Source organism: Semicossyphus pulcher, unplaced genomic scaffold, assembly GCF_022749685.1.
Source record: "Semicossyphus pulcher isolate SPU_LCO1_2020_fin unplaced genomic scaffold, fSemPul1.0.p SCAF_14, whole genome shotgun sequence".
Lineage (NCBI taxonomy): Eukaryota > Metazoa > Chordata > Actinopteri > Labriformes > Labridae > Semicossyphus > Semicossyphus pulcher.
In genome coordinates this window covers 28035655-28096602 of record NW_027211648.1, presented here as the reverse complement: position 1 = coordinate 28096602, position 60948 = coordinate 28035655, and the positions used below count along the sequence as shown (strand labels likewise).

At 42.5% G+C, this 60948-nt stretch overlaps 3 protein-coding genes across 5 annotated transcripts in view; 1 reads left to right on the top strand and 2 right to left on the bottom strand.

The window, feature by feature from the left end:
* The first annotated feature begins 220 nt into the window (after nt 1-220).
* On the top strand, nt 221-15910 carry iars2 (isoleucyl-tRNA synthetase 2, mitochondrial). 2 transcript variants are annotated; one of them, XM_069662429.1, is made up of 24 exons: nt 221-603; nt 758-880; nt 1058-1211; nt 1295-1443; nt 1748-1797; nt 1908-2017; nt 2133-2223; nt 3585-3700; nt 3816-3985; nt 4872-4962; nt 5075-5226; nt 5425-5585; nt 5724-5826; nt 6724-6817; nt 7418-7498; nt 8619-8727; nt 9078-9180; nt 10266-10388; nt 10477-10608; nt 10707-10813; nt 12835-12980; nt 13073-13263; nt 13386-13530; nt 15106-15910. In XM_069662429.1, exons 1-24 carry the CDS (start codon nt 337-339, stop codon nt 15249-15251), a joined length of 3114 nt encoding a protein of 1037 aa, XP_069518530.1. In that variant the 5' UTR covers nt 221-336; the 3' UTR covers nt 15252-15910. The 2 variants fall into 2 exon arrangements, with proteins under 2 accessions (XP_069518530.1, XP_069518531.1); XM_069662430.1 differs by lacking the exon at nt 7418-7498.
* Nucleotides 15911-17331: 1421 nt separating this feature from the next.
* Nucleotides 17332-41813, bottom strand: rab3gap2 (RAB3 GTPase activating protein subunit 2 (non-catalytic)). Of its 2 annotated transcripts, none has more exons than XM_069662304.1 (35): nt 41434-41813; nt 37990-38078; nt 37659-37776; nt 37491-37572; nt 36430-36477; nt 36263-36338; nt 35991-36092; nt 34600-34699; nt 34006-34104; nt 33095-33243; nt 32917-32996; nt 31062-31154; nt 30794-30933; nt 30478-30673; nt 30195-30338; nt 29976-30058; nt 29814-29878; nt 29618-29708; nt 28668-28789; nt 27232-27442; nt 26834-26931; nt 25491-25599; nt 25221-25381; nt 24952-25126; nt 24640-24816; nt 24312-24418; nt 23689-23755; nt 22456-22526; nt 22326-22361; nt 22100-22228; nt 20077-20292; nt 18892-18981; nt 18576-18800; nt 18314-18478; nt 17332-18015 (listed from the first exon to the last, which is right to left on the bottom strand). In XM_069662304.1, exons 1-35 carry the CDS (start codon nt 41540-41542, stop codon nt 17863-17865), a joined length of 4176 nt encoding a protein of 1391 aa, XP_069518405.1. In that variant the 5' UTR covers nt 41543-41813; the 3' UTR covers nt 17332-17862. The 2 variants fall into 2 exon arrangements, with proteins under 2 accessions (XP_069518405.1, XP_069518406.1); XM_069662305.1 differs by having other exon boundaries at nt 22154-22228.
* Nucleotides 41814-51813: 10000 nt separating this feature from the next.
* The window catches only part of kcnk5a (potassium channel, subfamily K, member 5a), a 14393-nt gene continuing 5258 nt past the window's right edge, over nt 51814-60948 (bottom strand). The window contains exons 2-5 of the mRNA XM_069661907.1: nt 55766-55877; nt 55315-55481; nt 55046-55214; nt 51814-54792 (exon numbers count right to left, since the gene is read on the bottom strand). Of these exons, the coding sequence (XP_069518008.1) occupies nt 53840-54792; nt 55046-55214; nt 55315-55481; nt 55766-55877 (1401 nt within the window). The 3' untranslated portion in view covers nt 51814-53839. The remainder of the gene's footprint in view (nt 54793-55045; nt 55215-55314; nt 55482-55765; nt 55878-60948) is intronic.

Below are 60948 nucleotides of genomic sequence, written 5' to 3'. Positions count from 1 at the left end.
AATTGATTTCATTAAATACATCCATGTTTATGTTACTTGGAACGTATTCATACAGTTTCTGAGTTCAAACACAATTTACTCATACATGAATAAATAGCGTCCTCCAGTGGCCATGTGTAACACATTACAATGTACTGTTATTTTGCGAATGACCGGCTTATTGTCGCATATGTGTTTCCGTAGTGGTCCTCCCAACAATTTCTTCCGGAGAAACACAACATTGCAAGGAGGGCGGGATATAACAACGCGATTACTGCATACTGTCACTTCTAAAAAAACACGAAAGGTTTTTAGTATTTGTAGTTTTGCTTGGCCACACAGTTACCTCGCCTCTCCATGCTGTTGTGCCGGGTTTCGGCAGTGAGCCAGACGCTAGCGAGATGGGGACGGAGGCCACACCGAGGAGGCGGCCTCCTCCACCGTGCACCCTACTTCAGCTCCAGCCGCTGTCATGGTGTAAATCCAGGGGAAGGTAGCGCTCAGCCCGCAGAGGCAGCCCCTGCGCAGGGACTGTACCGAGACACAGTCCTCGTTCCCCGAAGTGACTTCCCCGTGAAGTTGGCCGGACAGAAGCTGCTGGACCGAGAACTCGAGATACAGAAGGTACGAGGAAGGATAGAAGCTGACGAATGTGTCCACTCAAAAACATGCCAAGTTAACAGTAATTTGCTTGCTGACAACTTGACACATTTTGTAGCATACGACATCGATCTGTTTATCCCTATTTAGTTTAATATAAAAACCCTACTATTTACAGGAGTGTGGATTTGCAGATTTGTACACCTGGCAGAGAGAGAGGAAAGCCAAGAAGGAGTTCTGTCTTCATGACGGACCCCCATACGCCAATGGAGACCCTCATGTAGGACATGCACTCAATAAGGTAATAACTGTGCCTTAACATTACCTGCTACGGTTAGGGTGCACTTTATAAGAAATCAATGATGATTCTTTTGAATGTTGCTGCCACTTGCAGTATGATTTAATCACTGTATCTGCCAATGACAATTCAAACTCTGCCAGAATAATCATTCAACTCACTGCATCTTGTTGGATTCAGATCCTGAAAGATATCCGTAATCGTTTTGAGATCCTGAGGGGGCGGCAGGTCCACTACATCCCAGGCTGGGACTGCCATGGCCTGCCCATCGAGTTGAAGGCTCTGGGGGAGTTTGGGACTGGCAGCCTTGGTCCGCTGCAGATCAGACAGAAAGGTAAAGACTGGACAGAAAGCAGGAACAATGTGAGGCCTTTAAGATGTACAGCTGCTGTAATGTGATGTTTTCTTCTCATCCAGCACGGGCGTTTGCAGAGGGGGCCATCGCTCGTCAGAAGGCTGCTTTCCAGCGCTGGGGGGTGGTGGCTGACTGGGATCAGTGCTACTACACCTTTGATGGGGCCTATGAGGCTGCTCAGCTGAAAGTGTTCCAGGAGATGCACAGCAAGGTGAGCAATGATGTGTTTTAAATGCTCTGTCAAGACTGCAAAGATCCAACATTAGTAAAAACAGTATATAAAGTAGTTTTATGGTAAAAAAAAAATCGTGTTTTTAGCTCAGGATTCATTCAGGATGAATCGATTAAACGATTTATCGACAACCCCTAGTTTATCAATGTTGATTAGCTGAACTTTAGTAGTTTTTGTAGCAGGTGTTGGATTGAAACTGAATTTGCCCCTCAGCTGCTGCAGACATATTTAGTGTTTTTTTCTACACAGTCTGATATATTTATTCCTTTTTATTGTTCATCAGGGGTTCATCTACCAGGACTACAAGCCAGTCTTTTGGTCTCCTTCATCAAGGTACTGAGTTCTTATGCTTATTGCAGAGAAGATTGTTATCTATCTTGTTCTAATATCAATATAATAACTGTTTCTGCTGCTCTTTTATGCTTTTATCTTTGCCTTAACAGAACGGCTCTGGCGGAGGCTGAGTTGGAGTACAACCCTGAGCATGTGAGCAGAGCCATCTACGCCACATTCCCCCTGAACACACTGCCACCTAAGATTGCCTCAGAAGCAGGTAACACAAATACACACACACACACACACACGTTATACAGAGCATTTCAAAATATGAACATCCTGACCATGTGAGAGACCTCTTAACAGTGTTTATGTGCATGTGTGTGCCTCAGCTGGTCTGGAAAGTGTCTCTGTCTTGGTGTGGACCACCCAACCTTGGACCATTCCTGCAAATCAGGCCGTCTGCTACATGCCCAATGCACAGTAAGTACCTGCATCACACAGATGACAAGCAGATACTTAAATCTCTCTGGCCAAACATCGCTTATATTAGGGTGATAGATATTATAAATTTGTTAATAACATAAATAAGGGCGGCACGATAAATTGTTTTAACATCACAATTGGGACGTGTGCATGTGCAATAATCACGGCCCAGGACGTGCGATTGTGAGGCAAAGTCACTGCAACACATCAAGCTGCTGATTTATTGTTGCTTGGTGAGAAAGGAGTACTACTTGCCAGTTTCTCGTTTTCATCACTAATCCACAGGAATATCCGTCTGATATCACATTAGTGCAGCCTTTAATGAGAGCACAGAGTGAACTGATCGCTGAGCTGCAGTCTGTGTGTCACCGGCCTGTAAACTGTAAACAAGCACGCGGCGCTGCTGCTGTCACAGATCATGTCGGCGGGATGATCGAGGCAGACTTTGAGCTATGCATGGCGGATTTCAGTGTGGGTATTGTCGAAATCAGCGGCACCTTGTCCCGGTGCTCGTTGACACTTTGGCCGCATATATGGACCGTCCGCGGAGCGGACGTGCTGTGAACATTACAGCACACACACGGCGTGAGGTTGTGTATGCCGACAGGAAGTAGGAGATGTGAGCTTTTGTTTCTAAAGGTTACCATCACCAAACTGATCACGCTGATAAAACATACACTTGAATACTGTTTGAAATGGTAGATACCATACTGTATAAGTACAGCATATATAGCCCACAAGTGTATTTGTGCTTATTTTATAAAGAAACGTGTCGCTCCACCTGAACTCTCTGTACTTTTTCATGCAGAGTCTGAACCAAGAGTGATGAAAGTATGAGGGAGGTTTTGTTTTGTTAGAGGAAAATAGGCTTATAAATAATAAAAAGTGTGATTGGTAATTGTAAACATACATACACACACTGCTTTTATCTGGTATAGCTTCCTGTATTTTTTTATATCGCAATAAATATCGCAGAACAAAAAGTTATTGCAAAGTCACTATGGTGCAATATGGTGCAGCCCTAGTATCAATAAATTCTTAACTCTCCCTGTTAATTTGTAGCACAGGTTGTAAATCTTCATCATCCTCATCAGTTTGCACTTTGTTTGATTGTTAAATAAATCCTGACAGACGGAAACCACAGCTTTCTTTCCCAGAATGCTCGTGCAACCTCGCTGCTTTGTGCTAATGTTTTGGTTTGTGTCCATGGGGATGATTGCTAGCTGAGAAATGGTGCCGTGGCTACAGCAGACGGCACTTTTCTTGTTCTTCAATAGATTCTAACCAATACTGACTCTATGGCAGAGTCTGATTTTGATATTTGAGAGTTAATTCTGAGTCTTGTTTCGCGTTTGCAGGTATTCTGTGGTGAAGAGAGCTGACAACTCTGAGCTGCTCTTAATGGCCACTGAGCGCACAGCCAGCCTGGCTGCACTGCTCGGCACAGAGCTGGAGAGTGTAGGCACGTTCACAGGTAATTGTTACACACACACACACACACACACACACACACACACATACACTGCAGTCTTCAGGGTGTGTCTAGTAGTATAACATTCCCATGCTAATGTCCTGTTTCTTCCTCCAAGGCTCCCAACTTGAAGGTGGGATATGCAAACATCCCACACTTCCTGACAAAGAAGTGCCGCTGTTGCCAGCCAATCATGTGACTATGGGAAAAGGGACGGGATTGGTCCACACAGCACCGGCTCACGGCATGGACGATTACAGCGTGGCTTCACAGTTTAAACTGTCTGTGGTAGGTTCTGTAACATGACCACAACATTCAGTGTTAAAATATGTTCAGTTGATAAACAGAAAGTTAGGACCAGAACTTTTTATAATTGATAAACTGTTTCAGTCATTTATTAAGGAAAAAACTAGGGATGCACGATGTTGGATTTTTTGCCGATATTTTCCAACCCATTTTGCCGATGTTGATACCGATATATTAGGCACATTTTTTTCCGCAGAGAGCAAGTCTCCCCTGTAGTAGAATTGATATCATGCCTACTCTTATTGTAGCGGCCCACAGGCAGATGCAGAAGTAACATAACACAGTGCTTTTTAAAATGTACACACTCACTGGGCAATATAAGAAAAGTACTTAAAATTAGGTTATGTACAAAACGCCATATTTATTTGTTTGTTTCTTTTAAATAAAACTGTAATATTCATTTAACTTAGACAGGCTTGGATGATGCTCTCCCTGAGACAGTCCTGACAACAGCCACAACTAGGGCAGATTTTACCAACTGCACAGAACAAATACATCAAATGAAATCAACCTTGCTGTCTGTTTTGAAAACTTTGAAAAATTGCCATACCGCAGACATCGTGCACCCTTCTTCACGCTTGATGGAAGAGGCGTGGTGCAGGTGGTGCACGTGCACTCTCGTGCCGAGGTAATGTCGTAGCATTATGTCGAGCTTCTTTAGGGAATCATCGAACATTTAGGCAGAATTAAAGCGTTGTTTTATCGGCGGAAAATATCGGCAGAAAAATGACATATCTGCCGATGCCGATATGTCAATTTCAAACCATCATCTGCAGATACTGATAACATGCAAAAAAAAACATGATTGACATGACATGCTATAAAATGCTTTGTGTTTCTGTGTGTTTGTGTTTTTTCTCTTACCAAGGAGTGTATGGTGGACGAGGATGGCAAGTTCACTGACCTAGCCGGCCCTGAGCTGCAGAGTTTGTCTGTGATGACAGAAGGAACAGACAAAGGTACAGCAGAAAAGTAAAAGCACATTCTCTTAACTCTTGTGGGTGTGTGAGTGCACTGTAAGCAGCTGTGTTGTCCTCTTTCTTGTTTCTGTTTGTGGACTGCGTGTGTCAGTGATTTCCATGCTGAAGGATTGTGGGGCTCTGGTGAAGGAGGAGCAGTGCGTCCACAGTTACCCGTACGACTGGAGGACAAAGCAGCCTGTCGTCATCAGGCCCAGCAAACAGTGGTTCATCAACACTGCGTCGCTTAAAGACCAAGCCAAGGTAAAGCTGGAGCACATTTGTGATCAGACTAGTTTCTGCTGAACTCCTCTTCATGCTGGGAAGAACACAGTTTGTTCCTGTTGCACAGAACATGATGCCTTTTACCTTTACAGAAAGGGATGTGGTTTATCTTTCAAAGATGGAACTCACTTTACACAAACATTGATAAATGCTGCTGTTGTCTGTGTGTTTTTTTAGGAAGCTCTGCAAAAGGTGCGAGTTTTGCCCGAGTCAGCGCGGGGCAGCCTCCTGACCATGTTGGACAGACGGACCTACTGGTGCATCTCCAGACAGAGAAGCTGGGGCGTCCCGATCCCAGTCTTCTACCACAGAGAGACCGGAGAGGCTCTCATCAACAAGTAGGCTGACACACAACACACATGCCGACAAACAGGCTTGAACACATGCTTGGATACAGACAGGAACTACATGCGTAACATGTTTAGAGATACTCACACAAGTATGTGATTCACTGAGCATCCTCCATGTGTCTGCAGACACACAGTGTCCCACATTGCAGAGCTCTTCAAAGAAAAAGGAAGTGACTGTTGGTGGGAGCTTCCCATCGAGACTTTGCTGCCTGCAGAGGTGCTCAAGAAGGTGAGTATGATGTATTGTGTAGGGTTGTCAACCTTTATCGATACTCTACAGCTTTTAAAAAAAACCAACAGATCTACAGTCAGATTTTAACCCAAAGCTGCAACGAGAAAGAGAGCTAGCGCTGTTCATGAGAGTAAAGCAGTGAAACAGAGAAGATATTATTTTCTGATTGTTTCTCAGCACTCTTAACAACAAACTAACACGCCTACACCTCCGTACAACCCGCAGGAAGGTACAAGAGTTTGTTTTTACAGCCCGAAGTCGACCTGCGTGTGTCTGTCTGCTCCGCCCTCCATCACACCTGGAGCTCTGTTACAGCAACGACACAGCGGACTCTTCTCATTCAGTCTTCTCAACGGCAGATAAGACATTTTGTGAAGTCCCTTTCACGTCTCATAAAGATGCAAACGTTGCAGACAGACAGAGAGCAGAGAGACAGACAGAGAGCAGAGCAGAGCAGACAGACAGACAGACAGACAGAGAGCAGAGCAGACAGACAGAGAGACAGACAGCCATGTTTTCACTGAGTGCCGACCTGCGGACTGTCGGCTGAGCTCCAGACCTCTGCTCAGCGACGGACGTCCAGAAAATGTCCCAAACAGCAGAATAATAAGAAGAGTAGAAACACAGCTGAAGGGCAGATCCTCACCAGCTCACACTTCTCCTGGGTGATGAGTGATGATTAAGAGGGAATGTTTTAAGATGGAAAATCCTTCTGTAGCAGCCCTGTGTGAAGGGGGAGAATTGAAAACATGTTTTGTTCCTATCACTTGTATTTTTGTTGCCGTGGTATCGACACAGGTATCAAGATCGTTCCTTGTATTATTTTTTTTACCTGTACTGTATCGAAGTTCTGGTGACAACACCTGACCGTGCTGTTGTGTGTGTCTGAATCAGAGTAAAGCAGGACCAGTGACTGACTATGTTTGTGGAGAAGACGTCTTAGACATCTGGTTTGACAGCGGAGCATCGTGGGCGGCTGTGCTCGAAGGTACGTCTGAAATGTCTTCATTTGGTGGGAATCAGAATCTGTGAAAATCTGTTCAGTCAAATCAGTTTTGAGAGAAGATTGCTTTGCTGTAAGATTTAACATGGAGGTGATAATGCAGCTCCTTACACTGACACTGATCAGAGGAGCAGCAGATAATCCTGCTGCTCACTTTGGTGACAGCCGGCCTTTAATCAGGCCTCTGGTCATTAGTTTTATTGTTCAGAAAGCTTCTTACACTTGCCTGACGCAGTCCAGCCATTAAGTTCCTTTGCTAAGTATATTGTAAGCACAAGCAAACCTGGATTAGGAAGCAGTGCAGTCTCAGCACGCCGGGGTCACCGTGCTGACGGTCTGCAACTCAGCATGAGCAGCACTGCAGACAATAACATTTGTTAATCAACACCAGAGAGATCCATGAAAAGTGTTAACTTACTGTAGCTTTCAAACATTAAACCATACATACAGAAGAGAGGGGGGATTTGGACTGAAGAAAAGGAAGTTCTCTCAATTAGTTACTTAGTTACCGAAAGTCACAATGGAGCCGATAACTAAAGACGTAACATGCTTGATTCTGAAAATAAAATGTGTTGTCATTCCCAGAGGAGAAAGAGGGAGACTCTGAGGAGCCTGAGTCAAGTCTCAGCTGGCTCCCCGCTCCGCTCCGCAAACCTCTGGTCACAGGTTGTTCCATCATCCACCTGCTGCGGACACGGCAGCCTTTGTCTTCTAACACGTCTTTGGTTTTCTCTGAACTTTGTTTCTCAGGCTTTAACTCCAGTCGTCTCTCCATCTGCTCATACTTCCTCTGTTTGCCGTCAAATGCTCTTTAGCCTGTTAGAAATACTCTTGCAGGGAATATACACAGGCCACGTATTTGAAGCGTTTTTTTGACACGCGTGTGCCGGGACAGAACTGCTCTTATTTTATTCACTGGTGCAATCTCCGAGTAAGCGAGTAATTTTCTGCTGCTCCGTTTGTTTTACGCGTCATGTGTGTTTTTTTCCCGCTGCTGCGCGTCAGTGAAGCGTAGAAAGCCACTGACTGCTAAATACATGCCAACAACAGAGGAATCCATGTTAAACGACGTGAGTTTTTGGCGTCACTACCACCCCTATTTATGGACAGGATTTAAACCACCATTGGCTGACTTTGAGACTCATCTTTGCTGTAGCTGCAGCCGGAGTAGATTCAAAAATAGATGCTGCTGTGACGCATACGTGTCGCACACGTTCGTCTGACGCTACAGTGTCGGTGTAGATTCCCAGTTACACACATGAACAGGTATGTTCTGTACACTTAGGTGGCATCTAGTCAAGCTAGACGGGTATCTGTTATTTCCACTCTGCAGAGCACGGCACTAATCTGGTCGGCACTTAAAACTGACATTTTCCACCAATTCAGCAAATTATGACCAAAATTGTGCCATGAGGAGTATTAAAGCATTCATGATGTGGCAGTGGGAGATAACGCGGAACTCTTCAGAACAGCATGAATCTCCATCTCCTTCTCTCTCTCTTCTGCACGCAGGATGTACACAGAGTGATGGCTTTGGACAACACTTTGGCCGTTTGCTTCTTTTTTCCAGGAATGGACAAAACTCTCCACTTTCCTTCTCTCTGATGCGTCTGTGGGTGATCTGTTAAAAAGCTGCCATTTTACGACTAACAGTGGCTGGTCCTCTTCTCTTTTCCAGACATCCCTGTCCTCCTTTGGACGCACACTAACCTTGTATTTCACCTTTAATTTAGTGGCCTGAGTTTACGAGCATCTTTCTCACCCCTCTTTTCTCTGCTTCACCCAGAGTCAGACTCCAGAGCCGATGCATACGTAGAAGGGAAGGATCAGATCGGAGGCTGGTTTCAGTCGTCGCTGCTCACCAGTGTAGCTGTCAGGAACAAGGCGCCTTACAAGTGAGTGTCCCATCCACTCGCTGTGTTATGCAAGAGGTCTAAATGACTGGAAAAGACTCTGTGTACACGATACATAGAAAACAAGTATTGCATCATAACTATCTTTCTGGTAAAGCAGGCTTGATTGATTTTTAAAGTACACAGAACAGAATAAGATAAGAGATAACATTTCTCGCTTGATTGACGTGCCAAAATTGACACAAAGTTAAAGTTCTTCATAGTTAACCATTAAAATAGTCTTTGCTAAAACCATTCTTTTAAAAAGTACTTCTTCTGTTACACAAACCCAAATAAGTATAATATCATCATTTTCCCAGTACGAGACACGGATGTTGTGTATTTGTGTGTAGGTCTCTGGTGGTCCACGGCTTCGCTGTCAGTGAGAAAGGAGAAAAGATGTCCAAGTCTGTGGGCAACGTAGTGGATCCTGATGAAGTCATTAATGGAGGAAAGGTAACTCTCTTCCTTTCTTGGAACCCATCGGCTGTAGTCTGAAGACGATATAACCTCTTGGAGCAATGCTGAACATGTCGGGCGTGTCCGGTTTAGCCAGCGGTTAGCGATAAACGACTTCCAGCCAGGACTTCCTTCTCCGTGCGCTGCATTGTTAACAGCCAGTTAGCAGCTCGGGAAGTGACCGTGTGTTCAGATCAAAGTGAGGGGAAATCCTCCCTCCAGATATGTCTGCTAAATAAACGCTGTCATCTCTTGGTTCGTTCCATCTCCCGGAGGAGCGCCCGTTCATCTGTTTGAGTCTCAGTTTCACTGTAAACAGGAAGTTACACAGAGGCTGCACTCTGGCTTACTGCAGCGGGATGAAGCCCAAACAGAAACAGATTTTCTTGTGATCGACTTTAATTAACGGCTCTTCAGTTTGCTGAAAGAACAACATCATGATGCAGATTAGGAACAACATGAAGCTTTGTCAGGCCTGTCTTCAAGAGGAGAAGAACACTACTTTAACATGAGACGTTTGTTGAACGGAGGGCGGAGCCATCATTTGTGATGCATTCAAGGAAGTCGGGAAATCTAAACGCTGAGAGGCTTTTATGACACCATCAAGAGAATTGTCTCAAGTTGAATTTGTGATCTAGAACAGATAGTTAGCTGAACTTGCTGCAGATGTCTGTTTATAGAGATTAACACTCGGAGAACTTCTCATACTAAAATCCAGTCGCTCCCACGTTCTACATTTTCATGTAGATTCTGTAAGTAGAGATGAAGCTAACACTAGAGCAGAGATGGTGAAAAGGTTTTATTTAGAAACAAGTACAGCATATGTGGTATGTTGTTTGTTATTCAGGAGGCCTGACCCTTTCACTTTTAACATTTTTAAGGATCAAGTTTTATTTGTATTGAGGATGTATCACTACACACTGACAACCGAACATCAGTTCATACTTTTAATCATTATTTAATTTGAATAATTCATAATTATTAAATGAATTTGATAGTCTTTCATAGGGTTATATACAAAGTCTTATCATTGATGTTTTGTCTCTCTTAAACACCTTGTCTCATGTCTCTGGTGTATTCAGGACCCCAGTATGCCAGCGTACGGTGCAGACGCGCTGCGTTGGTGGGTGGCCGAGTCAAACGTCTTCTCTGAGGTTCAGATCGGACCCACTACTCTCAACTCAGCCAGAGACAGCATCAACAAGGTACCAGAGCAGTGAGGACACAGAGCAACTGACTGATTCTGTTACATGAATGAGAACTTTCACTCTGTAATCACATTTCTCTCTCTAGTTGAGGAACATGCTGAAGTTCCTGCTGGGTAACCTGCAGGGCTTCGACCCTCGCATGCAGGCTGTGGACCCCAAAGAGATGCACTACGTCGATCAGTACATATTGCACCTGCTTCGCGAGTACAGCATCAAGGTGTGTTGAGGTGTTGTCATCCCAGTCCAAACAGGACCAGCTTCTCGCATAACTGAGGATACCAAGAGCCACTAATGTGTGTGTGTGTGTTTTTGCAGGTGACAGATGCCTACAATGAGTTTGATGCCGGCAGGGTCATCCGTATCCTCCAGGCCTTCATGTCCAGAGACCTCTCCAGCTTTTACTTCAGCATCATCAAAGACAGGTAAAGACTTTTAAAAGATGAGAACCACACAGACCACACTGTGTTTGTCTGTGATGTGTCTTTACTTTCCTTTAACCCTGTATGACCTGAAAATTAGTTTCAGTAAATTCTAAGTTTTTGAAATGGAGCCTTCTGACAAAAGAAAAAGTAAATAACATGAGATTTGTTTTGTATCATATTTGATACATCAGATGTTTCTGTTTTGCAATGTACTGGTTACTGTGTGTTTTAAACAAATAAAAGCACACACAACAAATCATTTTTAACCCCTTAAACCTCCTTTTATAAAGCTGATGTAACCACCCACAAAAAAATATTTACAGACTGGGTGTCTGTGACGACTTTCGCCGAAAAAATCACAAGCGGCGCCCAGTTAGTGACGCGTTTTCCATCAGCCAGCAGTGGTTGGTCTGCCAGAGAGGGTAGGCGGAGCTAAGCGGCTGCTTTTCCGCTCTCTACAAGTGTTGCGAGTAAACAGTAATCTACTATGGCTGAACAAACAAAGAAAAGATGGATGACTACAGATACAACTTCAACAAGAAGTGAAAATCCAAAGAAGAAGAAACAAACTCGACGCTCAGATGAAGCAAACAGTCTGAAAAGGAAAGCGACCGTCAGCCAGGAAAATCAAGAATTACAATGGTGGACGTCTGGTTAATTTGGGACGTATGCACCCGCAATTCCTTTTATCGCCACTGGGTGCCGCCAAATACAACAAAACTGTGAACTTCGAGATTATGTCTTTAAATTCTCCCTTGAGCGTCTTCAAACTTAGAAAAAAACATTTGTTTTTTTATTGAACTTCAATTTTTTTTGTGAAAATCAATTTGCAAAAGAAAATTATAAGCAGGAGAGCCAATGACTCATCTTTTATTGTGATAAAGCAGGTTGTGTATGTAAAAAAACAACAGTGTACACTCTAAATATGCAAACCATGTTGTTTACACCTAGGCGTTTAATCTTTATGGAATGCATAAAGTGCTAAAAAAAAATGTATTGATAAATATACAGATACATTAACTTAATACTTGATGAATCTAATTTGATAAACACATTTTCAACACAATTTTACTGTAAAATAAGTTTCGAAATATAAGGTCTTTATTTGTTTCTTTAATTACGTACATATTCCTCTTGACGTACCAGTTAATATTTCAGTGTTTTTCCTGCCTTAACCTTTTAAAAATTGGCAAAAATATCAGTGAAAAACCCTGAGTGGGTCGCAGACTGATGACCTGCGTTTTTGAAGTCTCATCCAAAGGTCCTCTGGGTCTGATATTTTTCCCCATGGTGGATTATCTGTTCACTACATGTGTCTGGCTGTATTAAACAGGTTTTTCAGTAAAGACATTTTCACACTTACAATGTGGAGAATTAAAAAACGTGTGTATCACATATATTAACCTTGGTTATATACTTTTGAGAATTTGCCCTAGTTTTACATTTCTTGGGTGTAAATGACAAAAAGGTGCAAAGCGTCTTTGATTTGGTTTTTGCCTCAGTCAAAGCGGCAACAGGGGTTGTAATTCCTGCAACATCTGTTGGTGATCCCGCCCGGTCCGGAGAGGTCTCTGGACTATTAGTCCACAAGTACTTGTATTTGCCTCTGACAGGCTTCAAGTTCTACAGAAAGGATCCCTACAGAGATAAACGTTTCTGTGAAGTAAGATTGTCCTTTTTATATCAATGGAGTCTGGTGGTTTTGAAGAGAGCGGTGGTTGTTTCTGGTTTCTTTCCTCAACAAAATGCTCAATCTCTGTGGGGATCCTTTTTCATAATGTTCTAAGACACTTAAAATAACAATCTGAGCCCGTCAATTGGAGACATTACAGTCTTTATACAGCTGGGGGTTAGGCCATCTTTAGTTTGAACTTACTCGTAATTAACTCACCAAAATATGTCAAAGCAGGACCCAGATAAGAAACAGGGGGGGTTCACCTTTAAGAATCTTTTAAACTCACACATAAATTTGTCCTTTGTCTCTCTCCGTCTATTCCTTTATTTCTGCCTTCTTCAATCAGGCTGTACTGTGATCCCGAGGACTCGTTGGGCAGAAGATCATGTCAGACAGTCTTAGAGGAAATTCTGGATGGAGTCACCAGATCTATTGCTCCCATCCTGCCACATCTAGCTGAAGAGGTCTATCTCCACGCACCAGGACATGACGGTGTGTGTGTGTGTGTGCCTGTTGGTTTGTGTTGTCACATTACTGAAGTTACTCCTTGGAAGATTATTCATAAACTGTGATTGTTTCTGCAGAAGGGGAGACGTTATTCAAGAGCGGCTGGGTCAAAAGCAGCTCTGTGTGGCGGCGACCAGGATTGGAGGAGGCGGTGGAGGGAGCGTGTGCCATCAGGGACTCCTTCCTGTCCTCCATTCCAGGCAAAAATGCAGCTCAGTATGACCTCACTGTCGCCATTGAACCCGGACTGCTGTTTGAACTCATGGAGGTAACACACGCTTGTTAATTGAGTTAGATGTATTCAGCCAAAAGTTAGGACATCATGTTGAATTTATTGCGTCTATTCAGTGGGACAGTATAAAAGCAAACTCTCCTCGTTCTCCCTCCCAGTCTCTTCAGGAAGAGCCCTCCTCCACCTCCTCTCAGCTGGCCGAGCTGATGATGGTGGCGCGGGTCAACCTGACCAGCCAGCTGCCCCGCGACCTTCCCCACGATGCCGTGCTGAGCCACGGCAACTTCCTCATCAACCTGGAGGGTGAGGAACATTAAGCTACTGGTGTTATGCTGTAATGTTTATTAGCAAAGGTTAAAATATAAATATAAAGCAAACATTTCCACACATAACGTCAGCTCCCTGACTCTGAGCCCTCTGCTTTACTGGATATTTTTGATCCATCTAAAAAGTGTGGTGCTGTTGTTTATGCAAATACTTACATAATGCATGTATCACTAAGTGAGATTAATAAGCCAGCTATCTTGAGGCTAGCTCCTCCGTTTGGTTAGAGAAGACGCACTTTTGATACATTTTTTGGCATCTAAAAAGTGGGCTGCGTCCTAAATACCAGTGCGACCAATATACCATTATTAAACGCAGAGAGGTATTTTATTGTGTTACTCTATTTTACCCAGACGATGGCGCTATAATCTAGCAAAAACTTTGTCACGGACATGCGCCGTCATCATCGCCAGTGCAGCCGCCATCCTCACAACAATCAATGTTAGCGTAGGCTGAGCTGAACTACCGCCCCGGTAGTGAGCAGGATTACAAACTCGACATGGCGACAACAGATGGAAGGCTAATTTGTGCTTCAAATGAAAATGAACCACTTGTGAAATGTTTCAACTTTCCTTCTCTTCTTTAAAATTGTAATCTCGAAGATCTCATTTTCGTTCTCTTTGGTGACACCTGTGGTGATAAACGGTAATTGCAGGAGCACACTCCCCAGATATCCAGACAGTGCTGCATGTGTGACGTCCACGGTTGGCTCCGGTTGTAACTCTTGATTTTCCTGGCTGACGGTCGCTTTCCTTTTCAGACTGTTTGCTTCATCTGAGCGTCGAGTTTGTTTCTTTTTCTTTGGATTTTCACTTCTTGTTGAAGTTGTATCTGTAGTCATCCATCTTTTCTTTGTTTGTTCAGCCATAGTAGATTACTGTTTACTCGCAACACTTGCAGAGAGCGGAAAAGCAGCCGCTTAGCTCCGCCTACCCTCTCTGACAGACCAACCACTGCTGGCTGATGGAAAACACGTCACTAACTGGGCACAGCTTGTGATATTTCGCGATTGTCGCCACAGACACCCAGTCTGTAATACTGCAAATGAAAGACTTTCATCAGTGGGCCATAGGCTCAATCACCACTGTGTTACCTCATTCGGCGGTAGATAGTGACAGACAAATGTTTCGGAAAATCTTCCAGATTATTACTTAAACTGTTTTATTATTTCTACAGCTTCTCACTTAAACTTGTGTGGTTCTATTGTTTATTTTTCCAGCTTTTTGCAACTGCAAGAACCAAATTGCCTTTCAAATTTCACCAAAAGTCGTTTTCTCCACCAATTATGTTGTTACTTGTAATGAACAACTTTTAATTTTTCTTTTTAAATGAACATCACGACTCCAAGAGCCAGCGTTACCTGAGCCAGTTATCACTTACTAAAGGTTCTGTTCGGCCAGCTTACCAGAAGGGAGCCAGACTCATGATGCTTTCCTGAGAAATCTAAGTAACAAAATATCTGCAGTGAAAAGGTAGTATTTCCCATTGTGGAAAAACATGTTGCTCAGTGTGTGTGTGTGTGTGTGTGTGTGTGTGTGTGTGTGTGTCCGTCAGGTGGTGTTATCCGCGAGGACAGCGCCTACAGTATAGCAGTTGTTCCCACCTCTGCTGCCCGGTGCCCGCGGTGCCGACGCTACACCGCCGACTCAGCAGACTGCCTGTGCCCGCGCTGCCAGACCATCGTCTCACAGGCCCACTGACAGGTCACAGATACCCTGTCACCATGACGACCAGCAAACATCACATTGGCTGTTTTGTTTTCCTGGCCAAAGGTAAAGCTGCTCTTGAGAGGCCGGCTTTTACAATCCTCGTCTCCTGAGCTGATGGACTCCAGCTCACTTGCCTCACTTCTGTCTGCTCTCGTCTTTGCCGCTGCCCGCCAAAAACACCTGCAGCTTTATTTCACAGGGCTGCCGTTGAGAGAGAATGGCCTGATTGCATATAAGCATACTGTTCCTCACTGTTTTTATGCACTTAAGATTAACAGCAGGTGTGAACTGTAACCAAAAGTGTCCGCGACAGCCTCGGTCATGAATGTGCTGGTTGAATCTGAGGCTGAGCATGAGCAGGATTACTTACTGTATATATGCAGGTTGGAATGGAGGAAGTTGATTAGAAGAGATGCCATTCAGAGGGGTTATCGGTTATTTTTAATGTATGGATGAAAAGGAATTGACTACAATGAGTGTCACTGTGTGACAACAGTAGTGTTTATTTTGGTTGTGGGTAAGTTCTGTCTTTGTTTGATAAATCCTTGTTTACTTTCCCATAAAATCCCTGATGTATGAAAACAATGTGTCTAAATTATAAATAAAGTTTTATCTCTGAACTTGAGCGTCAGGAGAAGTAAACTGCATTATCTCAGCTTTTGGTTATTTTTCGAGATCTGGTGTGAAACAGCTGGTTTCAGCTTCTCACATGAAATGATTTCCTGCTTTTGGTCATTTTATAAATTAAGACTTTTCAATAATAATAAAAGAAATGTAATGACAATGGGCTGTGGGAAATTATGATCAGCACTTTTCAGAACGTTCTCATGTTTTATAGACTCTATGATCAATGTAATAATCCTAAAAGTAATTGATTCATCTTTAACAAAAAATTAAGTTGGTCAGGGCGTTGGGTTAGCTCAGTGGGTAGAGCAGATGCCCCTTATACTCCGATCAGCCATAACATTATGACCACTGACAGGTGAAGTGAATAACATGGATTATCTCGTTACAATGGCCCCTGTCAGTGGGTGGGATATGTCAGGCAGCAAGTGGACATTTTGTCCTCGAAGTTGACGTGTTGGACGCAGGAAAAATGGGCAAGCGTAAGGAAGTGAGTGACTTTGACAAGGGGCCACATTGTGATGGCTATACGACTGGGTCAGAGCATCCCCAAACCTGCAGCTCTCGTGGGGTGTTCCCGGTCTGCAGAGGTCAGGACCTACCAAAAGTGGTCGAAGCAAGATAAGCTGGTGAACTGGCGGCCAAGGCTCAGTCATTCACGTGGGGAGCAGCTGGCTTGTGTGGTCCGATCCAACAGAAGACCTACAGCAGCTCAAACTGCTTAAAATGTTTATGCTGGTTCTGATAGAAAGGTGTCAGAACACACAGAGAATCACAGTTTGTTGTGTATGGGGCTGCGTAGCTGCAGACCGGTCAGGGTGCCCATGCTGACTCCTGTTCACCGCTGAAAGCGCCTACAATGGGCACCTGAGCATCAGAACTGGACCACGGAGCGATGGAAGAAGGCGGCCTGGTCAGATGAATCATGTTTTCTTTTACATCAAGGGGATGGTCGGGTGCGTGTGCGTCGCTTACCTGGGGAACACATGGCACCAGGATGCAGTGTGAAGCTTTGGACAATTTTCTTTTTGCCTCCAAATTCACCAGATCTCAATCCAATGGAGCGTCTGTGGGATGTGCTGGACAAACAAGTCTGATCCATGGAGGCCCCACCTCGCAACTTACAGAACTTAAAGGATCTGCTGCCGATGTCTTGGTGCCAGATACCTCAGCACACCTTCAGAGGTCTAGTGGAGTCCATGCCTCCATGGGTCAGGGCTGTTTGGGGGGCAAAAGGGGGACCTACACAAGATTAGGCAGGTGGTCATAATGTTATGGCTGATCGGTGTATAGCAGCTACAGTCCCTGACTCGACTCCTTTGCTGCATGTCATCCTCTACTCTCTGCTCCCAACATTTCCTGTCTATCTTCAGCTGTGCTGTAAATAAAAAGCAAAATGGCCCCAAAAAATTCTGCAGTCTTAATCTCAACACAAACAACGGTAAGCTTTTGAGAAACCTCTTTATTCTGCAGCGGGTAGGCCCAGCAGGAGCAGCTGGATCACAGAACAGGAGGTGTACAGGCACAGCTTATAAAGTACTGTCTGCATTTATAAATAAAAAATAAGGTCCATTTTTCTTTATGTTACATCTCATGGCATGAGCGGGAAAGCAGGAGGAGAAACAGAACTCTAATATGGCACAAAGTTAGGACACACTGATATCTGAGATTTAAAGTTAGAGTGAGGATGAGGGTGACGACGCAGAAAAACAATGACTCATTCCATAATTACCACCTCATGAACATATACTCTCCCACAATACTCATAAGTATCAATAATATTTATGTTACATGCATGTTACAGAAAAAATATGATGGATTAAAAAAAGTTAAAAGCCTATCATATCCACTCTTTACATCACTGCCATCTACGATTCTGTTGCGAGGACAAATGCATCATATTATCGAGCTGAATAACAAAATCTCCGTGAAAATGATGAACGAGGGCGAGTAAGCCATCTATCAGAGGCTCTCAGGCTCAGTCCTCAGTGGTGAGGGCCTCCACAGCCTCCAGGAGGTGCAGGGCGAGGCTGTACTGGGCGTGGTTCTCTGGCAGGATCTCAATCAGACGGCCGACCAGCCTGCTGGTCTGAGGCAGTGGGACCAGGGGGCACCGCAGCTCACTGGGGTCCTGCAGCACACATAATGAAGAGTGCATTACATCCATAAAAAAGTCAGCTGGGCCTTACACGGCTGAACTGTTCTGCTAATAAGGTGGTGCATATATTAAGTCTCTGAAAATGGCTTCAGGCTGCAGTCGGTTTGAATTTTACAACTAAAGATCTCAACACTTTTAGCTGCTCTGAGATCCTTTCATTACTCCATTAGCTCTTGCATTCTTTATCAGCTGCAGCTCACTCTATAAATACAATTCTGCAAAAGAGAATCTAGCCTCTCGTGACTGAGATGTCAGTGTTTTTGTGACTCACCATCGCCTTGAGCCATGTGCAGAGGGTGGGAGGCAGGCGGGCCAGCAGCTCCATGGCAGCCTGTGTCTGACTCTGGCTGTGCAGCAGCGAGTAGCTGAGCCTCTGACCGGTCAGCACCAGCAGCTGGGAGCCCAGCACGTCCTTATCTTCCACCTCCAACATCATCTGGGAATAAGGTAATACAGTATAAAGGTTTAACTTTAATTGTGCAATCCCAATTTTAGCTTCTGTGTGCCACAAAGAGCACCACACATTGCCGTACCTCTTCAGCGCGGAGGTCCAGGCCCTGGTTGTAGAGCTCGCAGACGAGGTGCCGTCTCAGGATGTCCGGGTTGACCTGCAGAAGGGAGCCGAGCTCCAGACACAGCGAGGGCCACCAGTCAGCCTTGGGGCCACTTGAAGGCAGAGAAGGGGACCCGGTGCCAGGGGCCGAGCTGGAAGGATCGTCTATAGCCTGCACCCAGCCGGTCAGCACCCGCAGGAGGAACTGAGACAGAGTAGTAGAGTGGTGAGTTTTGCGATAACAAACTTATTTGTTTTAAGAGCTTCTTTTCCATTTTACAATAATTATATGTCACCTCTTGTCGTAGTGAGACCAGGCCCGGGTCCATGTCTCCACTGGGCATCAGCTGGATGGTCGTCAGATCTCTGAAGAAAGCATTCTTACCCTGAGACAACAAACACAGAGACACACACACACGCACAGACATAAATACAAACCCAAAGTTTTTGTTTATAATAAAAGCTCAAAAAGAATGTTGTTTTATTATCAAAGTGGTAATAAAAACGGGTAGGAATAAAGAAAAAGTGAAGATTTTTAAAGGCTTAATCATAAATATATATATACTGTATATCATATATACTATGTCTGCAAATGGAAAAAGTTATAACATTACATTATGAATCAACATAATATAAAAGGACATTAAAATATCCAGAAACTAGGAAACAGTGTCTCCATTCTTGTTTAAACGTCACCTTAAGACACCACCTGTTTGACCCTCTGTCCTCAGGCAGGCGCTACAGGTCACTAAAAACCCGGACAATCAGACTCGTGAACAGTTTCTTCTTCAAGGCTTTTCACACTCAATCAAAAATGAGCAGCTATATTACACTCCCAAAACAAACCTCTCACATCTTGTTTATACATCAGAACTGAACATAACTTACGTTCGGTGTTTTCATCCAACAGGAGGAAAAGCACAGGTGTTAATAACAATAATAATAATAACTAACAATGATTCTGTTCTATGCAGGTGTCTGAGAAAGCCATGACAGGCAGTCAGCATGCACACAACAAGGACCATGTAATTGAAGCAGCTAAATGGAATACAGCCATCATTAATGTTACTATAAACACCGCTCTGAGTGTGCTCTGTCTGTGTGAATCTTTAATATTGGTTGCAAATGTGTCTTTCTAACCTTAAGCACCAACCAGGAGGGGCCTTCTTAATTCAATTCCATTAAAGCAGCAGTGGGCCGCATTAGTATATTAATATTTGGCTGAAGAAGCCGATTTTCGACCACTGCCTGTCAATAAAATATGTGTTTGAAATGTTCCATTAATGTGTGAAGGCACAAAACACCCAGTCTAAATCAAACCACCAATCAGGGATAGACTGCATGTCACTAACCAACCACTGCGACTCTGTTTGAACAAGAGCGTCTGGTTCAGGTTATGCATTGTGCATTTTTTACATTGCCTCATGCAGCTTTAACTTTCTTGGAGACATGCTTCACCCAGTGTCTGTCTGTCTCCTCACCTTGCTGTCAAACAGGCTGAGTGGTTTGACCTTTAAACTGAAGGTCATAGCAGCATGTAGCAGGGAGGCTAACAGGCAGTGATGTTGCACCAGGGGGTAGTGGACCCCTCTCTGCTCCAGGGCAAGCTCAGCTATGGAGGCGGGGCCCTCGGCCCCACACCACGCCTCCTCCACAGACAGCTCCGGAGCAGACACCTCCTCCACTGCAGAGTCCGCCTGCAGGGAAAATGGACAGAGGAGTTGATGAGGCGACTGTGAGTTCATGATCACTGCTCAAATTTGAGTTTACACCTTACAAAATCAAGTGCAGATGCTCATGCATAAATATTAAAGTTGCCCTCCAGTAAACACGTTTTGTTTTTTGTTACTTCAGTTGGCTGCTCGGGCTTCACCTGGAGAATGATGTATGAGCAGAAGGCCGAATCACATGTATTTGCTGAAGGGGGAAAGTTTCTCTGTTTTCACCATAAACCAACTAAAATAAGCTTAAAGTGATAATCTCGAAGATTTTCATATAAATAAATGTCTGTTAAGTCTCTATCTATCACCGAATGAGGTAACACAATGGTGACTGAGCCTATGGCCCACTGATGAAAGCCTTTGCATTTGCAGTATATAGTATTATTACAGACTGAGTGTCTGGTGCGCCCAGTTAGTGACGCGTTTTCCATCAGCCAGCAGTGGTTGGTCTGCCAGAGAGGGTAGGCGGAGCTAAGCGGCTGCTTTTCCGCTCTCTGCAAGTGTTGCGAGTAAACAGTAATCTACTATGGCTGAACAAACAAAGAAAAGATGGATGACTACAGATACAACTTCAACAAGAAGTGAAAATCCAAAGAAGAAGAAACAAATTTGCTTTGTAAGCACGCCTGAAATACTTCCTCCCCACTTTCGTTCAAAATCGGGTCGTATTGTTCAAGAGGACCATTCTCGTTCAGTGGACGAGTGAGTGAGTGAGAGAGAGACACATTCGGTCAAATGATACGTTACGTAGCTCCTAACCACCAATGACATGGTCAGGTTATCGGAGCGTGCTAACATGAATCAGTCAGGTTTTCTAAACGGAAGAAGGAAGAGATTGGGAAGCTGCGAGCAGAGCAGAGTGAACGGCAGGAACGAACCAATGCAGGGAACAGAACGGATCATTCTGTTCATGACAGAAACACCTCTACTGGATACCTGGGAAGTGTGATCCCCCACTCACTCCACTTTTAACCTGGGTCTTGTTTTTGTTTTTTTTTTAGATTATTTTTTTGGTCTTTTGGCTTTTATTTATAGGACAGCTGAAGATGCTGAAGAAAGGAAATGTTGGGAGTAGAGAGTGGGGGCTGACATGCACCAAATGATCGGCAGATCGGGAGTCGAACCTGCGATCAGTGCAATGAGGACTGTAGCCTCTGTGCATGGGGCGCCTGCTCTACTGACTGAACTAAACAGCACCCCAACCTGGGTCTTGTTTGAACATATTTCTGGGTGTTAGTGATTAATAGGTACAAAGAGTTTTGGAATTGCACCAGAAGATTGCTTCAGCTGACAAAAACAGGCTGTAACAGCTGCAACTTGATCCCTGTGGAAAAGTACGTCCTCTAAAAGTTCTTGTTTAACCACTGACAGACTCAGACTGTTATTCTTAGTGTCTGACAGCATTACAGAAAGGATCCCTACAGAGACAGACCTCATTGTTAAAGAGTAAAATCCTTTCTTTTTGTTTTGTTGGTTTTATAACGTATTAGTTCAGATCCATCACGATATCTGTGTTACACAGAATTACACAAAAGAAAACTTACTGATGGAGGCAGATATAGATAAGCTACCCGTGTTCTGCGATTCATGTCCTGTCTTTTAAATTAGCGATAAGAGAGGATGAGAATATTTTGTGGAGAAACCATCAAATCATCAGCAGAGGGCTTTAAAAATGTCTGGAGGGGATCTTTAAGTAAGCAACTTAGTAAATCAAATGCATGTCAAGGTGTGGTTAGTAGCGGTAGGTTTCTCCATGCTTTTTTTCTGGGATCTCTTTACTTACATAATAATCTATAAAAGACAAAGGGCCCTGATTTTTAACCAATACTCCAGTCACCTCCATCAGGATCTGCAGCAGCTGCACACAGCAGCCCAGGAAGGACGTCACGGCTTTGTCTCCCATCCCAACATCCTGCACACATAAACGCACCTCCTTAACACAAAGAGCTTTACCTCTAAAATAATATTTTTAAATCATAAATGAAAGTGGAGTTTGTGCTGAGACGTACCCGTCGACACAGGCGATCTTTAGGTGCTTTCCCCACCTGGTACAAAGAAGTGTAAATGTTTTACAGCTCACAGACTACACAACGTCTCAAAACCACAGCCATAGTTGTTTCCTGTCTTTGCAGGACTCACCTTCTCCATGAGGTAGGCTGCTGCTGAGAAACGCTTCACAATGAAAGTACTCCACATCATTGTAGAAATACCTGCGGAAGATTCAGAGACACAGTCACATTTAGAAGAGATGATTTACTAAATGTACATCAATAATGTTGATACAAGTCTTCCAGTCAGAGGACATAACAAAGAAGGAAAGACGTATTATTATATAACAATATGTGCAAGCTTGGGCTGCCACAGTGTGAGAATGTCCCCTGCTGTGAGGTAGGGTGGTACGTACAGAGGTGTCAGTAACACATTACAAGTACTCACGTTACTGTAATAGAGTAGTCTTTTCGTTTACTTGTTCTTCTATGAGTCAAAGTCAGTAATTCTACTTTTACTTAAGTATGTTTAAATTAAAGAAGTCGCTTCATCTGTTCATCTATCCGTTAGTGAGTAAATATTTATCTACAGATATTCTAGCTACAAAGAAAAACTGATTTGGACCAGACGCCGATCAAATGCATCGCATCGCATCAAAAATTGGCAAATCAGATCAAAGTGTCGTGCATCGCCACCAAACAGCGGTGCAGAAGTTTCGAGGCAGGTAGACCATCAGCCACTCCAGTGTTCTGCACGGTAAAATGAATGAGCTGTATAACTTTCTGAATTAAACAAAGGACCGTACTCTGACAAAAGGTCCGTCTCGTCATTTTGACACCAACACATGTAAACATAGAGCCCGGGTTTGAAAATAACAAAGTTTCACTTTAATATAAGAGCTGAGGGCTACAGATTACATCATACGCTTTCATAACCCTGCTTTATGGAGCCATTCATGGCTTTAGTTGGGACACCTGTTTACTTTAACTACATAAACCTTTACATTATCCAACTGTGCAGTCATTTCCTCTCTTCCTTTTAAGTTCAGTGCACAGGATGCATGCGTCAGGTAACCTTGGCACTTTTTAAGTGAGCTACTTATTACTTTTACTTGAGTAGAATATTTCAGTACTGTCTACACCTCTGGGTATGTACTGTAACTTTTTTTTGAATGGTCTAAATTGGCTGGCTTTTCCTTTTTATTCAGCTGAAGGTGGAAATGTTTCCAAACAGAGAAGGACCTTGTCTTGTGAAACAAGAAAAATGGGAACACATTTGTTATGGCTGTGGCTTGCCATCGATCAGCTTTTCAATAGTGCAACAGTACGATATTTAGTTTGGCTTTTTTTCAGGAGCGAAGGCTGCCGCACAATGTGCCCTCACCCAGTTGGATATGTGGACTGGAGACCAGCTTCAAATGTTCCACAGCCAAACACAAGTGCTGGCCCTCCTAGAAAGAGAAGCAGATGTGAGTTCAAACTTAAGAACAAAGGTGACTGGTTCTTTGTCATCCATGTTCCTTTGATCTATGAAAACCTGCGCTTCTCATTTGGTGAGACTTGTTGCATGAAGTAGTGACGTTAAACAGCTTAGAGGAAGAAAACCTCAACAAATCTCACTGCAATAAAAAGTGACAGCATTAAAATACTTAAAAAACACTAAATGGCTCATTTCTTTTAAGAATATTCAAAGTACACACAAAAGAAACCAGCATACAACCAGCAGTCTGGCCAAACACTCGGACTAGGAAGGACAGGGCATCAATCTGAAGTGTGTATTTCTTTTTCTCTCATGTCACGGTGCCTTCACCTAATCCCTCTCTAACCCAATCTTACATACTCCCTCCCCGATGCCTTCGGAGCATCTGAGCGGTAACCAAGCTCGTCGTGTCTTCCCCTCCTCCTCCTCCCACCCATCATCTCTGCGACGGCAGACTGCGTGCATATATTGAACAACCGGACTGTATCAGTTCTGTATAATATGTGCATGTATGTGTGAGTGTGCACCTCAGGGTCTTTGTTCCACTGCACCACATACTCCCAGCAGCAGTGGGCGGAGAGCAGGTCAGGTGAGAGGGAGTGTGGGAACCGCTGGCACACGGCCACCAAAAGCTCTGCAAGAAACAGTGGACAGGGTTTGACGTGGAAGCGAGCTTAACTAAAATAGTCTGTTTCAGTCATTATAACGCTCTAGTAATGGTGTTCGAATCTGCATAGTGTATGAAAAAGAATAAACCACAGTTTAAGCGGATGTCTAATTAATATCCAAGTGTATGAAGATCAACATTTAGATGAGTTCTAGTGAAGCAGTCATTTAATGTGTCTCAGTACCGACCTGCCGTCCTGTCCATGTCCTCTTGGCTCTTCTCCTCCTCCTTCACTTCTTCTCCTGCTTTCTGCTCGGGTTTGTCATCTGCCTCTTTGTCGTCTCTCTTCGAAAGAATTTCCTTCAGCCGTTCAGGGGCCAAGTTGTGCCTGAACACCCACTTAGAGACACTGTCTGCGATGCCACCTTTAATGAAACATATGAACACAAAGTTAGAAAGAGAGTCTCTCTTCTGTTGCCCAAACCAGAATATGAGAGGAGACAAAGACAGACAAGATGACAAGCCAAGTCTCTGTGTATTCCTGAGGACATTCTTCCCACCTGTGCCTCCCTCGAGCAGTGTTTTTAATGAACACTGTACTGCAGCGCCCCCTGCTGCTCCCTGAGGAGGAGGCAACAGCAACAGAGTCTGCAGCACCAAAACATCCTCAAGCTGACGAACACACACCACCCACTGCTCCAGCTCTAAGGACACTGCCTCCCACTCTGACTGCAGCTGTAACAAAAAGATTAAACAGACACAGAAAAGTTATCTAGCAGTAGAAATTTAACTTTAAAGTACATGTTTTGCATGCATGAGACTTCTCTACCTTGCTGTCAGCCAGGCTAGTGATGCTAGCCTTAGCTGCACGGTGAGCGACGAAGGCAGCCAGCAGAGCAGCGGCGGCATTGTGAGACTGGATGCATGTACAGCGAACCTGCTGCCACCAGGGGGAGATAGACTGAGGGTCCCATGACTCCTCAACAGCACCTGGAGGCAGAAGAAGCGACGGTAACTCTTTAAATCCTTCTCACATTTTGTCTACAGTTGACAGACGCGTATACAAAGAAGTCGGCACACACTGGGCAAGAACACAGACCTTTCATGCTACTGAGGGTGATGAGGAGTCTGTGCAGGTTTCTGACTGTTTCTTCTGGTTTCTGTAGCACCTCCTTCTCTCTCTGCAGCCAAACACTCAGCAACAGTGACTGAAAGGAAGAGAAACAGGAAGTGAAAAATTATATTCAAAGGCAACAAATTAATTTATGATGATGACACTACAACAAAATAATGCTCCGGCTTCCACTGAACAATAAAGACACAGCTAACTGTACACAGCTAACTATAAAGAACTAAGGTGTATTGGTGTATAGTGGCATGTGTATTCTATAGTATTGTAATTAATTAACCGCAATTAATCGCATATATTAAAGTTTTTTTGCGAGAAGGACATCACATGTAAACGTACTCAGTCTGGATTACCTTCTTTCTAGATGGTTCTCTCTCTTGTTTCCACAGTTCAATTGTACTCCTTTCTTCACCTTATTAAGTCTTAATTCACACTTTAACCTGATCACTTTGCTTCCCTTCAGTCCCCCAACACCTGCACCTCTGCACACAGCTGCTAGCCCCGCCCCCCTTTTTTCTTTCTGTCTTCACCAGCAGTCAGTTTTAAGTCACAAAAGGGAGGGATGTTATTAATAATGCAGCGTCATAATCGGCACCTTTTACAACCTTAAAGCAGCGACAGATTTAGGTTTATTTCAAAAGGAAAGGACCGCTGCTGAATCAATGCATTTACAGTAGGGACGTATACCGGTTGTATGATCAGTGACGTATGAGTTCAGGGGGTATAAAAAGTGTGATTATATTTTCTGTAATTACTTAATCGAAATGAACGCATGATTTTGACAGCCCTAGTATTTTCTTGTATTGCAATAAGATAAGATAATCCTTTATTCGTCCCACAACGGGGAAACTTACAGTGTTATAGCAGCAAAGCAGATGAGTGAACAATGTATCGTAAATAATATCTGTAGTGTATTGTTGTTTAATAATACATGAAGCTGTATATTTCATAATAATGTACATGTAAAATACCAACAGACAAGACAAGAGTGGAAAATTAGCATTAGCTAAAAACTCACTCATGCTGTTTGGAAATATCCGTCCTTTCAAAATAAAATACAAAATCAATTGATGCCATTCCTTTTCCTTTGAATGGATGCAAATCCCAAGGAAACACTTTTTTGTTATTATAATCTTCATATCTTTCTTGTATTTGTCAACGTATTCATCTCCATTTGTCACCTCTTTTATTTCCTTTTCCTTTTTTAAAAATTCCCACTGAATAATTTTGACCACACTTTCACCTGCTCTGAAAAACAAAACTGATCTTAATTTTTCACCCCTTCCGTCAATCAGTCCTTTCTTCCATCTTACCAGTAGCTGCTGTGGACTGATGCCGGCCTGCTGCAGTGTGTCACAGACTTTATGGAGCGGGCCTTTTCCACACAGACAACCCCAGAACATAAAGTTCCCTGTAAAGGACACAAACGGCAAAAATGTGTCAGTCTGGATTTGTGTCGTTGGCTCCCTCCGTGTCTGATGTTAGAGTAAAGTTTCATTGCATTTCTTTTTAGTCTCAAGAACCAAGAACCAAAGCTGTAGCTTTGGCAGGCACTGCCATCATCTCACTTAGGGATAAAATAAATTAACTTGAGCATTATACTGAAAATAACACATATTTCATCATTTTTAAATTGAATGGGTAATGGTATCAATTAGGTGTAACTGGGTACAGATCCAAGCATGTAATCTGCACACATATGCTGACATACCTAGCTGGTTCCATTCAGTTTCAGACCCGCGGATCACCTTCAGCTCCCCGTCCTCGGTGCACTCTATCTGGGACAGAAAGGCTTGGGCAGGTAGGGGGGAGTCGGGTGAGTCCTGAGCAAAGGAAACACTGGGTCTGGAGGTGAGCTGGGTGTAGCGTTGTAAGGTGGGACCAACACGGGACAATTCATCCTCTATGCCATCGAGGGAGTCCTGGGGTGGGGGAGAACATGCGAGTGTTTATTGTAGAGAAATGAGGACAGATAATGACGATAAGGCAACAACGAGATTTCTGAAAGCTTTACACTTAACTTAGTGTATGATATTTTGTTGTAATAAGTTTGACAAACATTTACAAGTTTTCTGTATATATAGTATGAAGCCCTTTTTTGCACACATGCAGTCCTGACAATTTCCAGAGAATTTCCAGACAGTCTGCCCCAGAAATTTTCCAGAGATGCCCTTTCACACAGGTCCCTAACAGAGGGAGATTTTCCCTGTCGGACGGGGTCTCATGAGGCAGGGCATGATGTAAAAAGTAAGCTGCGGAAGTCTCCTCAACTGGGCAACAATTTCAGCGTCGGCCTGAAGCTTCTGAATCTCTTCATCTCTCCGGTTTGCAGAGATGTAAATGATCCTTCTTCAACCTTGCATGTTTTTAATTATCCTGTTATGTGCCGCTCTTCTCACACTGGTCACATGACACAAACATCATCACACCGCCCACTTGCTCATGGTGAATGTTCCTGAGTATTACCTGCAGCGTTCACACATCGGCTCTCCTCGACTTCTATACTAGGAGGCTGGCAGGAAAAAGTCCACATAAAGTCACACACGCAGCCCACCCGGACAATGTCTGGAAATTTTCAGGAATGCAGTGCATGTATAAAAAGGGGCTTGTGTGTGTGTGTGTGGAGCTGTGTCCCAATTCAGGGGCTGCATCCTTCGGAGGATGTATTTGAAGGCCGATTGCATCACAGCGGTGCTTCGAAGGCTCCTTCAGATGCAGCCGACAAATGCGTCCTCCTTTCCCCAGGTTTATCTTTCGCGGCCCATCGTATCCTGAGATTCATTGTGCACCAACTCAGACGAGATGGCGGACTCTCAAGACTCTCTTTAAATGTCAACGTTTTAAGTATTCAACTCAATCAAACAGCTAAAATACGAAAGGGGCCTACAAACAAATTATCTTTAAAATAATAGGTTAAGTTACACAACATAAGTTATGATAGCCTGCTAGCTACCTGTTGCTTGGCGACAGGAACGGTGTTTGGTGATGCAAGGGTAAGGTCGGGAACAGCTGGTGACGCAAACAGGAAGTCCTTAGCGTTTGCGCAGGCTGCGAATGACTCATCCTCTGTGGACTGCGTCCTTTGAAGGATGCAGCCCACGAATTGAGAAACAGACTCTGTGTGTGTATGTGCGTGTGTGTCCTCACATCTTTAGAGCAGTTCTCTGTGTCTGCAGCAGAGTGCAGGTGCTGGATGTCCGTGTAGAGCTGAAGCAGTTTAAGCTGTGAAGAGCAGAGCTGGAGTAATGCCGTGTCCACTTCCTCCTGGTCTGTGATTCCAAAATGAAAGCCAGTGAGAAAGGGACAAAAAAACTGACATTATGGTGTGTAACTGTTAATGGCATTTAACATTTGTAGTCGTTTACATTTAAGGCATTCAGCCGACCACGGCATTAGTCTTGATTTACTTTTCCTGTTAGAATGCAGGAAAATTCTACTACATTTGAACCTGGGCTCTATAGTGGCATCTTTTGGTGCATAAATGTTGGTTCAACTGCTTGTTTTTGCAACTAACAAGCCGATTGCCAATCTGAATGTCTGACAAATGAATAACAAAGGAAACTGCTGTTACATATCCACCATATACAAAGCCGCCAGACTTTATTGACAGAATCAGTAATTAGAATTTGTAAAACAAGGGAGTTGCTGGTCTACTGCACGCTCGATAGTTTGTGTTGGTGTGTTTTACACAAATACTGTGTTGAATAGAAACTTACCGTCTTAAACACCGAAGTCACATAATCACACAAACAAACTAATCGATCAAGGCAGCAGTCGAAGAATAATTACTGGTTCTTTAGAGAGACTGTTACAACCACAATCTTATGTCAGTGGCCAAAATAAGCACTTCGACTGGACGTACTTTTATGATGCATATTTGCCCACAGAGATTCATCCAGTAGAGCTGTATTACAGCTATAACTTCTGATGCAATCTATGGAACAATTCCAAAAAAACAACGCATAGGAGAGGAAAAAATCTGTCTCAATTGGACTGCAAAAACGCTTTAAACCAAAAAATCATTGAGACACAAGGACACATATAAAAGCTGAGTAAAAAACACAGAATTAACATCGAATAATAAACAGATGGTTTACCTTGCTGCTTCAGAGTGTCATTTAAGGCAGACGTGACGTTAATGAGACATGAGACGGGAGCGTTCTTGTTTGACAGCAGAGACTCTAAAGCCTAAAAGGCAGAGGAAAGAGAGCAGTTAGACATTTTAATTTAACTGCTGAGGTAAAATCTGCCTCTCAGTTAGTGTGTGTGTTTGTTCTGTGTCCTTTGTTATACCTGCTTCTTGATGGCAGGGTGTTTGATATCCAGCAGCACGTTTTTGGCTTCACTCTCCAAAATATCTGAAAAGAAAAGATGAAATAAAATAGATTCAAACCTCTCTCGTGTTATTAACCCATATCTACATGTCCATGCAGCTCTCACTCTGGTATCTCTTACCAGGCTCCACCTCTCTGCTCCTCAGTAAAGTAGTGAGTCTCTTCAACAGGTGCATATCTTTGGCTCTCTCGCTCTTCTTGTCACTGAAATGGAGACAAATCAGAATGAGGTTTGGTGAGCCTTAGAGGTGCTGGACTATCCCTTTGAAAAAACCTGCACGACAAGAAAACGATGTGTAAAGTCTGTGGGGTTAACTTATGGTTGTGTTGTTTTCTTTACCTGAGGGCCAGGTGAAAAGGGATGTTCACTGTCCTCAGTGCTCCTGTGATGGGATCCAGCAGACACACCTGCTGGGTGTGGAGCTGCCAGCCCTGACTGGTCACACTGTTGACCCCCATCAGACGGTAACCAGCATACAGCAACCTGCAACACAAATATAGATGATATTGTGCACTATTGCTCACTTTTAAATATCATGGTGCTGCTTTGCTTGTGATGCTTTTGAAGCTAACACATGTAAGAGAAAGTTACAACTTTTATTTTGAGAGAGCATCGTTTCTACCTGCAGTGTTTGCCCACAGTGAAGGCTCCGACTCGAGGCCCCTGCTGCATCGCCCACACCTCCAGGATTCCCCTGCGGGGGGCATAGATGACCAGGAAGAGAGCATGGCGTCTGGGGAGGGAGGCAGAAGGGGAGAACTCTCGATCACCTCTTTCCTCTGGAACCTGCAGCCAAGCCAGCTGAGCATCTCTGTAACCTGCAGGTAAATCAATGAACAGTTATATTTACATTACAGGGACGCATTAGGCACCTATAGAGTTGAATACAGAAAGAAAATCTCCTTATTGTTCACTTCCTTCCCTCCTCTTTTCCTCACCTTTCCACATGCGAATGGAAATGCCCCTTGCCAAGTCCAGCAGTGAGACTCGACCGAAGTCATCTGTCACTCCAGCAAGCGTGTTGCAGGGGGACAGACAGATGCTCTCACCATGGCGCCGAGAGTCTGGGAGACCAAATCTGGATAGGACAGAGAGGTCAGGTGTAAGAGACACCGTGAGGACAACAAGCTTCACATTTCTAATATCAACAGGATTGAAATCCGGCCTGATTGTAGCATTTATGTGGACATAATAATCAGGACTTACCTGATGGCCAAGGGGGTTGCAGGCTCCACCTTGGGCTTCTGTTTCTGAACCGCCTCCTCTTCATTCTTATTCTTGTTCCAACCCAACCATCCACTGAGAGGAAAACAAGAGCGAGTGATGATGATGAAACAAAGACACAGAGAAAGTGAGCAAGTGACAGATTAATTGTTGTATCCGTGTAAAGAGAAGATAAAGTAGACTGTACGAAAAGATAATGATCAGAGGAGGAGGCGACTGAACAGACACTTCAAATACACCAAAAACAGACTGAAAGGAGACTTGAGGAATCAGTCTACCGCCCTGTATGGATGAAGCTGGCACTGAGCAGAGAACAGGCTATTATTTAGATCATTGATTGGACTGCTTTGTGCTGTCAATACTGCAGCGACCTGTCATCAAGTGTCCCTGAAAGGAATTGAATAGCATACACAGGCACAAGGAAACACTCGACCAGCCTGTCTTTTAAACGTTTCACTTCTCAAACTGAGATGTGGTTGTAAGTTTCATTCAGCTCCTCAAGTCTTATAATTCATTCACTTTACCTTGATTTGTTTTCTTTCTTTTTTTTAAGATTATTGTTTTGATTTTGCTACGTCAGTTTGTGTACGCTACACAATGGTAAGTGGTAATATAGGTAATTCAGCCACACATGTTGGAACCAGAAAGCGATTCAGAAGAAGAAGAGGAGCAAGTTGGACAGGGTCGCAAACAAGTGGACGTATCAGAATGGTATTTTATGTATCGCTGTCTAACTTGTTACAACGAGACTACGTTTTCAGTCAGCTAGTAATGTGTTGCTAGTTTGAAATGTAGTAACGTTAACGTTCTTAGTCAGTAGTGAGTTTGTAAAAATTACAATGACGGTTACAGCTGGCTCATGCAGCGCTGAAGTGGTTGCCATAGGTTACACATAATGATATGCATAGCGTCACCCCGTCCCTTAACGGGATTGGCTCCTTAGGTTTGTGACATCTCAAACCTGCCAATCTGAACACTTGTTGTTCAGCCTGTCCTTGGTACACTGCAGTTTAAAAGCAGACAGGCCCAGCCATGGAGATGATGCTGATGTTGTCCCTGATATGTCTTGTAGCTCATGAAGAACACCACATGGAGATGTTTACAAGGTTAAACACTGGATTCTCACTGGAGGGGGTCTTTAAAGGGGAAATCAGGAGTTTTTAAACCTGGGCCTTATTCTTGGGGGTCTAAATGGTTTTGGAATTTCTCTAGTAGATTGCTTTGGCTGCAGCATCATCCATTAGGCCGAATCAAGGTGCATCCACTAGAAGTGCTTGTTTTTCCCACTGACAGGCTTAGATAACTATTAAAACAGAAAGCATCGCTGCAGATCACAACCTTTTTAGTTAAGTCAGCTGTTAACTTATTTACTATCTTCAAAGTTACAAGAAAAAATTACTGAAAAAACTATATTTTTTCTGGTGTACCGTTGCCTGGATTGGTTACTTTTTTGTGTTATTGTGTGTACAACACTTAAAAAACAGCGCTGAAACAGCTGTTTCAGGTTAACAAAACCCCTCACATCTCACTCTTTAACAAACAGGTCTGTCTCTGTAGGGAGACTTTCTGATGAATGTTGTCAGACAACAATTAGAGCCTGTCAGCGGCAATAACAAGCACTTTTAGTGGATTTACTGTTATCAGGCAGATTTGCCGTGAAAGATCGCGTTGCACTTATTGCAGCCTGTTTCGTGGCTGCTGGCTGAAGCAATCAACTGAAGAAATTAAAAAACTTTATGTACCTTTCAGTGGTTTAGATGCCAGACAAATAGTTTATTCATATAATCTTGCTTATAAAACACATGGGAGCTTTTTCCCTGTACACACACACACTCACCTGGCAGCACTGAAGAGGGCTGAGGTGAGTTTACTGGCCACAGCCAGAGCCACGTGAGAGAGCAGAGGCTGGGAGCTTCCCTAAAGACAAACACAGAGACCAAACAAACAGCTGAATTCAACACAGCAGAACAGGATTGTTGCCTGTGCAGGAGTTGTTATTGTTCTTTCACACTCACCTCCACAGCATAGAAGAAGCCTGTGTACGGCCCACCTCCCACTGTGACATACTGGCTCATGGCAGGGGGGCTTCCCTTGACTGATGCATTAAACCCCCCCAGGATAGATGCATTCTTCATCTGGTCAAACACACACAGCGTCATGATGCCTGAACAGCAGGAGAGACGGAGAAAGAGCAGGGACAAACAGTTCAAGCTATTTATTCATTTGATTTGATTTTAAACTAAATTATCTGTTCTAAATGAAATGCATAAAGTAAAATGTGTTGACCAAATTTTGTGACAATTTTGTCAGTACAGCCTTCTTGGCATGGGACCAGTACTACCTGGGGACCTCGAGAATTTTGTAATACCGGCTGAGGTCGTCTGTGATCTTACTCCCCTGGGAATCATGACATTACATCTAAGTGATTTGGAGTCTTTTGTTTTCTCTGGGCCTTTTTTTGCAGCTTTCCCAGTAAAGACTTGTTGAGGCTGCACTGGCAATTATACATTAAAGTGTTTAAATTTTCACCGTCATTTTGGATGCATATTCTGGAGCCTCATCTTCCTTCACAGCATGGAGACAGATTCACTGAGCTGACAAGAGTCAGCTCGAATCCATCAGAGGAGTGAACTCTTCAATGATTAGATGGACGATGGCAGCATGTGGTGAGGAATGTTTCTCCATCATTTAACAGGCTAAACAGTTATTTTGTGGCAGCCCATTAACGGTAACATTAGGCCGTGTTACGCTGAGCCTGGACGTCATGTCTGCGGGATAATGTCAGTAAGTCCAGGTAAAATACAGACTTCATTATCGTGTGTGAATGAGCTGCAGGACACAGACATGCTGGAGTCATGAGGAACCAAGGGTATCACTTTAACCCCATGACAAAGCAGTAAATCAAAGGGTGAGATTAGTGCCTTACCCACACTACTGTGGTCCACAATGGCGTCCATGTCCTGCAGACCCCACTTCTTATAGGCCAAAGGAGGGGGCTGGATCACATCACTACCCGCTGCTGTGGCTGGACAGAAAGCAAAAGGGGTGTGTCATATGACTACAAAACCTTTCACGAACGATTTCCTCGTCTATTGTCTTTAGCTAATAAGCACACCTTGCATTAAGGAAACACTTGAAACTGGAGAACTTTAACAAGGGCTGCTTCAGGCTACAAAGCACATTCACATACACAAATATGCACACAGCATTACTACAGTAGATAGATGCCCAGGGAGAAACAGCTGCTTCTAACCCTTTAGACACTGTGTCAGGTTTGTGTATGTGTGTGTGGCAGTGAGTGGTGCTGTTGTAGTTGTGTGTATGTCTCGTATAAGTACCTGTGTGCCTTAAAGCAACCTCTATCCACCCAGCAAGCAAGTGAAGAACATATGTCTAGTCAACACACTGCAAAATAATATAACATTCACCTCTAGTACCCCATGACTCATCAAATAAAAGTGATGCACATGCACACACTGTAAATACTCCCAGCTGGATTCATGCACTCAAGCAGCAGTACCTCTCGCAACTTGGTTCCTGCAGGCACGCAGAGACTGAAAGAGGCTGAAGCCATCGATGGTGACGAGAGCGGCAGGGTAGAGGATGCTGAGCTCTTCATGCTGTGATAGGATGAAATCCAACGTAAGACGTGTGAAGGAGAAAGGTCAGGAGAAGCTCACGAGTGAATTTTGAATCATACAGTAACAGAAACCTTTTTGGGAAAATGCTTATTCACTTTATTGACAACCAGTAGACAGTTAGCTTAGCTTTGGATAAAGACAAGGGCCTTTCTCAAACCGGGCCCTCCCCGCTTACACTCCGCCGCATACTGAACTCTGTTTGACGTCACACTCACAGCTGAACGGAGCACCCTTCGTTTAGGTGAAGGGATTAAATACAGCGCTGAGCTTTGAGACGAACTCCCCTCACTACGGTGGAGACAGGAAATGTGTGTAACCATGGTTTCATGTCATGTAAATAACAAAAGCTACGTAAATACCAGTGAGGCAGAGTCATTGAAATCACTCTACATGTTGAGTAAAATAAATTTTTACGACAATAGAAAGCACTTTAAACTTTTAACTTGTATCGTTTCTAGAGATGAAAACGGTTTATTAGATCTTGAATATAACCTCAACTTTAAGACGTTAACATCGGTATATTATTTTATGTTTATCTAAAGTAAAGCAGTTCTCGTTTGTACGGGTAATAACACGGAACTTTAATTTACATCTCTCATCTCATGACGAACATAACAGCGTTGCATCTGGTCAGTAAGTCAGCATTGGTGCAGACTCGAGGGTTTAACAGCCCAACTCCACACTCAGAGGTTTTGGATGGCCTCCACGCGAGCTTGCAAACGGTGTGCAAGTGTGTAGCGAGAGGGTGTAGGGAGCGGTTTGAGAAAGGCCCCAGAAAACGCCTAGTCTGCCTCTGTCCAAAGGTAACGAAACTGACCTATAAAGCCCCTCTTAGCTCACTAAAGCACAATTATCCCCCTGCAGATGAATGCCTCCGGCCGACGGGCAAATGGCAGTTAAAAAAAAACCCTGTCTTTGGCACAGAAAAACTGTGGCCAGGATGGGAAAATGTTTGTATATTTAAAGTATACGAAAGAATGGATGAGCATAAGTAGGCCAACATTCAACAGGAGAGGTGGCAACGCAATCGTTTACAAGAAGGACTTCATACCAGAGATAACTTCTGTGTGTGTGTGTGCGTGTGTGTGTGTGTGTGTGTGTGTGTGTGTGTGTGTCAGAGACCCTGCAGAGGTAAAAAGCTGCTGGCCTTAGCTTCTGCATTTACAGTGCAGATACGACAGTGGAATTAATCTTCTTAAAATGTCAAACTATTCCTTCAAACATGAAGATAATATTCACATTGTTCTCAGTGGTTTTAAGTGTGTATTACCTGCTCAGTTACTCCAGGATGTCGAGGGATCTCATATGTGCGACACTTGAGCCTCAGCACAGGGTCCTCGTGCAGCAGCTGGGCCAGGAGCAGAACCCCGTTCTGACGGGAAACAATCGATTACACATGTAATCTGTCAGTCCTGAACATGTGTTCATCATATTGGACGGTTTCATTTTCTGCTCATTATCTGATAAAGTTGTGGCGCAGGGTACAAAAGCATCGCAGTGAACAAAAAGAAGTTAACATTGTACTTTAAACTGATGAGGTACCTCTGTGTAGAAGCGGACATATCCAGATGTGAAACCAACAACCACACATGTCCAGTCAGGCCGCCCTGTGGAGCTCCTACAGACACACACAAAGATACATTGTAAATAGAAGATATTATTACATGTAAACAAACATCTCCTCCATACCCAACATCAGTTATTCTTACCTCTTCTGGCTTGCCAGTGGTATACAGATGGAGCTGCTCACACACTCTCTGTAGTGAGAAAACAAAGTAGGAGGTCATGTCTGTCCGATCTTGTGCATTATCTCAGGTTATAATCTTTTCAAAGTGACCCTACAACAGATCCTTTCCATCCCCTGAAAAGGTACCATCCAAATAATTCAATGTGTTCTTCAGAGTTAGGAGCTCGGCCCGCAGCACCTCTTGACTCCCTGTGTCTGCAGAGGACTATCTAAGCTAAGCTTTAAGCACCTGGTCTGTTGTTTTTGAAGAGCAGGATACCTCTGCTGATAATTCGGCTCCTGGGAAAAACCTTGTGAATAGTAACCACTGAAGGAATCCTAACGAACCAACCAAGCTGAGCACATAGAAATAAACTACAACACCCTTGGATAGGTTGTTTCTACTGAAGAGCGTTGAAGAGACACTGATTTAATTACATTAATGTAAAACTGCTTAATTTAGTGTTTTTACCAGGTGTAGTCATCTTTACTTTAAAGTGCTAATTTCGAAGATCTCAGTTTCGTTCTCTTTGGCGACACCTGTGGCTATAAACGGTAATTACGGGAGCACACTGCCCAGATATCCAGACAGTGCTGCATGTGTGACGTCCACGGTTGGCTCCGGTTGTAACTCTTGATTTTCCTGGCTGACGGTCGCTTTCCTTTTCAGACTGTTTGCTTCATCTGAGCGTCGAGTTTGTTTCTTCTTCTTTGGATTTTCACTTATTTTTGAAGTTGTATCTGTAGTCATCCATCTTTTCTTTAGAAATGTATTCGAATAAAAATCTTGGAGATTATATCTTTAAAAATAGAATAAAGTCATGACGGACAATGTTAACAAGCTGAAGTCTAAAGTTGACCAAAGACCTCTGTGGTTTCTTTAAGCTTCCCTCATCATCAGATACTCCTCGTACTGGCTGCCTTATAAAATTATATATCGTAATAGGTATTGATATTGATCAATAAAGAAAAATAATTGGCATTAGCCGATCATTAAATCAAATCTGTTGATGTGTTTTCCCGTTAATCTAACCTGACTCTTACCCTTCGTCAGTGCTGAGGGTTCCAGTCCAGGACACCGCCAGAGTCATCTCCTCTCTGCCGCTGTCGTCTGAACGCCACTTGGCTGTAAGAATGAACAAACATCAACAAACATAAATAACTCCTCTGTGTACACGGGGATGAACGCATGCATGTGCTTGAATATCTGACCTGAGAGGAAAACGGCCTTTTGTTCCCGGGCCACCACGAGCAGGTCGGAGCAGGGCGACAGGGACACTACACAGTCCTGCAGCCAGGGTCCGCTCTGCCCGGTGGTGTCCTCCTCCACCTGAAGAGCAAAGGGAAAGTCAGAGATGGGGGGGGCTTTTAATCTGCTCGCTTACCTGATGCTGGACATGCTTTTAGGACAGAATATAGGTTAAGAAGGGGGGGTTGTTAGCAGGCAGCTTTGTAATGACACAGACTTCTGTTTCTAAATACCGGAGGGGAAAATTACAATGTGATAAAATGAAATGTAAGTATGACATGCAAAAGGACGCACCGTTTTAGCAGAAGTGGCTTCCTCCTCTTTGTTTTCACCACCATCCCATGATGACTCCCAGTCCGAGGTGTCCCAGGACAGCTCATTTTCTGTTCAAAATGGTGCAAGCAAAACAAATTGGTTTAAATTTGTGACATCATACTTACATAAGTTATTGATCTCCCTTCACTATTGATTTGTAACTGAGTAACTAACTGAATGAGTGAGTGATGGTACTTTCACAGCCGTAGAGAGAGAGAGTTACGACACTGCAATGGTGGATCATGGAGCATATTGGACCTCCACTGACGCGACTCTCTGTCTATACGGCTCTGGATACTTTGTTCAGGGAGTAGGCGGGGCTGCTCTGCCACTGCTCGTCCGCAGCGTGCACCTGCTTTCAAACACGTTGTCATCGACCTCATAAGGACAGTCCTTGTAACACATTGCCCACAAAAGCACACCTTGACCTGATGCGGTCAGCCACATACTAGGTTTTGACCTGGTCTAGACATCAATAAGTGAAGAGAATCTTCGGGTTAATTCTAGGCTGAGTCATTTTTTACGTGATCAGGCCCCTGCTGACAGGTTGTTTGCGTTTCTGGTAGCCAACACAAAGCAAAGACAGCAGTTAACATGCATTTCAATAAGAGACCAAAGTTACTTATTTATCTTTTATACAACCCCGGAAAAAAATAAGAGACCATACAACTTCCTCTGGTTCTTCCATTTAAAGGTTTGTGTAAAATTAATTTTTGTTTTGTTGGAAACAACATTTCTCCTTACTTCCTCATGTAAGTCTTTCATTTGCAGAAAATGACAACAACATGCAAAAAAGATGTTTTTCAGACGTTGAATAATGCAAAGAAAATAAGTTCATGTTTAAACAACAGAAAACAGTTTAAACTGCAGTAGAGTTCACAGATCTATATCTGGTGGAATAACCTGGTTTTTAATCACAGCTTTCATGCATCTCTGCATGCTCTCCACACGTCTGTCACAGAGCTGCTGGGTGACGTTAGGCCGCTCCTGGAGCAGCTCGGCTTTGGTCGATGGCTTGTGACCATCCATCTTCCTCTTGATCACATTCAGGAGGTTTAAACGGGGTTCAGATCTGGATTGGGCTGGCCGTGACATGGAGAGAGAGATGCTGATTTAAGGAACATTTGGAGTAGTCTCTTCATTTTTTTTCTGGGGTTGTACATCCCTGTAAAATTATTGATGCTACCTCTACAATAGACCATATGAAAAAAACCTAAAGAATAATATATCTTAAATATATCTCTGTAAAGCTCTGCAACATAAACAGACTATACTGAAAACACCAATGAAATTGGAAATGTCATTTCATTGTCAGCACTTGCACCCTTCTGAGACCAAAGATTGCACTACATCTAAGCTAAATGAATTAGCAGCCTGCTGTTCATCTCAGTAAATTGTCATTGTCCCCTTCCCTGCCCTGAAATTGTGCAAAGACGTGGGTTGCAGAAAGGAGACACTCTCTATGTAAGTGCAGGAGTGTTTAAATAATAACTGAACTCAGACAAACCATAAAAAGAGAGGACAAGAGCTGGACAGGGAGTGGGTGGAAGTAGGAGACAGTTGCAGTGGCAAATCCCGCATGAGATCCCGTTGCCATGGACATTTAAGACGCATTATGTCTTGGTGCAGTGTGTGCATGTGCGTGTGCGTGTATCTATGTGGGGGTCAATGTCACGATGCTGCGAACAGAGGTGATGACACATTCCCGTCTGAACGAATCAATGTGAAATTAAGATGTAAGGCAACTGAGTGCCCTTTAACTGTGTGTGAGAATGTGCGTGTGTGTGTGTTCTCTTTGCTTGAGCATCCTGCAGTGATGTGTTCAGGTGCCTCATGTGGGATGAGTCATAGCACAAAGGGCAGACAGATTTCCCATCCTCCCCTTTTAGCGTCCTGCTGGTTTTGCAGAGCACAAATGAAGCTCTATCCATGAGCGTTACGAAGCCTTGCAAGCAAAATGTTTGTCTTTATTACAACAGCCCGACCATAAGTAACTGTTTTTATCAATGTAATTAATGTGTAATGCCTTTTCTGTTAAATTTATATGGGTAAAGCCCAACTGGTAGTGGCTTTTGAGACCAATACCAATGCAGATATTAAAAAAAAATAATTCAACACAAGGTATCTCATCACTGACAAAGACAGAAAAAGAGCAGGTCTGGATTCTACTCTTTGTACTTAGTACTTAGCTGTGATGCTCTGCTACATATGATGCAGACTGTGCTGAAAGTATTTTAAGATATGGAGTCTGAGTGCACTCTGATGAACAATCTACATGATGACACCCTTTCTAAATCATCCCAAGTTTTTTGCATTATATGATCTGTGAAAAAAGGGTTCATGATATCAAGAAAACATGAAATATTTGTGTCAGCTCATGTCGGCCAACCTCAACATATATGAATTTGTTTGCTGTCCCTAAAAAGGGCACATTAAACACAAAAACATCTTGCAATGTATTAGGTTCTTAACTGGTGGGTCGGGAAGAAAGTTGTGGCAAAGGTCAATCCTGCGCTTTTATTTTGAAGAACATGGGTTTCCTATGACGAGCGTGCAGTAGCAGTTTATTTATTGACGCTCCATGTATCCACTGATTAGGTAATCCCAGCTACATTTACATTTACATTCTCGAAACCTGATGAGCACTAATGTAGTTACATGTATTACTTTTTTGGTTTATTTGTGTTGAAAAAAGGCTGCTAATTGAATAAATTGTAGAGGAAATATTTTCCTCTAATGCACTGCTACCTGCTGGTCATTTTGCTCGACTATTATACCGTGATGTTTTGTTCAATCTCAGGTCCACACTGCACCATTTTTCATTTGTTTAAAAAAGTGGACCAGTTGAGAACCACTGTACTAAGATGTGCTGAATATACATCACTCAAGAACATAGTATATGTTCCCAAGCTTTAGCCTGTATTAAAAATAAACTGCACAAACAGAACTTTCCCAGCAGTCTTACAACTAAGTCTTGAAGTATTGGGTAATTAAAAGGGGTAAATGTTGGCTGTAGCTGGAAAAATTCATGCCACCTGCCACCATGGCAGTTTTTCTAACATTGATAAATATCATTATTATTTATTTTTAAAAGGCTAGTCTTTATTAAAACTAAATGGGGATTTGGGGTGTTAAATTCCATATTTCTACAGTAAGATACCAATGACTGTGTTTACATTAATAGTGTTCTACATATGTTGGAAACTAAATGTTCAGAGCCTTGCCACAGTGTCAGGGAAGGAAACATGTATTTAATTAAATTACTTTTAGACTCTGCTTGCAATCTTTAGCGTACCTGCAATAGCGTTATTTAGCTGATTGTGTTGTCCTTAGTTTAGTTAGCAATTACTATGTTTGACGAAGTGCTAGGACTAGCTAGTTCTAACGGTAGCTACCAGGACTGCTGTCGCCTTGGCTCGTTACCTGTTTGATTCTTCTCCTCCGCCGGATCACTTTTCTGACTCTGGAACAAATAGTCCCTGACCGTTTTTAGCTCTTGGAGCCGACAAAACTCCAATAAGCTGCAGGACATCTCTCTCCCGTCCCTTCAGGACCCAGGTATGCAGGGAATCAGCCAGTTAGCCTGCTTTGCTAACAGTCCAGTTGTGAGGATCAACGTAGCTCAGCAGTTTGAGTCCGTTTGCAGATCCGTGTTAACGCTTTAACCTTATGACAGCCTGTTAACGAAGACGAAATGTCTTATTTGTCTTCAACTGTCACCTAAAGAAATGTTAATACGGATCTAGTATTCTTATTTTGCCCAACATTTGCGGTTCACACCCCAGTTCTGCTCCTGATGAGGCGATGACACACTGTTAGCATAATAACAATGGTGCGCTTCCGGGTTAACGCTGAATCTAATTTTTCAAAATAAAAGCAGAGTAAATTGCATTTGTTTAAAAATGAGAGAGGAAATGATAAGAATTAAAAAAAGATTTTGTTATCCTGAAATAAATTGAAATATTTAAACCTAAAGTATGATTTATTGGTATTAGAAAAAAAGTGTATTGGTATAGATTTTTCACCAGAGGGTGGTAGAGGAATATTTGTCTTGCTGAATCTTGTGCCTCTTCCTCCTCCAAGCTCTCACATGTACGTTCTTTTGCCCCAACTGCTCAACATTTGTTTACTGTAACAGTACCACATTAGTATTTTTTTTGAATTTGTATTTATTAATTTTTTTTTTTTTTGACAAACAGTAGTTTTTCCTGTGTCAAACCAGTGACATACACACATGGCATTTATATTTCCGTTGCTTGGTGAAGATTTGGGACATAATGTATTTTCATATAGGGCTATATTAAAACTATACAAATGTTGTTGTTTTTTATACTGCATGAGTTCTGTAAGTTGATGTAGGATAAAAAACAAAAACACTATGGATTTAATGAGAAAGTGGTTACATAATAAACCTACAAATCTTGTGATACATTTCTGTATTTCCCCTGGAGTTTGCTTGTTGTGCTTTGTTGCTCTCTCATCAAAACCTGGCAACGACCTGCAATGTTTGGGTTACGTTGCTCATTTTTTTCTTTCTCTGGTATGGCTGGGAATGTTTTATTGTAAAAGAAAACATGGTAAGATATCCACAATGATGCCAAAAACAAAGAAATATGAGCTTTTTTGTCAACAGGGAAGATTTTATTCATTTTAAATGATTGTGCTCAGTTGTACAGTGTGATTCTAGCCTATTTACTGGCTAACTGCTTACATTAAATGGGTCAGAGTCCATTTAACACTGTTTTGTTGCCCTACAAAGGTGATTTATTACGATGTACAGTGTTCACTGCAAAGGTTCCCAAGGCCGAAACATTCCGTTCTGCCAAATAGGTTCTTGGACTCTCTTTACCCCACTTATTATGGGGTATTATTATGGGAGTATTGTTGGGTCAAAGTTCAAGGTACTACTTTGTTTCTCTAAGTGAACACACTGTAACTCCTGTGCTCAACATGAACAGCTGTTAGGGGCATTGTTCAACAGCACTCAGTGTCTTTCTTTTCCATCCTTTCCTACGTTCTTTAAAAAGCAATGGGCAACTTGCCAGTGTACTTCCTGCATCTTCGCTAACAATCCCACCTCACATCCATAACACACTTAGACACAAAGTCAAACTTACAATACTTTGCATGCACACATAAACAAATACAAATACAGCCTCACCTCTGGGGGGTACCCAAAAGTTTCCGGTCCGGGCCGGACACAGAAACTCAGGAAACAATTGGGTGTCAGAAAGGTCCTTGGGCCCCTCTCAGTCACATTTCCCCGTCCTGTGCCTTTTCTTTTTCGAGCTGTTGTCACGTTGGCTGTTTTACAGTGACCAGAAACAACTCTCCATCTGGTTCCCCCTCTTCCTTTGTTGGCAAGGAAGTGAGCTGGCATCACTTTGTCCCAGGATGGATCTGCTGTTGGTACAAAAAGATGGCAGTGATTTATTGAGGCGCACTGAGCGTTAGTCACTGTTAAAAGACCTTGAGAAGAGTTTCGTGTTACGTGTTTCTTGATGGCTATTCAAAGAAACAATTGAGTAATGCGTACATCATATGGTGGATTTAAAAGAAATCAAATTAAGATTTTCTTTTATTATTTTAAGTTGCATGTCAAACACAATGGTGACCTACTGTATATTAAGCAAGGGTTGCAGCAGGTTCCGACTTAAGACGTGCTTGCCAACCGGACTTGCGGTAATCCCTTCACAAGTACACTTGACATCTGGGAAACACAAACTTTGAAGGAAGAAGTGCAGTGTGAGAAGACGGAGGCTGGCATGCCGGCTGCTTTCAGGGCTTCTTGCATAATCTGACACTCATAACGAATAGCACACAAACATGCCATACTGTCTGAAAAGGTCACTGCAACAGCAATACTAGTTTTAAAATGTCTTCAAATTTAAGGGGAAGAAATTAGATTTTTGAATGTGATAATTTTAATACAACATTAACATGTTTTTAAAAGGGGCAAAGTAGTTACAGACTAATCTCTAGTACTATGGCATGATTGTGTGTTAGCTTTGGCCCGTGGTGTGCCGGCTGTGTTCTGCATTCAACATGTCTGTGTAAAAGTTCTGCAGCTCATCACACGAAGGGTTCATTTTCCCTTCTATTTTTTACATCTTGTGAAAAATCAAAGTCCTTTAGCATCCTTACCATTGACTGTGTAGAGGAAGTGGACAGAGCCTTGGAGTCTGAGAAGTGAAGCCAGTGCAGAAGTGTCAAAAACCTGCGTTCTTATTTATGGTCAGCAGGGGGCGGCTCCACTGGCTTCTAGAAAAAGTCTGACTGACACAAAGTCGATGAAACAACAAAGTACTTCTTTGACTTGATTTTTTCCCCTAGTAAAAAAATTCTTGATAAGTTTATGGACTCAATTACAGCATGGTGTTCATTGAGCAAATTATGGTCCCATTGAAAAAGCTATGTTGTTGCTTGATATTGCTGTCGTGGAAAACATCTGATGTTGTGTGCACATTTAAACACTGGATCCAGGACAGTTTGAACGGTTTATTGCGGCTGCAGGTTTCAAGGTTGGTTGTTGATTTGGATGATTTTATATCAGGAATGAATCCTCATTGGGATTTCTCACTTCGGTAAAAAAGTGCTGTGTTTGAAATCGGATACTGCATACTGCGTTCGGCAGTAGCAAGTAGAATGGATTCATTTTGCAGTATGCTGCCAGATGCCAGTTTCCGGTTTTGGACAAATGCAAACCGCTTTAGCTATAGCGCCCCCTTCTGCTGGAATGCTGCTGCTGTCAGCTATTTTAACTGTTGTTGTGACGTTCCAGCGCTTTGCATTGTGGGATACAGTAGGCGAGTTAGACTGGTCCAATGCATACTGGAGATTTTCAACACATCTGGGTATTTTTGGCATAATGCACATTTTGCTTTTGTTTGCAAAGTGCATACTACATACTACATTTTGGCCAAATCTGTTTGGTGTGAAGAGGACGTGACAGGTCTGAGGCTTTATATTGTTGGGGGAGTGGCTTGGTCAGATGCGGTGACGCAGGTGGGGTGGAGACTTGTGATCTTAACACCCAATTAGAATAAATAAGATGGTACAACAGGGTGTGCTTAAGGGCGCGGCCACCTGTGATTGACAAGTGACTGCCACAGCGACCTGAAACATTTGTGTTCAGTTTTATTGAAAGTTTGGTTTTATTCTGTAAATTTTTTTCTCCAAGTACATTTTGATTGTTTAATATCACAGTTACTGTGAAGTGAGGATGCAGCTTGCTAACCAAGCTAGCCCTACTGTTAGCTGAAAACCCCTCGCTCCTCTCAAGCTCCTCCCTCTCGTGCAAATATTAGGGTTTTAAGAAGTGACGACTGAGGGACGTCTACAGCGCCCGTGAAACATTCCAACAGGTTGCAATAGTGGTCTAATGTCTAATCTAATGTCACTAAGAAACAATTTGTTCCTGACTGCTGCTGGCAACGGATGACATGTATGTAACAAACAGGAAAAACTGTCATATTAGCAGGTATCTATAATAATCCATACAACTACTAAAGGTATCAAATGTAAATGAAATGACAGTGTATAATTACCTGCTTACATTCTGACGTTGTACTGACCTGACAACGACAGGAAATGCGCAAAGTGGAACTTTTTTATATTGAATGCCGTAGCCGTCCCATCAACCGTCGCTGCTTAAAGTCCTTATTACCATTTCTGGCACCAAGAACCAACCCGGCAATGATGCCAAAATGCAAACTCGTGGCTTATAAATGGCAGTGGGTGACATCAAGGTAGCTACTTATATGTTGTGTGATTCTTTTTATTCATTTACATTTTTTTGTCTGTTTTTGTCCACACCAGAGAGAACAGCTGAAAAGCAGCAAAAGGCCGAGGGCGGAAGCCGAACCTGCGGCTGCAGCGCCAAAGACTGCAGCCCCCGAGCACGGGGGGATTCTACATGTAATAGTTGATAGTGAACAGTGCTGCTGGGATGGAGACATTAAATATGCAAACAGCAGATCCATTTGTTTACATATTTATTACGCATATAAACTTATAAGTACCTTTAAGGCAGATAGACGTAAACATAGATCCAAAGGTCGACCAGTCATGTGAGACTCTTTTATGACAAATAAATTCTGTTCTCTGGAAGTTTCTAAGTGTTTAACAGCATCATGAATACAATTTATCTTTCTGCGAAGTTATGCTCCAATGTTTTCAACTCTGTGTAGTTTTGGGACACGTTTCCGGTGGAGTAGAAGTCAACAAACTGAAAGGAGGCTTATGATCTCGGAGAAACATCTTCTGATCTCTCATCCTCATCTAATTCAGCTCTTAAAATCCCCCAACCATAAAAAAATCATCACTGCTGACGTTGTAGTAAAATGTGCATAAAGTGTGAGCTCTATGAAACTGCAGACACGAGACCCTCTGATCCTTCTTTTACCTGTGGTCATTGTAAATGAGCTTGAGGGCACCCACATCCATGAAACAAGTTCACATACTGTAGCTCTCTTTGTGAGCGAACTCACAGACAGCCTGGGATCTCAATCGAGCCTTTGAGTCTCGTCACAGAGAGGGACTGAGACTAGAAAAAGACCAAATGGAAATCTCTACTGTCCTGAGGCATTTTCCAATTTGAACTTATTTTGAAGCTCATTCATATGGTGATGTGATTTTCCTGATAAGACGTGCCTCACGTGTCTGGCACACAGTAACCCCGTTTCTAACTTCTGTTAGTCATTGAACTGACCCTCGCAGGCGAGGTATAATATAATTTCTACTTGTGCTGCTGGCATGCGAGGATGGTTCAAAGTTCACAGGGCAGTGATTGATTCATTTGGCCAACTCCCTGTTGTTGCAGTTAGGTAACCTTGATGTTACTTCAGAAACATTTTACAGTTCATTCAATGTTTTTGAGCAATATCATGTTATGCCTGTTGTCAGATTAAATTCTAACATATTAATAAGAAATAAAAGATGCAATGATACCTCAAGCAGGAGGGAAATATTTTGTTTTCCTCCACTTTTAAAATCTGTCGCCTATTTAAAAAAAAGGCCCTCTAACCTATTTTTTAAACTTAAAGGTTAAATGTAAAACGTTTAAAGACCCCCTCCAGTGAAACTCAAGTGTTTAACCTTGTGAACATCTCCATGTGGTGTTCTTCATGTGCTACAAGACATATCAGGGACAACATCAGCAGTCATCTCCATGGCTGGGCCTGTCTGCTTTTAAACTGCAGTGTACCAAGGACAGGCTGAACAACACGTTTTCAGATTGGCAGGTTTGAGACGTCACAAACTTAAGGAGCCAATCCCGTTAATGGACGGGGTGACGCTATGCATATCATTATGTGTAACCTATGGCGACCACTTCTTCGATGCTAGAGCCAGCTGTAACTGTCATCGTCATTTTTACAAACTCACTACTGACTACTAATGTCACTAACTTCTACTAATGACTACATTTAGAGCTAGCTAAGTTTCAACAAGTTGCCGCTAAACGATGGCAGAGACGTGTTTTGCTTTTGAGACGGAGGGGGCGGTTAAAAATGTGCAGAGTGGGCGGGGCCTATGCAGACTCTGCATATGAGGGAGAAGGAGGAGATGCCTTGGGAGGACACTATTTATTATTTCAAGCAGAGCATTTTATACGTCTTAAAACATGACTGGAGCTGGACTTTAAAACTGCTGTGAGGAACTTTTGGTTTGTGTTGATTTTGGCGCCCCCTGCAGACAAAGCTGTACCTCTTATCACTCACAAAACATCTTATCGTGCTTAACAGTCACATGTATCACTCACTTTAAATGTTTGCCCTGGAAAATGTAAACAAAGGCAGCGTGCAGTTAATCACTTCGTCTGACACCTACCCACTCCCCCCTCCCCCCTCCCCCCAGCAGCAGTTTCAGACATTAAACAGAACTATATAGAAATAATCAGTGTTGTCGCTGATGGTCATATAGAGACATCAGAATAAATTTTAGTCTGTTTCATGACCAGTGAAAAACTCCACACAGGGGCTTTAAGGTAACAATGTCAAAGATTTCAAACTTGTTCTCTTTGGTGACACCTGTGGTGATAAGCAGTCATTGCAGGTGTGTCTTTGGATCACGGAGAGCCAAGCAGTGTCCTTGTTGACAGTTTGGGCTGCTCGCTTCACCTAACTGTCGAATTTATTTCCTATTTGTATGATTTAAACTTGTTTCGATCTTTTATTTGTGAACCCATAGTTATTGTTTTCTGTTTCCTGGGTGATAAATGGTAATACAATATAATACATACATTCATACCCATTGGCTAGGGCACCAGGAGCAATTTGGGGTACAGTGTCTTGCCAGTGACATGTAGCCTGAGGGAGCTGGGGATCAAACCTCCAACCTACTGATTGAAAGACGACCGACTCTACCACTGAGCCACAGCGGCCCATAAGCTGCTTGTGATTTTTCCTGGGAATACCAACAAATACTGGAAATGCAAGCGCACGGAGGCAACAAATTGCCAAAATCATACTTGACAAAAAAGGAAAACAGTTGGATTATTTGGGTAATTTAACAACAATGACTTGTGTTTACAGTCATTTACATATGCAGTACTTCGCACTTAGCAGTGAGGAATGTGGAGACATAAAGAGGGTTGATTTATGTTTTGTCTGGAATCCCACAGTAACAGGAGACATTTTGCTTTCCACCAGGCTCAGCACATTTCCACAGTGAGCCGTCCTCTTTCGTTTGCTCCAGAAACCATCATCAGTTGAGTTGACATTCTTTAACATCCCCAGTTTTGGTGAAACATTGATGGAAATAAAATAGAGTATGTTTGCATTGCAGATTTTTAATTGTAAATCAAAAGTCAATAAAATCATAAAGAGATTTCAGAGAGAAATAAAACACACCAGTGTTGCTGTCCAATTTTTTATATGCTTGTAAAAAATGTGTTCAAAAGGAGGTTATTGTGTTCAAAAACAACTTTCTGTTATGCACGAGCTAATCTCGTGCCTTTTTGGCAGATCAGTATGTGTCAGCAGCCTGGCTCCATCTGCTCAGCGATTATAATTCTCACTCAAATCATTAACTGTCGTGTGAGCTATCAAACAAGCACAGATAATGTGCAGGGTTTCACACTGTCTGTGCAGAACACCATTCATTACTCGCTTTTCAGAGTGATTGTTATGGCTAGTTTGACATATCTGCTGTCTGCTCCTTTCGTAGTTTGGTTCACTCGTCAGACAGCGTGACCTTGATGTTTGTGTGCACTATGAGCAGTGCCAGGTGTCACCGTGATAACACTTTAATACACCAAGCAAATTCTGCACATGGACTTGTTGACACTGAATTAGGGCTGTAATTTCATCAGAATATCTGCAGGAAACAGCAGGAGCATGTTCTATTACTGTACCTTTTTATTCTTAAAGCTCCTGTGAGGAGTTTTTAGCCTGTGATGTCACAGACTGAAATGAATACTCATGTCTCTTTATGACATACAAAAGCAAACCACACCATCAGCTAGTTCATTAACTATTCTAATATAATCATTGTAATGCCTGTTACAGCTGCCACCTGGTCGGTGTCAGACACGGCAGAATTAACAGCAAGGTGCCGGAACAGCCTTTGTTTACGCAAAGATTTACAGTGAGTGATACGTTTGAGTGAAAGACAGTGTATGTATGTACACAGTATGTGTATGGTGAGGGATGTGTACGGGACGAGATCAGCAAAGAGATAGGAGGGAGAAACGTTTGCCCGCAGGGGTCGCCATGATCGACCCAAAATAAAAGTTCCTCAGAGTGGCTTTGACTAAATATTGATGAAGATGTTCGAAAAGTTAAATTATGACTTGTAACTATAGTGTATATTGACAAAAAAATAACACTTATTAGAAATCATGGAGCATTATTTTTAGCTTTTGCACTTGCAGTAGAAAAAATCATTTTACAGTCTAGTTTTGATTCATACATTTGGCCGCACAAAGACAGAAATACCACACAGTATGATCTGTTGCAATATTAATCTTCTCCATCATGTTCATACAATTTGTGGTCTCACTAGAGGATTCTTCTGAAAGAACTCTGAATGCCAAATTCTTTTGCTCACAATGAAAATGCTAACATGCAGATGTTAGCCGGTACAATTGTTACTGTTTTTACCACTAACTTTGTTTCGTGTGCTAGCATGCTAACATATTAAAATGAGCACTTAAAGGGCCAGTTTGACGATTTTCAGTCCTATCATGCTATTATGGGGAGCTAATGCCATTATGGTAGGAAACAGTTTGGCTCTGTGCCCATTTCCAGGGCCCATTGGAGGAAGCGGATAGTGTCCTGGAAAACCTCCTCCAGACTACGTAAAACGTGTCATCTGGAGGAGGCCAGGGAGCTCGCTAAACTACACTTCCTCAATCTAGGACGCCGGCCTCCGATGTCATGTCTCGTTCAAAATCGTCAGGTGTGAAATGTAGACTGCAGACCTGAAGAGTTTTTAGACGATCCACCATTATATTCTCGTCATATTTTTGATTCTGTCCTGCTCTGAGCCTTTGCCTGCAGCAAAACGATGATATTTCACTCCAGCGTCTCTTGCTGGGCCCTTTCTTTCAGAGGAAGGGGCGCAATGCACTCTGGGTGTTGTAGGAAAGTCGAATGGGCGCCAATTTCAAATATTATTGCTTCTATCGATTGCAGAGAACACCAGCTTTGACTGACAGTGGCTTTTTGCAGGGGTGAACTGTTCCTGTAATACAAAGTAGGCTGACTAGAATCCCTGGAGCGGACTAAAGTCTCTAGTTGCATAACCACATGACATCTTTGGGGTTTATTTTTTTGAATGTTGTTGGGCTTCCTGCAGAGCCACAGAAAAATGATACCAGTGCTTAGTAGTTCAAGATAATTTAAATTGATCTAAGTGAGTATGATTATGTGAGTCTGCATGATATAAATTCGCCATCTGCCCAAGATCTTGAAGGTCAGCATGAATCCTGTGCAGCCTTAAATGTGTGCAATGTGGGCAATCCACATTACAACAACAACAAATGCTGCTTACCAATTCCCCTGCATGGCTCTATTGAGGTTTAGCTGCCATGTAACCCTCCAAAGGTGGCATTTTCAGATGCAGACTCCATGCAGGGTTGTAGAAGAAACTTCCAAGAATGCAAACTTACACAGAAAATGGTGCAGCTGTAAGAAGCGCATGTCCTCGCAAATAATAATGCAAATACTTTAAAATCTGCTGGAAAACAGAATCATGATATAACCACTGTTCACAATGTCAATATAACTTTAGCTGTAAGCAACGATTAGTGAGTGACTGTATTATTATAATTAACAATAATTGTATTATTATTCCATTCTTGTGTAAATAGCCTAGAACATTACATAATGTAAGACTTGGTGTCAACCCTAAGCCTTTGTAGTCCCCGTTCAGGAGCGCCACTACCCAGTCGAGGGCCCTGCATGAACTAAAGAACTTCTTTTGCAGTATTTAGGTTTTTCTCTCACACTGTTGTTGTATTTGGCTGAACAACAAGATACTGTGCCTTCTCCTGAATTTCTTGTAATTGTATCTCATTTTTGTTGTGTTTGGCTGGACAACACGAAAATGTCCCAAAAACAAAGAAGCCCTTCTTCTTGCTGTCAGGAGGTCACCATCATGCTTGTCTGGTATCAAACATGTCTGTGCACGCAGATCCATGGCTGTAGTATGTAGAGGAGCACATGCAGCTGTCAGCCGCTCTATGATCCAGGCTACAATGGCACGTGATGTGTGCAATCATTCCACTACACAATGATTACAAAAACACTGACATTTTATTAAATGTTTATTTACATGAAAATACAGTTTTGGTTGGAATTCATATACAAACTTTCACAAACAAGAATAATTTAATCATAAAAAAAACAACTGTACTGGAGTTTTATACAATGGAGCAACATTAAAGGAACACTTGGACAATGGGTTGAACCAGCCTAACCTGTTCTTACCTAATAATCTAGAAAAATGCTTGAAATTCAGTCCAGACAAGTACCATGGCTGTATAACAATGTTGTACTGACACATCAAGAAAACCAATGAACAGAAAGGAAAGACAAGGAAATGTCCACATAGAAAAAAGGCGGTGGCTCTGTGATGAAACACAAGACACGGAAGGGGAAAAACAAAAACACCCTGTGTTAAAGATATCACCTTTACAGTGAGTCAGAACAAGTAGATACAATGGATGTTACATTGTACTGTACACCCTCGGTTCTGCAGTGGATTGAAGGCATTTGAACTTTATTGCAGTCACATTTAAGGCACAAATATTGGACCAACCGTATATTAACTGTCTTGAATGAAGAGACTTGTTCTAAACTTGGTGTGGCCCTGACCATTCAAAGTAACACTGTTTGGGGTTTTTGCATGCAAGTTAAAGTGTGCAAAGGGCAGTGAGTGAGCAGGATGACGACCCTGTGGAAAGAATTGGACATAAAATTTTGGTTCCCTCTAGTTTTACTGTTTTTGAGTTCACATGAAAAAAGGGGGAAATACTGTACAGTAATTCAGAGCACCAATACTGCTGATGTTATGTTTCATGACTGGAGCATACGTCAAGAGAGTATTGATCTGTTGCAAGTTAACCTCGGCTGCCTGACATAAGCGTTACTTCAGTCATTCATGCCAGTGCGAGCCCCCAAAGACAAACATGAGCAGCAAGGCCACGTCCTGAGTAGAGCTGTGTTGGTGGCTACTGATGGGCTCTGGGCCAATATTTACATGGCAAACACAATGAAGTGAAAGGGTGAAAAAGAAAGAGACAAAATGTGAGAATATTGGCGCTGTGAAAGTTTCGTTTCCCATTATGCACTGCCATGGAAGTGGGCTCAGAAGCCACAGAGCGACACTTTAAATGTAGCCAGCAGAAAAACACAACAATTGAAAATGTGTTCAATGAACCATTTTGTATTCTGAGAAGTCACAATGGAATCATTATTTCACAAACAGATTCTTTTTTTCAGGAGTCAAAAATTGTTGGTTTAGAGAGCCTCTCCAGCAGGATATTCAAAACTCGACAGAAATGCTTCTCTGTTCGTAAGATGATTGATTTTCCTTTCTCAGTTTACTCTCAGTTGGTTCTGGACTCCCAGATGTTGCCAATGCATGGCTTATGACCTCTAGTGCAGTCACAATTATATTGATCACAGCCAAAATAAACAGCAATCTAAGACACAAGTTATCAAGGACTTCATGAAAGAAACAAATGAAATGAAAAGAGGGACAATCGGCTCTTAATCCCCCTTAAGTTTCTTTCAAGACAAATGGCTCAGGCTTAAAAAGACAATCAACAATGCAATTTGACTTTGAACTCATTTGGTCGAATTGTGCAATGGAGGCATATAAACCCATGTAGCCGTTTAAGAAAAGAAGCTACTATGTCCTTCATTATAATAAATACTATAAAAACACCAATATGGTGAATATGCATAGAAGAAACACTTTTCCACTCATAATTTCTTGGTAGTCTATGAGTACAAAAAAACATTCATTAAAAACTGTTATTGGTTTGAGCATTACATGTGTGGCAGTATCCAAAATAGTATAAAAAGACATAAATAGAGCAGATGTTCAATACTCATAGGGTTATATATCGTGCTCTGTAGTCCATATTCACCGTCATGTCAGACGTTTTTGTTCAAGAGTTGAAAGAAAGCTCAACTCTTTAAATACTCAGAGTGATGTGGATTTTCATTTCTCTGCTGAGAACATTCATTTGAATTTTGATCATGGCTCTGCAGTCTTTCATTATCAGACTCCCAAAAGTGCAATGGGACTTCTGATATCCTTTCAAACAATTCACATTAGCATGCATATACTTCAAAAACACTCAGTCAACAAGAGAAGATCAGGATTCTGTGTTTTCTTCTTTTGCATATTCCTCTACAAGTTTCTCATAGGAGTGGGTGTGCTCTGAACCGTCACTAGTGAACACAGACTCTTCAGATTCAGAACTCTGTTCTTCCTTGGAGTTCGTTTCAATGTTTTCATCACATGTAGTGATGGACAGCTTTGCTTTAGAATCATCATCATCATCCTCCTCCTCTTCTTCCTCCAAGTTATTGCTGAGAAAGTTCTCCTCATCTATAAAAGTAATGTTTGCATTTTGGATCGTTAGGTGATGGTACTCCTTAGAGTCCCACGTCCTTCGACCACCTGCTCCACAATCTCCCACTCCTCCGTTCTCGAGGTCGACGTCCTTGTCCAGCTGGTTTTCGTACATTTGGTCCTGGTCGAGTTCTAGATCACCCTCTACTTGGTCCTCTGTTAGCAGCAAGCCATTGTCTGAGCCCAGGAGGTAATTCTTGGACTTTGAAAAAGCCACAGTGACGCGGTCACTGAAACTATAGCGCCTCTTTTGGCGCGGAGAACGGTCAAGACTGAGGATGGTGTGACCATTAAACATGGGAGCATCATTGCAACTCTTGGAACGACCAATGTCCTTTGTTGATTTGTTGACGGTGTTGGAACTGCCGCTGCTACTTCTGCTGTCTCTTTTGTTGCCAATTTGTTTAATCAAGTCATTGTAGCCTTCCTGCTTCTTGGACAGGAAGCTGAAGATGTTGACGTCATTAGGAGTGGGCGGCAAACGAAGGGAAGCCTTGTGAGACTCTTTGTAGTGCCGGAGCTCTTCAAGAGATAGCTTGCGCAGCTTGCGCCGTTTCTTTAGTGCCTTATGGGCCTCAATCACCATCCGCACTTTCCAGTTGAAGAACAAAGAAAGCCAGGCCAACCCCAGATAAATCCACACTTCCACAAAGTAACGGTACAGAGTTGGGTATTCTTTATTTGGTTCCACACCTGCAAGGACAAACAAGACAGTCAAAGGTCATTTGGATCCAAAGTTCTTGCTTGGTTTTGTTGATTGGTTCATTCAAAAGAACTGTCAAAGATATGGACCATAGTGCCCGTTATCTTTGTGAAACTTGGATGTGATTACACAATTGATTAAAAACTGTGGTGTGTTCAAGGCAATCAAGCCTTCTATATGCATGAAACAAGGGTTTTTTCTGTCTTAAGTTAATTAACTAAAAGTATTTATTCCTCATCTTACCTGCTACCAAGTCCCCAAAACCGATAGTGGTCAAGGTGACGAATGAGAAGTACAAGCCTTCAATATATGTCCACCCCTCCTGGGACATAAATACAAGAGGTGGAAGGACTAAATGGACCAGCACACCCCAAAGGAGAAAAATAGCTGTGCAGGTAAACTGAGCCTTTCTCTGGAAAAGAAAAGAATAAAACAACAATGCTTTAGAGGAATGTTTTTGTTAAACCACAGAGCTATGCAGGCACATTCCCAAGGAGAGGAACTTAACTCACCAGCGAAAATCCTTTCTTGGTTAGATACTGCCCTAGGTGCTTGGCTCGCCCACCGAAGAACTTTCCCAGCTCACTGATCCAGGTGAGACATAAAGGCACACCAAAAAGCCCATAGAAGATGCAGAACACTCGGCCCGCTGGTGTTTTAGGTGCAATGTTGCCATAGCCTTTGGAAATTGAAAACAAATGAGTTAGCATTATTTTAAATATGCATGTGTCTTCGGTATGACTTTTCAAGAGAAGGGAATCACAAATACCATGCCACATGGTTTGGGTTTTCATTTATACACCCAAGGCTGACTGTCATTGTGTTTGTCCAATGTAACATTGTCCAAATGTCCACCTGACAGTTCAGTACATGATGTTGCCATCAACGTTAACATTAGTCCCATTCTCCCAAATAACCAGGTACAGATCTATCAGTTGTGAACATCCAACAGTAGCTACTTACCAATAGTAGTAATAACCGTGGCCGCAAAGATAACAGCATTAGGCCAGTTCCAGTTGTTGAAGGTCTTGCTGCCAGTTATCGTGACCCCTTGGCCTGCAGCATCAGACACAACCTGAGGAGAAAGAAGATCGAGACCACGACTGAGTATAAGCTTGAATTTTCCTTAACAGAAATTAAATGGCAGTAAACAAATGGATGCAATCAACAAGCAGCTGTAAAAGAGTCTAAATTGTCTAAGCTGAAGGATGACAGGAAATGTGTCATGTGTAAACTCCATTTCTTGCACCACATCCTTCCTGCGATATGTCGATGTTATCTCCAGCGGTACTGATGAGCTGAAACGGCAGTCAAGCACCCTTGAGAGTAACTTTTAACCTGAGGGCTATATAGTTCCAACCAGTGCTTACACTGGTAGGGAAACAGGAAGACGAGGGCTGCATCCCTAAACAGCTATTCCATAATCACACAATGACGCAAGGATTAAAAGCTTCAGGTGGATCTTCAGTGGTTGCTTCTTCTTGTGTTTGGTTTTGTTAAAGATACAAAGTTTTACTCAACATACAACAAGTACTATCATGGCTTAATCCACTGGTAATATTTCAAGAGCAAGGGATACATCCACTGATTCTTGCAAGGACATTTAAGTGTTGACATCCAACAAAGCAAGAAAATGCTCGATCAATCATTCTAAACCATATGTGTGCTCGAACAGCCACAACAGAAACTGAATTGCCCCTGTTGGGTATTCAAAAACACCCGTCCATCTCCAAGCGTGCTTGAAGGGGGTAAATGTGCAGAGGTTGGCAAAATTCACATAAGCCCTAAAGTACTGGAAGATGCATGGTTCTTTAATAATAGCAGGTCTGTGACAGTTCTGCTCTGTAATTACCAGCACAAGGGGGGGCATTCTTTTGTGTGCTGAAACAACACAGCTCCTCTGTTGGGCTTTGGGATGACAACTCTGATGACCAAGTTTGTTTTGGAACCATGACTAGAAATTAAAGAAGAAAAACCTCACTGTCCTGCTTACGCACTTTCACATTGAACAGTCAGCATTATCTGTAATTACTGGTTTTATTTACATGCATTTACTTTAACCTTGTTACTGGCCATGTTCAGGCTAAAATCCTATTTGGCTTAAGCTGATTACAGGAACCTTTGATACTCTACAAATGCATATCCCTTATGACCTGATAAAAAAGCTAACACTACTTTCGAGTGGATATAACCGTCTTTCTGCAAAAGAAAGGAGGACAATATTGGGCTGTATTTACCCTCCAACAGAGAAGAATCAGCTACATACAATAAGCAAAGGAAAAACATGTGTTTTAATAGTAATCGGTGCAATTTATTTTTCAGTGCTGCCCCCAAATAATCGACCAAAGCATTACTTAATGAGAAGAGTCTTTAGTGTAACTGGTGGAGGCTTTCCCTGAAAAGGAAGGCGGCTTTATTGGTAAGGTATGCATGTAACAAAGTTTGTTATGAGAAGTGTGTCACGACTGTGTCAGTATGCAAGTATGAGGATGTACCACGGACACAGTGAAGCTCATACTTTCCATATCTTGATAAGACTTAGACTTAGACTCAGACTTAGACTCAACTTTATTGATCCCTTTGGGATGACTCCCTCTGGGAAATTCAGAGGCTAAATAACTGAAGAGCTACTGGAGAGGCAGCCGTCTCCCACAGCGCTCAACTACTCTACTACTTATAAAAGATAAGTTACAGAGGAAGGTGTCCAGATAACTCACTAACTGATTTACATGTAGCAGTTGTGAAAAGGGCTGTGTGTTTTGTTAGCTGCACTGAGTCCACCAAGTCTTATCACCATTCTTCACTCATAAGTTAGAAAGCTAGTTAGCATCCAAAACAGTTTGAAGTTAAGTTGACAGAGACGGGGAAAAGGGGGAAATGTTCGGTTCCTTTGCACACATATCTTTACTACTTTTGCTGTTAGCATTTTGGCTAACTGGCAGCTTGTTTGGTGCATTCAAAACCAAAAGTCAAAAAGGAAACAAGGGTTTATTTTTACAGTCATACAAGTTTGACCTTCAAGGCATGAGAGACATTTATAACACTCTGATCGAAAGCTTGCAAAATTAAATACGATTTTTGCACAGATTTGAGTGTGCGGATGCTTTTTTCAATAAATGTCTCTCATGACACAATTTCTCAGGCCTTTAACTGAAACCATTTTCTGCTGCTCTTAAAAACACATATTTAAATTATTAAACTTAAAGACTGCTAGTCAACTTATTGCTTAACCTAATGACTACTAGTAGAGTTCTTTAGATGGTGGCAGCCCTTGTGTTTTTTAACATCAAAATGTCCCTGAAAGGTCACAGTGATACTATGAGACACAGCAGACTGTGTCAAACTGAAAGCAGGTTACTTTGATAACCTGATAAAGAACACGTGTGTTCAATCATCAAACCTTCCCACAGAAAAAGGGTAAAGGGTGTCACATGTATAGTAGAGTTTCCAGCACGGTCGCTTGTACTAATGGAAAGTGATAAGCTGTTTGTAGTGACAGAGCTGCATAGATATAAATAAATGACGGACTGCTTTGGTGAATTCCACCATTGATTTATTCATTCCTCTGTTATGACAAACATGACATTTGATCCCACTCCGCTTCCTGAGGTTTGCGTGAGGTTTACCGGCTCTGTGGAAAAAGTGAAAAAAATTCAAATGTTGTGTTTGTGCGTCTTGTCTGTGGTCTGCGTGTGTGCTCAGCTCCGCACCTGATGAGGGTGATTTGCACATGTTCACAGTCTGTCTGCCAGATAAAAAGTGCTGAAGTTTGAGACATGCAAAACGCTGATTCACAGGAATACAATGAGGGCAGAGTGCAAGAAACATCATGGGAGCGAGCACCTTGCCCTCAACGTATGTCTCTGAAAGAGAGGACGAGGACTAAAACCGATAAAACGCCGACAAACGTTAGTGTTGAACATTTTTAAATATCATGCACTGATATCATTTAACGCTCTTATGTGACTTTTTTTTTTTTACAGATAATAAAAGGGTTTTAAGTAGGTTCACATGATGCTCACATGTGACTGAACAGGCTTTGTAGTCAATGGGGTCCTTAAAAGGTTAAAGGGTCAGCCACTGGTCAACTCATGGTCACTTCAGGTCACAAATGACCCTGAGAACACGGCAAAAAAGCACAAGCGCCCGGGGGGGAAGATAAAGGACACTTTGTGCCCAAACCAGCTCAGGAGGAAGCTGCTAAACTGGCTCCTCTGCAGGTCTGACCACTGGACGACTGGATAGCAGAGCAAGCCCACCAGCGTGGGTATGCTCATGATGGACGATTTGTGATGTTTAAGAAGAGATTAAAACGACCGTGATGGCAGAAAACAAGATGCTTCTCTAAAACAGTTTTACTTCTGTAAATGTCAGCGTTAGTTCTGTAAAATAAAAAAAGGAAACATGACAGAACAAAATTATCTAGACACTTTACCGGTAACAAGCGATCTTAAGTGACATTTTGTAATTAGTAACAGTTGGTGTTACTAAGAGTGCATGACAAAGAAATATGGGGAAAATGTATGAAAATGTTGGATTAAATTAATTTACACTGACTCACTTACACTGCTTCATTTGAGTAGTACAGTATTAGTGGCTCAAAGACGTCCTTGCTTAATCACTTTCCAAATTACAAGTAAGACTTTAATGGAAATTCCACAGCCTACACTCATCAACGTTTCCAAAACAGCTGAGCTGAAGTGTATTATAATTGTTCTCGGCTTTTCTCTTTCATGTCAGTAATCTTCTGGGGTTTTGGACTATTGATCTACATGTACAGCTTTCAAATATGTATCCATGGAGTCTGGAGTCACTTTTACAGACAGAAAATTTACCCGATAATGATAATAATCATTCGTTTAGGTCCTAAATATTATACTGTTTGTGCCAGGAGACTTGAGCTGTTGTCCCAGGTGTATTTTATCATATTGAATAAACAAAAAGTAGACAAAAAAGCTGCAAAAAGCAGACTCACGTTTGGGTAGCCATATGCAAAACATGACAGAATGCTAACAGTGACACACATTTTGAGATCACATTTTCACGCCGTCAGCTGCAAGGTGCAGTAAAAACTTTTTCGCAAGATCTCCGTTTTCATTTGGAAATTTCCTGCGTGACTGACTGATTTCTGATATTAAGCAATACAAATTTAAATGCAGAGCAAAAATATTTTGGGGAAACGCTTTACTGAAACAAAAACCAGTGGTTCCGCTTAAGACGGCCTGTGCCAATATAAGTCAGACATCTACAATAAAAGGACGCAAATATACTTCATAAAAATCACAATGTGCCATAAAAAGCATTCAAACAATAAAAAACAAGTCTGTGCTCAACGTTTCACAGTAAAACATTCCTTCACTATTGTGGAACTGAAACTGTGTCCAAACTGCAGGCGCAGCAATCTGCCGCTGCCACACGCTGATAACCAAAAAACAGTAACAACCACGACGACAAACTCCAACTGTTATCAGGACAGCTGGTGGACCGGCAGAGCAGTCCTGTCCCTGCGTACTTTTCCACTTCCAGCATGTGAGCACAACGAGGCAGCAGCTGCTTACTGGCAGGATTGATTGACCGAGAAACAATGAAGTCACACAAGCTCCTCCGTGTCATTATGTATTGATTTCTGATATGGAGGTGGACGGCTTGCAAAGCTCGCAAAGCATGCGGCCAGGAAACAATGCTGAGATTTCACTGTGCACACCAATGAGACATCCACCAGAGTGTGGGGGAAAAACCTTAAAGAAATGGAAAAAGTCTTTCTCTGATTAAGGGACAACACATCAGACTAGAGAAGAAACTGACTCAGACGACTTAAAACCATTTTACAGCATTTTTCTTTTGTCTTTGGTAAAGACATGAAAAAAAAGAGCGAGCTGTAAAATTCCCAGACAATGAAAGAATTCTGACATCTTACATGTGCTACACAGAGCACATTACACCATTAACAGATCTGTGAGTGGCTGCTTTCAATTAATACTGCATCAGATTGGAAGACTTGGATAATTGGCACCATATTTCATACTTTCCTTTAAGTATGTTAACGTTTAAAGGGTGATCACTCTTTCTTTACCTGGACCGTTTTTTTACTATTTTGTGGTCAAAGTTACTACTGGGTAGAAAAGATATGGAGTTGCTAAATTTGA

Coding starts and splice junctions, on each gene's coding strand:
- rab3gap2 (XM_069662304.1), bottom strand. CDS start 41,542: ATGTCCTGCAGCTTATTGGAGTTTTGTCGGCTCCAAGAGCTAAAAACG. Junction 30,934..31,061: donor GCAACCCCCTTGGCCATCAG/GTAAGTCCTGAT, acceptor TGTCCTATCCAG/ATTTGGTCTCCCAGACTCTC. Junction 18,801..18,891: donor TGGTCTCACTACGACAAGAG/GTGACATATAAT, acceptor ACTCTGTCTCAG/TTCCTCCTGCGGGTGCTGAC.
- iars2 (XM_069662429.1), top strand. CDS start 337: ATGCTGTTGTGCCGGGTTTCGGCAGTGAGCCAGACGCTAGCGAGATGG. Junction 604..757: donor GAGAACTCGAGATACAGAAG/GTACGAGGAAGG, acceptor TACTATTTACAG/GAGTGTGGATTTGCAGATTT. Junction 9,181..10,265: donor AAGTCATTAATGGAGGAAAG/GTAACTCTCTTC, acceptor TGGTGTATTCAG/GACCCCAGTATGCCAGCGTA.